This window comes from Trachurus japonicus, chromosome 6, assembly GCF_045865225.1.
Source record: "Trachurus japonicus isolate A0001 chromosome 6, Traja_1.0".
NCBI classification, from domain to species: Eukaryota; Metazoa; Chordata; class Actinopteri; order Carangiformes; family Carangidae; genus Trachurus; species Trachurus japonicus.
This window is the reverse complement of record NC_140912.1, coordinates 13,163,731-13,235,819: the sequence shown is the minus strand read 5'-3', so window position 1 is coordinate 13,235,819 and position 72,089 is coordinate 13,163,731. Positions and strand designations below refer to the sequence as shown.

General features: G+C 43.9%; 1 protein-coding gene and 2 long non-coding RNA genes across 5 annotated transcripts in view; 2 read left to right on the top strand and 1 right to left on the bottom strand.

Annotated features, from left to right (window-relative positions):
- The window catches only part of LOC146985762 (uncharacterized), a 1,567-nt gene extending 791 nt beyond the window's left edge, over positions 1-776 (bottom strand). The window contains exons 1-2 of the long non-coding RNA XR_015036067.1: positions 717-776; positions 294-351 (exon numbers count right to left, since the gene is read on the bottom strand). This is a non-coding gene — a long non-coding RNA (uncharacterized LOC146985762). The remainder of the gene's footprint in view (positions 1-293; positions 352-716) is intronic.
- A 13,489-nt stretch (positions 777-14,265) lies between these two features.
- Positions 14,266-32,722, top strand: tle3a (TLE family member 3, transcriptional corepressor a). 2 transcript variants are annotated; one of them, XM_085779033.1, is made up of 20 exons: positions 14,266-14,504; positions 15,116-15,216; positions 15,454-15,517; positions 16,935-16,979; positions 21,151-21,213; positions 21,499-21,603; positions 25,226-25,430; positions 25,859-25,866; positions 27,414-27,527; positions 27,666-27,716; positions 27,814-27,966; positions 28,440-28,572; positions 28,684-28,859; positions 28,997-29,070; positions 29,160-29,409; positions 29,908-30,155; positions 30,284-30,431; positions 30,574-30,724; positions 30,966-31,042; positions 31,337-32,722. In XM_085779033.1, exons 1-20 carry the CDS (start codon positions 14,481-14,483, stop codon positions 31,442-31,444), a joined length of 2,298 nt encoding a protein of 765 aa, XP_085635159.1. In that variant the 5' UTR covers positions 14,266-14,480; the 3' UTR covers positions 31,445-32,722. The 2 variants fall into 2 exon arrangements, with proteins under 2 accessions (XP_085635159.1, XP_085635160.1); XM_085779034.1 differs by lacking the exon at positions 25,859-25,866 and having other exon boundaries at positions 21,499-21,573; positions 25,226-25,459; positions 28,687-28,859.
- Positions 32,723-37,159: 4,437 nt separating this feature from the next.
- LOC146985760 (uncharacterized) lies at positions 37,160-60,095 on the top strand. Of its 2 annotated transcripts, none has more exons than XR_015036066.1 (3): positions 37,160-37,466; positions 47,553-47,641; positions 60,059-60,095. It is a non-coding gene; the product is annotated as an uncharacterized LOC146985760 (long non-coding RNA). The 2 variants fall into 2 exon arrangements; XR_015036065.1 differs by lacking the exon at positions 60,059-60,095 and adding an exon at positions 49,119-49,981.
- Positions 60,096-72,089: the final 11,994 nt, after the last annotated feature.

Here is a 72,089-nt window from a genome sequence, read left to right as displayed (position 1 = left end):
ACTTCCTTCCTTCGTAGTTTCCACTCTCACGGTTTGTTAAGATCTGTTTTACACTGTGCCGGGTGTCATGCTATTTCACAACAGGAAATGTGAGGTGATGATGAACCAACGATCTGACCCACAAACACCCTCTCTGTGGGACTACAGGAGTGCAGATGGGATGACACAGTGCAGATATGTGGGAGTCTGGATTTGAGAAATGTATACATATTGGCCTGAGGACAGCAGTGAAATTGTCTCCACTGAATCACCCTCTGAGGAATGAATGTTACATCCACAAAAACGACACTTACCTTAAGTCAACAAGTCTGAGCAGATAGTGCTGTCGTGGTTCACAGTGTTACTTCATACCTGTAAGACAAGGAAGTGAAAACACAAGTGAGCAACACTGTTTCACCACACACACAAAAAAAGAAAAAAAAAACAAGAAGTGGGTGGAAAGTATACGATGATGAGAATTTCAGTTACAAGAAGAGTTTGTGAGCTGTCATAACTGCTGTTGCTAAGCTGTTGAAAGGTCAAGTAGGGTGTGTGTTGTGTGTCTGCATATGGTAAGGCATCAGCTCGTCTCGGCTGCAAACACTCCAGTAGAGCAAATCTTTCACAGATGCACCAACAGACAAGCAGCTCGGGGCGGGGAGATGATATGACTGTCTAGCCCTGCCTGCATATAGCTGTGTTGTTTTCTCCACATAATTTGTTTTACCATCTCTCACCTTGACTCCAATGTGTAATCCAATACACAAGCGGATCGAATTACTGCAGAAGCTATAGCTCTGCATGTCTGGTTTAAACAGCGAACTGGCTTGTTTCGATTTTAATGAAATTATAATAGGGTGGTTTGCTTAAAACATAACAACAGGAGTTGATTGTTGCGGGATACTTGCTGTTTATCCTCCCCAGAAATGGGCATGAGAAGCCGCTGAGACCACCCACTTCGACCTGAATATGAGGCAGGCTGTGGCCACAAAGCAACGAGCCCTGTCTAACCAGATAAATCTCTGCTCTCATGAACCACATCAGAAGGATCTACATCTGCAGAACATTTCAGACTACGTTTGGACTTAGTGCAACTTACAATTTAAACATCAGAGATGTGGAAATTAGGGATTTGGGTCTGTATGATGGAAAGTTGTGTGGCTACACAAACAGGATGAGTGAGGGACGGGTATTCATCTGGACTGGGTGGGTTAAACACAACACCTGCCCACGTCAGCAGCCTGTCATTCCCGTGCTTGTCTCTTAACAACGTATGATTATAGACAGGGCTTGTCATTGTCGCCAGTAACACACACCTATCTTGAGAGTGTCAGGGGTGAATCATCATCCATGTGTCTCTCCGACAGGCTAAATGAAGTTAAGAAATGGAAGTTGATGTCGGTGGGGTTTTTTTCTTTCCACATTATTTTGATTTATAACTGCGAGTCAGGCTGCAATGCATTGCTCTAAAAATAACAAAGGAGCAGGAGCAGCACTCGCGGTTCTCTGATTGTATTGATTTTGATAGCTGGCCCTAGTGTTTGTGTGGCTTAGGGCGTATTTTATCGAGAGCAGTAAAATAACAAAGGAGATGGGCTGGAAGTTCCTTATGTATACCAATCAGAATTTATAAATTGCTCCATTACCTTTATTTCCCTTGGTTACTCTGGGAACATTAGCAATTATTCTCTCATGGGCTTGGCTCATAAAACTAATAATCTGGTGATTTAGTGCCTCGTGGCACGGTGCACCCAGCCTAGCCCACTCTAATCCATTCATCTTGCCACCTATTAGTTTTATTTTGGAGGGACAAATTGCTTTCCAAGAGAAAATGGGTCAATAGGTGTCCTCTATTAGAAATTGCTAACAATCTAACTGTTTTTTCTGTGCATATGTGTTTGGTAGAGTGGTGCTGGCTGATTATCATTCTATTTGCATACTGGGAGGTTGCCTCAATTATCTTTCATGGGCTGCATGACAAATTGCAAATAGCCAAGGTTATATATGCAATACTTAATTTATTCTGTATTTGCTCCTGTGCGAGCTTGTGCGTGTGTGTGTATTAGTCTGTGTGCATGTCGGAAAGTGTACATGAATGTGTGCAGCAAAAATGAAGTCAATGTTGTTCTACTTTTTTTTTCTTCCTTTGGTGTGTGATCATGAAGATGGATGTCAGGTCCTGTGAGCTGAGAGGACTTCTGCTGCATGGTGGCTCCGTCCCGCTGTCCCATTAGCAACTCCCCAGGGAGACAAAGACCTGGAATCTGCGGAGACAGACCCAGATTAGCTCATAAATCACTGCCCTGGGGACTGAGGCAAAACAGTGACATCATCACTCTGAGACCCTGCGTCCTGTGATCCAGCTGACCGTGCAGTCGGCAACAGTCGCTCTCAGCTGATAGGAGCTGGCAGCAGACTCTGGTAAAACACATTCCATCCAAAACGTCCAGAGTTATTTAACATCTGTATCGTTTTAGTCAGTTTGTCATTTCGGTGATGTAATCTGTTTAATTTGTCGATGAAACAGCAAAGTTAAAGTTTATTTTTATTTTTTTCCTTGCAGAAATGAACCAGCCATCCAGTTAAGAACGCATTAAAAAACAGCAGATACTAGATATGCTTGTGATTGATAGTAACACACAGACGTTCGCTCTCATGCTGTCACAGTACAAATCCTGCAGTGTTGCTGCTGCTTGCTGTAAAGTAGCTGTTTGTGAGGCCCAGTGTGTAGTTGGGTCTGTAATAAGGACTGTGGATCCCTCCCTCCCTCCCACATACACACACTCAGAGGTCTGTGGTCACACAGCTGGCCCTGTCTGGCCAACCACTCCAACCTCACCACTTCCCCTCTCTGGGTGGGATGACAGGCGCAGGGAGCTGGGAGGGAAGAAGGGAGGGGGTTGGCCCTCCATTGGTTGCTCCCCAGATGTGGCCTGTCTGTCTCGCTGGAATGTACTGTACGTACAGTAGACAGATAGAGAGACGTTTAGACAAACAGGGAGGGTGTGTTTATGTATCCTAAAATGAACCTCTCAGTCACATGGCACCTTTGTGGCCTCTGGACCACAGCGGGCCTGTCCCACGTCAGCTGGTCTTGTTCTTCCCCTGTCAGGACACACACCTCCACACAGCTGTTTATCCAAAGTGAAGCATGCTGTCCACTAGTATCACTATCAGTGCACACAGTGTGCAGCTGACAGTGAAAACAAATGCTATGGGGTGAATGTTTTGTACTAAATGGAAGTTGACAGTTTTAATTCCAGTTTCTCTGGGGACTCACTTTAACTGGCTGAGAGGAGCTGTCTCCCACAGTACACCCCGGTCCTGCTTTGTTAGTCCATGAAGGGTGGAGAGGATGCATTTGTCGCATGAGGGGAGTCATCATGGTCCTCCGGCGGCCGGCCTCTGTCCCCAGCAGGCTCTGCTGATGTAATCTGCCAGACTAAAACTTACATTTACACAGGATCCACAGATGAGATAAGAGGCCCCAAGGCCGGCTTATCTGCTGCTATCAGAGGAGAGGAGCCGAGCCAACTCTCCTTCTCCTTCTCCCCCTGTGTCCTACAGCCCTGTTGCTCTGTCAGACTGCAGCAGATTTGTGTAATGACATCAGAGGGAGACTGAGGCCTGGCGACAGTGGCCCAAAGGCGCCCGAATCGTAAACCTAATTGGTGGCTGTCGCAAGTTAACTACATAGCAAATTTCCACATTCTCCCTGTTCTGCCTTAGTATTTGAATGGCTGTGAGTCGGGAATGGCTATTTTAAACAGCTCATATCATTTGTAACCAGCTTCTGTATGGGCGGGAGGGTCATGTTGTTTAGAGGTATTTACGCGGATTGTGTTTTGGCTCAGGACTGTTGCTGTACCTTCATTGTGGCAACGGTACGTTCCATGTAGCATTTGCTCAGCTTGTTGCATGTTAGCTTTACCTTGCAGGGAGGTTTTGGGAACATGAGGAAAGGTAACTAGGACATAATGAGGGAAATGATGTGCACATTTATGAAGGATCTTTGGCTTCTTTGCCTGAGGAGCCATTATAATGATGTGTAGGCTGTCTTGGTTACACAGCCATAGTCACTGCACGCAACCACAGTACCTCTGCCGGAGGCACCCACTACGCCACCACATTCAAAAATACTGTGTTTGGCTCAGCCAATCGGCTAGCTCCACGGCCCAGGGTTAAGCAGCTTCCCGACCTCAAAGCAAGGGGTCAGTGTGGAGGAAAAACATCACACAAGAGCCACAATTGCAGCCCTCAAACATGAAAAGTCTCTTTTTATTTTTGACAGGCTTCCCACTTTTAATGGCCGGGTCTACATGCTGCATAAACAAACAGTGAGGCTTGGTCTGCGCAGGCAGCCAACAGCAGTGGCTTTGGTGGTGAGTTGGATTACAGGCTACGATGGAGCTGTGGTTAAGATGGCACACACTGAGCTCCACTCAGACTCTGTGACAGTCAATCGAGCTCTCTCCGGAACAGTTCAGTGGTGGCTGCAGCATTTCCAGATGTCAGAGTTGTGGCTTCTGCAGGGGCCAATCCACACTGTAGGCTCAGTTAGGTGTAAAATATTTCCTGCATCTGCTGTTTAATATAAACTGTGTTGACTTTATTTCTTTGCACACTTAATAGAGTACTGTATATTGTGTTTAATCCTAAACCTTATATCCTCATATCACGGTTCTTTCGGGTAGTAGAAATATTGTTAATCTTTTTCTTTAAAAGAAAGTAGCCGCTGTTTTTGACTATGTCAGCTTTAAGAGAGTTTGTATCATCGTATAAAACTTAAATGCAAAGTCAGGAGTTCCCGGCATGCAATAAAGTTATATCTAATCCCCCCTCGTCACATATAGCTTGTGTTGTGTGTGTGTGTGTGTGTGTGTGTTGCTGCTCTGATGGATCTGCTTGTGTCTGCTCCTCCCATTCCTGCTGCAGCGCCTCCTCTTTCCAACGCTGCTAATGACAGTGAGTTTAATTAGTGCCAGCAGATCCCCCCACTAACTTCATTAACCGCTGTCAACAGGCCAAGCAACGCTGCACATAAACACAGCTCATTATGACTCTGCCCTATCTTTTGTCTCCTCCCTGCTCCAGAATCCAACGCTATTTATCTCTCTCTCTTTCTTTCTCTCTCTCTCTCTCTCTCTCTCTCTCTCTCTCTCTCTTCATATACATATATAAATCTCACACCATAATGAGGGTCCTCCAGTTTGGATGGATGGTGAACAGTGAGGTCATTTTTCACTCCCTGCGCCGACAGCGAAGCAGCAAAAAGCATGCAAAACACAGGCCTTTGTTTTAGTTTCCCCATTAAAAGGTGGAAACGGCTGTGATCTGGTGTGTGGAAAATCCAACATTTGGCAGTTATTATCCACAGAGTGAATGTGATGGTTCATATCAAATGAGTCTTAATCATGAGACAGTAAATTGGAGTCAATCAGGCTGCTGAATAGATAGTGGAAATCCATCATGTGTGTGAAACCCATCTCATATTGATTTATCCCCTGACCCATAAATCTAAAGCATACCACTATTAACTTTACAGCTCGCATCAAAATGCATTGACTGACCCCTGCTCAATCTTTAGCAACAAGATCAATTTTCACTAATAAGGATCTGTGATGCTCTGCGTAGGTATATGCATCCACAACCGTGGGTCTGGCAGTGTAGTATTGAAGTAAAACTGGGCCAGTAAATCCAATCTCAGCCCACAGAGGAGTGATTTATGAGACTGCACAGGGTAAGCTTTCATGACTTCACTTTCTTTTCTGGAGAGCTGTGTATGTGACATGTAAATGTGATCATTTGCCTGGTCAATTATCCTCTATCCTAACTCTATTTGGCTGGCACTGTGTGGTGTTTCAGCACTGTTTGGCTGCTGATAGAGAGATAACCCCAAGCCTTGTTAGACTCCTGACAGGCGCTGCTTGTCAGTCTGCGGTTCTGAAACCTCCCTAATCAAAAAATCTTTTGGAGTGAGCCAGTGGATTCTGCAGGCGTGAGCGTCATCAAAGCCTTTCATGTTCCCAGGCTAAAGGCGAGAGACAGGGAAGGGGGGAAAGCTTCAGCAGGTACACTGTGCTCTTTGTTTACCCTTTCTCTTACCAATATGGTGCACAGATGGCCAACAATTATTTCTCTGTGTGTGCATTGCCACTGGTGAGCCACCAGCTTTTCAGAGATTGGTGTAATCCTTTATTATTTATGATTGTCTGGGATTTTTGGATCAAGATTGAACACAATCTGTTGAATAACTGAGAGAAGTGGGAGGCAGCAGAGTGGAATGAAATGCAAACAACCAGAGTGGAAATGGAGAAGTCAGGGCATCCATAATGAAGATGTGATGCTCACTGTTAGTAGAACTGCTCCTGAATCCAGCACACTTTAATCCCATTAACACTGACTAAATATACCATTTGTTTTAAGCTTGCCAGTGGTGGTGTTTATGCTAATAGCCTGGCTGCTCCAGGCGATTTCAGAAGACTTTTGGAGGGCACCGGCTAATAATTAGATTTAATAAGGAAGTCAATTTCTATCCTCATTTGAAATAAAAATAAGAGGCTTAGCCTCTCATAGGACAAGCATTAATTTGTTGATTTGGTCTCGCTTTCTCTCTCAGGGCTTCTGTCTCCATAATTCTTTAACCCTTCTGTGCCCTTATTTAGGGCACAAAAATATACTGAGAGCTCTATTCTGGGGACCAAACACACCTGTAAAATCAATCACCTAATGATACGTGATTCCCACACTATTAACTGACATGACAACTGCTTAATTGTGAGCAGTGGTGGGATGTGACTAATGAATAACACTTAAATACAATCTATTCTCTGCTACTTTAAACATCTGTTCTGTTAAATCTCATTGGGAGATGTTTTTCTACTCCACTACATCTGCTTGACAACTGGGATTACTTGTCAATTCAGAATTTACATACAAAAAGTTTCACCAGTGTGTAAGATACAACACACTGTTATAGGTCAAACTGGCCAATAAAGCTATCTCCAACTCAACCGCTTGCAACAGTAAATTGCTGCTTAAGGGTTAATGCATCAGTAATGATAATATCATATGGCAGTATCACTATGCAAATACTAATGTTATTAAAGGTGCAGCATTCAAATATGTAAAAATAACTGCGACAAGGTGTGGAAATTAACACTGATGCATCAAGTGGAGCTGTTTTAAATACTTCATGTAGTGTTTACTAGGTTTTTATTGTGCCTTATGTAACTTGACCATAGACAGCTATTTACATGAAACCACTGGATACGGTTGGAGGAGATCCCTCTCTGGTGGAGGTGTAACAACTCAGACATCTGAAGGAACTCACTTCGCACCGACCGGTTTAATATTTGACAGTGTGTTGTATTATTTTATGAGGCACATCCATATATTTTTGTGTAAAACCAGAACCAACGAATAAAGTATGTTTTGTATTGCTAACGAGAATGCCTCTATCCCTCCACCGCTGATGCAGTGATGTGTTGTAGTGTAGATGTGGAGTTGATATTTGCCACAGTAGGTACATAGGTGCTTCTGCTCCGACCTGTCCTGTACAGCAGAGCTCATCATCCCTGTCGACTGCTGGGCTCTGCTCTGCTGCCAGGCTCATGAGCAGAGGTTCCAGCTGGAGGAGCTCTCTGATCTGCTGTCAGACGGCAGGCTCACTCTCCCCTGCCCTGATAACTTCCTCAGCTCTCTATTATTCTCCTCTACCCAGTCGAGCTTCTTTTTTCTCCCTCTCTCTCTCTCTCTCATCCCACCATACCCCTCTCCCTCTGTCTCTCTTTTTCAACTTAATAATGGAATCAAGTACCCCTCCAGAGCAAGCAGCAATGCTGGCTGCTGGTGAAGGAATCATTTTCAGCGAGCATGTGTCAGTCAGCAGGTATAGGAGCACTTGTGGAGTCAATTTGGCATGGAGGAGTAGAGCTATATCACTGTGTGGTAGGGAATATGAAATGCTCCTCAGTGGGGTAGAAGTGGTGAAATGCAGCACATGAGGACAGAAGTCTGTGGGGCTTCTAACGACGGGTCTGAGATACTACACAGCTCACATTGTCATCATGGAACCAGTTAAAAGGCTCTGTTTACCATTTGTTACAGTCTGTGGTAAATTCAGCTCAGCATTTATGAAGTTGCTTCATCACGTTTCTCACTGTTGAGATTTCCCCCACTGGTACGTCTCTGTTTCATAAGTGAATGTAATGTTCACCCTCGGGAGACACTCATTCAAACTGTTTTACAGACTCTGACCTCAGGAGCAATTGCACTTTTCTTGCATGGGCTGTTACCTTGACAACATATTTTCTTTCTAGACAGTCATGTGAAGTCATTCCCATGCCATGTGAATGTAATCACGAACCATAACTGAATTTAGGCCCAAAGAATCTTTTTAATCACATTAGCCATTTAGCAAACTGGATTAGAGTAACAAAATCTTTGTTGAGCAGCTCAAGGCCTTTTCAATCAACTGGTACCACTTGATCCTCTGATCAGTTTAATGTTGACTCTTTTCATAGTACTTGTGCCCTGAATGATGGCGCACCTCCAGAGGGAGATTGTCAGCAGAAAATGATTCAGTACACACACTAGCTGTGAGCCTCCTGACTATAACTCGCTATAATCTGCAGTTTGTTGTCAAAATAAAAATGATGCAGCCACGCATTTCCCGGGCTGAGAGGATGTTGAACAAGCCCTGATTCTTGATTATGCTGAAAAAATAAAAATAAAGTTTAAAATGAAGCTCAGAACGGCTACTGTGTGCCACCGTTGCCTCGCCGAAAGCAGGCCACTGAATTGAAGTGGATAAGAATATATGTGGCAAACCTCCAGCTCTGCTGAGTGCAGACAATAACAGCGCAAACACACAACAACATTGTGTATGAGGATGAGGCTGTGAGGAAGTGTTCACTTACTAGTCATGTGAGTCGTGCTGCTTCAGTGCTACGGACTAGATGCAGAGCAGAATTTCAGGGGTTTTCTGTATCTGTGTGGAGTCGCGTTGTAAAGATGGAGATTAGTGAATATTAAGAGCAGTGTGCAGAATTATAAAACTGTGATTTACATGACTGAACTTTAATTGAAAGATGAGGATGTCACGGTTTCTAGTCGCACAGGTTAACAAACGCAGCAGGTGAATGCTAAAGACAGTTTTATTGTTACCCAGAGACTTTTCTTATTAAATTGCTTTGTGAACTTTGTGGATATTAACAATGCGCTGTTGATTTCATCAGCTAGTTTTCTGGCAGTTGTATCAGATGAATGCACAAAGTTGAGGATTGCTTTCACTTTTGGTTTCTCTTTTTATCATTACTTTATCTCCAAGCGTGTTGGCATTTTGGCAATAATTCTTTTCTCTGATTAACTTTGGATATGACAAAATTTACACCTCACATGAAGCCACAGAGGAAAAGAGTGTTGGCAGATGACATGACATTACATGTGTGTTTTTAATCATTATTTTTTCCTGATTCTATACAATGTGTCTAATTTTAGTGCGTTATAATTGAACCAGCAGAATGTAATTAACTGTGAACTTCAATAGAAAAGCCTGGAATACGTTGTGAAAATGAAAATCACTCCAACTAAAAAATATGTTTTCCATTTATTAAACATAACACAGTCATCTACTACGACAAGAAATAAGTGTGAAACTGATCCTCCAGGAGGAGAGTGATAGCATTCAGACAGTTTGGAGAATGTATCTGATGTAAAAATTTGAGCTATATATATTTTGTCTATATTTAACCTACTATCAGGTTATTGTTTACAGATTTGTAAATGTGAGTATAAGAAGACATTCTCCTGAGTATTGTGTATATTTTACCAATTCTCAATATATCAGGCAAAGATTTGTGTATTGTTATTAATTTCTGTGTTTATTTCTATCAGTGTCAGGCTGCGGATGATAATTTTAGAGTCGCCTTCGGCTCCATGTCCTCCTCCAGATTCCTGCCGCAAACCTCGTCTTTTTGTTTTGAGACTTTTTCTCCTTTGATAAGGACTTTCATCCTGTTTGCATTGATTACTGTCTGATGAGTCATCCTGATAATACAGTACCGGCAATTCATCTTTCCACCACACACTAGGCCCTTTGTTGCATGGAATGTGTGTGCGTGTGTGTGTGCGCGTGTGTTTTTGTGAATTTCTACCTCCTTCCTGTGAATGACGTGCCTGGGTTACACGAACGTGATTGTGTGTGTGTTTGTTTGTAAATGTGTAGTGTGTTAAGTCTGTGTGCATGTGCATCTCCATACATACATACAGCATGCCAGCACAGTGGCGTGTAAGTCATTGCAACACTAACCGGAGCCTTCGCAGTAACAGAGCACTCATTTTCTGCCTCATGAACAGGAAAGTAAGGCTGCATGAGAGAGAAAAATACCCAAGTCATTTATTAACTGGAAGTCACATTAATGAGCCAATACTGAGCGACTCCAAATATATCCAATAGAGGTTCAGGATAGATAGTTCCACCATAGCATTGATCCTCTGGCTGCGAAACCGCAATTTCAAACTGTATGCCCTAGTAGAGCACTGCAATTTTTTGCACAGAAATGCATGCAGTGTATGGCAGTTATAGTTACCTTTGGACAATATGACCCCACAGTAATTGTTCTGTGGAAGAAGGATAATATTTGCTCACTAGCCGTATCTGAGCTATGTGGAAAGTGAGTTGCTACTCCGTTCAAAGTGGCAGGAGGAGGACAATCCCTGCTCTGTCAAGAATTAGAGCCACCTCTGCAAATAGGCCAGTGTGTAATGCCTGAGGGTGGGAGTTTCACTGAGGCTGGGGTTTCCGTGTAAATAAACAGTGTGGGGGTCTCAGTGGGCGGAGGGCCCCCTCTCCCTGGGGTTTGGCCTGGCCTTTTGTTGCCTTTAATCCAAGCACTCTCTATTGAAAAGCATGAGGGGGTGCCTGGCTGAGATTAGCCCGCCAGCTCTTGTGTGTGCTTGAGTTTCTCACAGACTGCCTCCATACTTTTGGAAATAACACAGTTATCCCACATCCTCAAGGTGGCTGACAAGAATGACAAGTAAGACGACTGCTGGGCAATCTCAGACCTTAACATGACAAAGTGACCTTAGCATTCCCAAAAAGCTGCCGCCATTCTCAGTGGGAGACGTGGCTGGCTGCTATAGTTATTATACTTTATCATAAGACAACCTGCACAAGATTATAAGAAATTTACAGGCACAAAAATTCTGAAGAGAATATTTTACGTTAGTCCTTATATTAAGAAATACTATGCAAAACAAAGCAAAGAGAAGATTTAAATCCATAAGCACCATGTCTTTGATTTTGTGCTGAATTTGTAGCCTTTTATCTACTAACAGCACAAACCCCTGAGAATAGCTACTCAGTCTTAGACATTGATATACATGACTTTCTGCCGGACTGAACACTGTGTAAAATGTTCACCCATTCTTATGTGTAGTAAACATGTTTCTCCATTACAATCAAAGCCGCAACAAATCACTGTATTTGATGTAATTTGTACATACAGCAGGCTGCTTGATTGCATCATATCCAACCATGTACAGCTCAGACTTCCACTGATTTAAATTTGCTATAATTGACATAATTAGGTTTAGCGTTGTATAAGATTACATGTTATACATGTGTAGAGACACATCTTGTCTTTTGTTAATTTACCTGCTTTGATTGCGTGTTACATAGCCTATTAAAAGACTGGTGGAGATAATATAATTGGTCTGCCATTTTTATGCATCTGGTGTTGTTTGTTGTTGTTGTTTTTTTCATTTCACAGCCTTGCTGTCACAGCTGGCAACATACAACTAATTTAAATAGTGTATTTTGTGTCTCCATGTCCATCGTGAAAACAACAAGACTATATCTCATTTTGAGGTCTTATTTTGTTTTTTGTTTTGTTTTATATTTTATTTATTTTTTGGCTGTGGACCTAATGCATCCATCTATTTATTTTTCCATTAATATTCGGTTTGTGTTCACAATGTTAAATAAAGTCGATTGGCGTGTGATAAAGGTGCACAAGCTCCTTTTGTGTGCTCGTTGCATAGGCCCATATGTAAAGGAAAACTACAGGTTGTAATGTTACAACTGTTTGCATGCTTCCTTTCTTCCTTTGTTTAATGTAGGCTCTCATTACCACGTGGTGGTAACAGATTGTTTGAACTGGAGAGAAAAGCCATTCGGAGCTAATTAAGCAGCCATTCCCGGCTCTATTCACCGGCAGAGGACCGAGGAGCACAGGCATTTGTCAGCGCTTGACCCCGCGTGGTATTGATTGACACGCAGCTCCGTGAATGACAGACCCGCCGCCGCTGGGCCAATGGGAAGCCGGCGAGTAAGTGCACCGCGCCGCCATTGGCCGAGACGCCTTAAAGCCGCAGAGGAGTCCCACGTGGGGCCGGAGTTGAACCTTCAAAACAAGGCGGAGAGGCGCACCGCTCAGACATGGCTGATGCTCATATCAGACAAAGGCAATCATCTCCTCTCTCCCCGCAGTGCAACTAGCACCCAGATGCTGATAGGTAGGCGCGCGGAAGTGTTGTGCAAGAATCACGAGAAACTTTTAAAAAAACAACAACAAAAAAACGTGTGTCACCCCCCCACCACCACCCCGGTTGCTTCAGTTCGGTGGGTATCGTCGATCGATTGGTCATTATTGTGTCCTTCACGGTGGACGTGTGCGAGTCAGAGAGAGGGGGAGGAGGAAGGGGTATTTCTACTTTTGGTGGACTCTAGATATTTCACATTAACACCGCTTCACGTTTTATAACCGTGTTGTAAAAACAAGCCCCTTCCTTCCTTGTATGGGGGGAAAAAAATTCAATAATGCTTGTTGCACTGCACCCCCCCACCCCACCCCACACACACTTGCACCCCCACCACCCCCGTCCCGCTGGTGGTGGTCTCACCCCCCCCAAAAAATCATCAACTTTATTTGGCTAATGAAGCGCGGATGTGGAATTTGTGCTGTCTCTGTCAAATGTGGATATCACCGTCGGCACATCAATGCCGCCCGCTGCTGCTGCCGCCGCCGCTGCTGTTGTTGTTGTTGTACACGGTGGGGACGGACGGATGATGCCTTGTGGATCCGCGAGGAATGATGTCATGTATCGCTGCCTGCACCCCACGTGGGGGCTGTCGCTCTCCGATAGGCAGATGTGACCGTATTCCTTCCGAGTAATCCGATTGGACAGATAGGCGCTTTCACGGCAGTTCAGCCCTGCTGCCTGTGTGTGGCAACCGGGCTAAGCTGGACAACTGGGGGAAATGCGAGATTGTGGAGAGTACCATGTTACGCTTTTAAAGAATCTTCAACCTACTCGAGTCGGAAGACAGATTTTGGAGCCATATTTATACATATTCACAGCTCATATATTTTTCTTCTCTTTTTCTGGGGATTAAACCAGCCACAAAAGGCGCACATTCCTCGGAGATTCGCGGCGGAGAATAAAGTAGTTTAATCGTGCCCGACCGCACCAAAATTTCTCCCAACTGCTCCCCCAGTCTGGCTGGGTGCGCTCCGGAGAGAGAGGGAGAGACACAGAGACACAGAGAGAGAGGGGGGATGCTTGTCGAGATCTGCGTCCACCACGCTTACATTAGGAGGGATTAAACGCATGAATTACAGTCCGCTCTTGTTTTTTTTTCTTCAGGAACAAAAGTCGGACGGACGGTTAGCACGGGTATGTATTTTGAGCTGTTTCTTTTTCTTTTCTTTTTTCCCCACTGCGAGTATGAGTGTGTGTTTGAGTGAGTGTGTATGTGTGTGTGTCGGGGCGTACGCTTCAACCAGCGCACGGCTTCTGCTTCTTCAGTCGCTTTCCAGCGGAGTCACACAGTAGGTGGAAGCCGGCTGCCGTCGGCTGTGACCGGCCTGGAGACGTCCTGTAACTGGGGGCAGCTGCCGCCGCTGCCGCTGCTGCTGCTGCTGCCGGTGGTGGTGGTGGTGGTGGTGGTTTGGTGAATTGACGAACACCAGTCAAGATTAGAGGCAACAACAAGCGGATTTGGTGCAAACGTGTCAATTCCACGGAGGAAAAAAAGTAGCCCGGTTATTAAAACCCGTGTTGTGTTTGCACCAGTTTGAATCATAAACAGACGTGTTGTTGTGTATTGACTGAACCGCTGACCACTGACCGAATAAGGTCATCAAGAAGACAGAAGCGCGGGACTAGTGGTGCTCTTTTTTTCTTTTCTTTTTTTTTTAATGGCCGTACCTACCTGCGATAACAGGAACTATATAGTTTCATGTTCCGGCTACTTCTTGGCAAAGCAACGTGAAGTGTATTGTTATGTTTTATTGTATTTTTTTTTTTCGTCTATAGATTAAACCGCGTCATTTTTCCCTACACAGGGTTTGCACGACCTCCTCCTCTCCCCCCCTCCACCACCTCCTCCCCCCACCCCTGTCTGCTGAGGCTGGTGTGGCTTGTGAGCAAATTTGAACCATTTTGCCAAAGGACCAGCACACTGGAGAGATAAACAAAGGATACATTTCAAGATGTATCCACAAGGCCGACATCCGGTAAGAAGCGCTTCCTCTCTACTCACTATATAGCTTTACATATTTATGTGACTGTGCTGATGTTGACATGATTCCTGACTGTGCTGATCCCCCCCCCCCCCACCCCTCTTCTTCTCCACCTCTTTCTCTCTCCTGAATCTGCCCTGCAAAGCGTTTTCCACCTTTTTAATGCAGCTCATCAAATTTCTTTATGGTCATATTACAATGCATTTATGCTACATCAGAACGTGCACTTAGTGGTAAATGGATGCAGATGGTTTGCATGCCTGGAGATGTTTACTCAGCCATGCACTAACATATGACTCTGCTGAATATGAGGACAGGTGGTGGTGTTAATTCATTTTTGAGACTGGATTTCATTTTCAGAGTGGAAGCCCCTTTTTTGTGTTATTTTTTTATTAGCTTCTGGGGGTGTGAGGCAGACCCACCTGCTTATAGTGTGGTCATGTCTTACTCGCTGCAGAGGAGATATGATCTTGAAAGTAGTCTGATGATGTGCAAACTATTCGGCAGCATGGGACATAATGCAGAAAATGATGAATAAATCCTTCTCCAGTTACTTTTACTGACATGATTTCTTCTTTCTTCCTTTTTTTTTAACCCTCTTTCAGCCTCCACATCAGCCTGGTCAGCCTGGCTTCAAATTCACCGTAGCAGAGTCTTGTGACAGGATTAAAGACGAATTTCAGTTCCTGCAGGCCCAATATCACAGGTAATGAATACAAAGAATATCGCCAAAGTGTGGCAGAGTCAACATTTACTCTCTATTGAATAGTAAAGGTTAAGGCTAATATTTGGTTGTTGACTTCTGCAAGCATGGGAAAAAGGAAAGCTTTTTTTTTTGTGTGTGTGTGTGTGTCCTCCATACACTTCTGCCAACTGGTTAAGTGTGAGTGTGTTATTGAAGTGATAGAGACGCCTGAAATTGACACCTTGTCTTCTATTTTAGTCTTAAGGTGGAGTATGACAAACTGGCCAATGAGAAGACGGAGATGCAGCGCCACTATGTCATGGTAAGATTATGTTACAATAGGGAGCAATTATGGTTCCAAATTGCAAGGCTTGTTGGGGATCTAGTTGGGGTGGAGCGAGACAGGCTATTGTGATCACCTGTGTGGTGGTTAGGGCGGGTTGAGTGTCAGGTACAGGCCTGTGAAACCCCCCAGGGGGGTTGGATGTAGCTGGTTGTTACGGAGGAGCTCCTCCTGACAGGCAGGCAGGCAGGCGGCAGTGTGCTGAGGCTCCATTATAACGTGCCCCTGATCTCCAAGGGTCGACTGCAGCGTTGCCCTCTGTGTGTGCTGATCTGATTATTCTCCTAGGAGACTCCACGCTCAGACATATGCACGGCCATAAATTAGGTGTGAGCTGACGGTGGAGGGGCCGGAGCTGTGTGTGGGAAAAATGCACCACGGCAAACAAAATGGAGGACGCGGAACATGCTGCAGTTTGCTTTAGCAATAAGCCGATCTTAGTTTTCTGTAAACCTTAATTATTGGCTTTTAATTTGGCAACCGTTTTTAGAAAAACATAGGTGTGCCTGTGATGCAGGAATTTAGTTCAGACATGACACAATCTGAAAGTTCGGCTGTGGCAGTGTAGCCGCTCTGTTGTCCCAGGTAAACACACCGGGGATGACTTAAACCAATACATGCAGGCTTAAGTTAAACATTCTTTTCACAGGAAAACAACATGTCAGCCTGACAGGGAGGAGGTTAGGTAAACATGAAGAGAAGTATACCACAGCCAGCACTGGGTGTCAGGTTACGCCACGGCTGTGGGGCTCTGATCTCAGACAGAATGGCTCTCTTGTTTGAGAGTAATTTTCAAAGAAGCTAATGGACTGAATAATGCATTGGCCTCATCAAATAGACGCTGACTGGAAAGCCATTTCTGCCCTGGCTGCCACTTGTGGGCTCCACGGATTACATTTCAGCCAGACAGACTGACCTGGCTTGAAATATCAAGAGTGTTGAGCAATCGTGTTACGCTAAGTAAACAGACATCCTGGAGATCTGAGAGTTTCAGATGGTGATCAATAAATCTAAGCCCTCTATTCTCTGTGCTCATACTACAAACAGCAAAATCTTGATTTATTCGATATTTGCTGTCAGCTGCCCCAAAAAACTTATTTTGTGTGTGTGTGTGATTATAGTTTATCACCTTTGCCCACACAAGATGGATTATATCTGGCTTCAGTCACAGCGTCCATGTGATGATGTGATTAGTATTGTGATCAACTGAAATATTGATTAGTGGCTCCATGCTGTGTTTGTTTTAATTTGGAATTATTATTATGACTTAAAAATAAAAACAAAAGTTACTTCGGTAAGAACTACTTTGTTTGTTGTTTACATTTTGCAGAACTTGATTGTAATGCAACTTTATCAACTTTGTTAATCTGAACCAAATCTTTGCTTTCGTTTCCAGTATTACGAGATGTCCTACGGGCTGAACATAGAGATGCACAAACAGGTAGGTACCATCACGTTCTTCATATTTTTCAGATCACTGGTTTTCCTCGGTGTCAGGGGATGTCGGACCCAGGAGGAGTTGCTTTAACCTGTGAACTGAATTGATTTAGGGGCAGTTGGCTGGAAGCAGAGGGATCCACTGCAAACAAACAAGGCAGCAAGCTTGTATCGCCATATAATTGGTGTGACACTTTTTTTTAAATTTACAAGTGGTGTAAAGACAGGATTTGTCTCAGCCTTTTGATAAGATTACAGGTAGACTTTGGCAGGCTCGGCCTTTGACTCATAATGATTAAATGGAGAGGACTGCTGATAGGTCAGTACGTCTTTTTCTTTTATTTGAAGAGGAACTGTAATTACAAGACGGGTGCAAAAGTCCTTTTGTCATTTATTGTGCCCTTATCTTCATCAAAAGATCATATCACGCATTGCTTCACAGATCAATCACACTGATGCTGTGAGAGATAAAGATGGTATGAATGAGTAATCCTGAGGTTGCCATGCACGCTGCTCTTAAACCGCTGAGGCTGTCCTCCTTCCTGCCACAGCCGAGCGTTGGTTAATGACAGCACTGGAGGAATGGCGGATTGGTGTGGTCGGGTGATCTATCAGTGTCTGGGGCCGTGTGTCACACCGCCACATGTCTGTCAGGGCTCGGGCCGCTCTGATAGCTTCTGTCAGGCACTTATCGCCAACCAGAGGAACGAGGAGCGGGGGGATGGGGGAGGTGGGAGCCGGAGACAAGTTGGAGAATAGAGCTGGGGGGAGGGGCAACAGCCCAGCTCTGTGTAAACAGGTTAATCGACTGATCCATTTTAGCGCCTGACTTTTATCAGGAACCTCAACAGAGCTGATGGAAGCGCTTGAATAATTCATCAGTGGGGCCCTAACCTGCTGAACGGAGTGTTTGTGAGCAAACAGTGTGGGCCCCTCCATGCAGACTCCCCCGGCTTACGGCTCAGGCGGGGGAGGAGGAGAGGACGGGGGAGTGGTTAACAGCCAGGGTTGGGATGGATTATTGGATGCACATAGGCATATTATTTTCCTGCCAGGAGATTTATTCCATAGTGAGGAAATCCATTCCTCTAAATGTGCCTTTTTCATTACCGTGCAGGGACATAATTCACATTTCAGAATGCACACACTGACACGGCTCAGATGGACCGATGTGGCAGTGTTATCTGATCCCTCTCTATCAGACGTGACAGTCCGTAGATGCAAACGGCTAATTTCTGCTGCGTGATGTCAGCCAGTAATTACCATCATCTGGTGCTTGTTTCCAAGAGCTGCACAGGGTTTACAGGCCTGGGTGTTGGTGAGGCTCAATCAGATTTGGCCGTTATCTGCAGTCGTAACACAGACATGAGGCCCATGGCTGTGGGAAGCATTTGCTAAGTAGCAAACTATCTGCCATGCTCGGGGTCAAAGCAAACATGGTCAGCCAGCGGACTGTCAGCAGTGCTCATACAAAGGAGGCGTGCGGTGAAAAAGTAGTTGGAGAAACATTGGACTCCAAACCGTCAGCGCTCCCAGAGCCCCAGTCTGTCATGTCACGTGACCGGAGCTGGAGTTTAATGATTGCAGGGTGTGAACTGTCGGGTGTCAGATCCACTTACATAAACGTAAAGTTATTACATTTTAAGATGTGGCATAATGAAGAAGGTCATGGTTTACGCTGTTTTTGTTAGAAAGTGTATTATTTTAAGATTGAAGTAATCTTTTGGCCGTGAAATCAGCTGACTGACTGCTGCAGCTGACAAGGTTAATCATACTAATGACTCATGCGTCCATTTAGGCAGACTTTTGGCATGAGTGAGATCCAATATTGATAGTGTCAAATGCCAAATAGAAATGTATTCTGGATTTTCCTCACATTAACAACAGCTTTAAGACTGTTTGCAACATCTCAGTTTAATGGAAACACGAGTTGCTGTCATCTTGGACAAAGTGGAGGTCCTTTAAATCTGACTTAGTCAAGTATTGTTTATGGATGGACCCTGTGACCAGAGCCACCCATTGTTTCCCTGCGTATTTAATACTCATCAGTGTCTCGACTCCATTTTACCACCGCTGATAGCAACAGGCGAATACCTTTCTGCACACCATTGACAAGCCTGCCTGAGAGTGCTCTTAAAGTGGTGCTACACAGGTCCGAGTACCTGTAATTGTGTAGCAGCAGCGCAAAGCTGGCCTCTCAAGGGCCAAGCTGTCATCTACTTAAAGTGGCAACAGCCCCATTTTTATCTGCCAGCAGAACAGAAAAAAAAAAAAACTCCCAGCACTGCGCTGTATCTATTTTGACAGCAGTGGTGAGCTGAGTTGATGCCTTTTCCGTGTATTTAAATGTTGTGTTGTGAGACTGTCGAGGCTGCCAGTTGTTTAGGGCACAGTGGATCAGCCACCTCCTGACCTTTCCTAGCCAGCTGTCACCATGACACTAAGCTACAGAGGAATGGACTGTGCGCTTTCACAAATCCTGTCAAATGTTCGACTGCTATTGACATGGCTTATCTCAACAAACATGGATTATACAGGCTCTGTAGCTTTTCAACTATTTCTGAGGGCCTTCTTGAGCTCTTGCGAGAGCACTTACTACATTGCATTAATACTAATGCCCATAAAACCTTTATCTAACCCTTTCATTGCTTTGCTGGTTGTAGATCACATTTATTGTGTGTCATAAGAGACTGGAGTTCAGTTTCTTTTCTGCAGAAAGTAATCAAGTTATAATCAGTATTATCTTATGGACTATTGTACTTTCTGTAACACATGCTACAACATATTTGTTTCACATTATTGCCTCTGATCCCAGGGTTTACTTTATATCATCTGATATTTCATCTTTAGCCTGTTGTTTGTCCTGCTGGCTTGCCCGGCTAAGTGGCTATCCATGTTGTGGCTTGGGTCAGCAGGTCTTGTTCTGTCGGACATTACTCTCCAATCTCTCCGGCTCTGCTCAGAGGTAATATGTCTGGCTGCCAAAACTGCCTGGCATTTCTGCCATGTGTAATAAATAAGCTGGCAGTCTGCAAAGTACATTGTGTGTGCAGCTCCAAATGAAAAATCGGAGAAAATCCCTGTGATGTGTTTGTGTTCCGCAGTGGCCCTGGGTTGAACTGCAGCTCATAAATTCCATAGATGATGTAGCTTTGGCACTGTTATTTTTCTGCTCCCAGTGCTGAGCTTGAACCTGAGAGTCTCATCTCCCATCCTTGGAAGAAGAAGGAGGCAGAGCGAGCTGGCTGTGCTGTGTTTTTACAGGGGAGGTGGTGGTGGGGGTTGGATCACACCCCCTCTGCTCACCTCCTCCCCTTGCTCTTTTTAGCCACCATTCATTTGCTATGTTCATGTGATCGACAGGCTGAAAATTCAATTTAATGACCTGCCTCCAAGCACGTAATATGATTTTAAAGCCTGTTACGGTCAAGCAGAGGTGCCATTTGCATAATGATCCCAGCAAGATTGGGTTGCAGCCGTTGCCATGGCAGTCGGTAGACAAGCAGAAGAATGGAGGCAGGACTCTGGGTGGATGGGAGGTTGGGAGGGTGGTGGTGGGCCGGGCAGCTGATTGCAGTGAGAAATGGCCTGGCTTTCAGTGTCGGAAAGGCCGAGGTCTAGCACTGCACTCTTAACGTTTACAGGCGTGCACTTGTCTTCTGGTGGTATTGATCATAGATTTGAGGTGCGTTGCCCTGGCCTCGAGGTCATTATGGTTTGTAGTCTTTGCTCAATCTGCAGCTGTAACCCCTAATGTAAATTGCCTACACTTGTCACATGTAAGTAAACAGTGCAGTCTGGCTAGCGGGCCTCACTTCCTGGGGTGTGGTTGTATGGTTTAACTCGGAGGTTAACTGCAGGACAGAGCAGTTGCAGATGAGGGGAAGGAAGGCAGAGTGAGAGAGGATCCTCTCAACACAGCAGCACTCTGCCTGCTCATATCCGTTTAGCATGGAGTGCACTCTCAGCACAGCTGTGCTCCATCCCCCTGGGCTCTCCTAATGTTTTAAATATTTCAAATGTCAATATCACGCTGTTTAGAGGATGTTGAGTCAAGCAGTTCTGATTGCCGCAGCAATTGACTTAATCGGTGTAAACATTAAAGGCGGGGTTATATGAAGTCACTGTCAGTTTCATACTTCGCCGTCTCATTTTCACCCTCTTTTGTTTTGCAGACGGAGATTGCCAAACGTCTCAACGCAATTTTAGCTCAAATTATGCCTTTCCTGTCACAAGAGGTGAGTTTTTGAATGTGGCTCCTAAGCAGTGTCACCATTTTTAGTCCTAAAGGAAAGTTATTTATTGTTGCCTCTATTTTAAAGATACTTCAAAATAATGCTCAGGTTAAGCAATTGAGAGTAATTGTGTGTGGCATTTGCCCTCGATTTTGAAATTGCAGCAGCACTATGAAAATGAAGTGTGAAATTCACAGATAAGTGTGATGGGCTGAGTGGATGTTGGTCTGTGATAAATGTTGGCTTGTCCCAATCATTCTTTTTTTGTTTGTTAATGTCTTCCCACAGCACCAACAGCAGGTTGCTCAGGCAGTGGAGAGGGCTAAGCAGGTTACTATGACCGAGCTCAATGCCATCATCGGGGTACGTGGACTTCCCAATCTGCCTCTCACCGTGTGTATACCCCCTTTTATTCTTTTATTTGACCTTGGCTAGGGGCAAACCTGCACATAAGACAATCACTAACTATAAATAGTACTTTTCCGCATCACATGTCTTCTTCATTCACCAAGTAGTCTGAACTGTGATTTAATCTAATACATCGCCTGCTAAAGTCACAGTGCAGGTTTGCCTCTTCTTGTTCAAATGTATTAATATATTCTTTCCAGCTCAGCAATACATTCTTCACCAATATATTTAGACCGTATACACAGCAAGTGTAGCCCTCAAGAGCTGGTCCGTTGCTCCAGCTTTGGTCTCTGTGGCATCTTCACTGCCTTGTTGTGTGTTTATAAATGCGAGCCTGAGAGCTCTTGAGATCCCCTTCGCAGCCTGTATTGCTTTAATTGGCTAAGGTTTTAACGAGGAGCCTCATCCCTCACTGCTGACCTGGATAGCTGTGGGAATTAGGAGGCTGAGGGTGAGCAGAACACAGCCAGCGCTGCAAGCTCGCTGAGAGAGTACAGACAGCAGTCAGCAGTCGCAGCTCAGCTGCATGGCTCTCTTTGCACACCACAGCACTGAGCAGTAATGCATGGCGTTCATCACTGCTTCCAAACACCATCTGCTCCTCATTGATCAGCTGCACTCATCCCGCCGCGCCAAAAGAGAAGTGATTGGTTTCACTCTCTCGGTACAGAGTTCAAGATATCAGTGATCTCGTTACTACAGTTGAATCTTGCAGAGTCTTTAGCATGCATAAGAGGCCTGGCCCAAAAGGCTGACTAGATGACTGGGGGCACATATTGGAATTCAATTAATGACCCCTTGGTGACCTTTTGTTTCAGGATAATTGCTCCCTAGAATTTGTCTGAGTAGGTGTCTTGAGGTGATGGAGAGCTGTTTGTTTTTTATCTGCTGGACTGAAGCAGATGCTTTATTACACTTTCACCAGAGCAGAGCAGCTGCAAACGGCAGTTGTTCCCAAAGAAAAGCAAATTTGATTTGTGGCTCCTTCCTGATTATGTGTGTTTTCACACTTGGAACAATATAATGTAGAATATTGCCGTACTTACAAAGTGGTGGCTGTGATCCTTTCTGCCGTCTGTTGGTCCTCATCCATAATTTAAAACTAATAGCATTAAAAGATCTACATTTTATTAAGTATCACAGAAGCCCATTCATGATTTTAGTATATGGTCCTATTTGGCACTTGGCCTGTTTTATGAAGCAGTCCAGCCACCCAAGTCACGCAGGTTGCTCATGTCGGAGGAGGTGGAAATGTAGCTACTGTATGTTTTACGAATACCCCTCCATTAGTTATTCATTGAGGAGAAGCTCTGTAGGCATGCCAAAATCCTCATGCATATTGTAAAGCAAGGTGGGGTGAAAGAGCGTGCCAGGCAGACAGGCAGCATCCAGGAGCCAGCTGCATGCCTTATTGATGGGGCTGAGGGCCATTAATAGGATGCAACTAGGGCAGCTGCTTGCGTTGAGATGAGCCTGACTGGTGGTGTTTCATGTTTGACTAGAAAACACACAGAAATATTCAGATAAGCCCACCTTTCGCCCAGCTAGCAGCCACCTGGATGAACCCACTCCATGGCTTTGTTTTAAAAGGGCATCGGACAATGAGTGCAAAAGGCCTTTGTCTTTAACCCCATCCATTTCAGTTTCTAGTAATGCACAGAGGGCAGGTAGAGCAGCTGAAGCTCTGGGTGTTTTCTGTCCTCCTTTCAGCAGCAGCAGCAGGCTGTCTGCCCTGCTCTCATGGTCAGTGGCATGCTGTTGTTACTGGACTTGGTTTGTACTTACATCTGGGCTTGAAGGTCTTGTTCGTGGTGTATGGCACTTCTCCTGCCCAAGTGCATTTCACTTGAGTTAGTTAGTACACAGGAGATCGCCACAATACATTTGCTCAGTTTTGCTTGTGTGTATGTGTGTGTGTGTTTCTCCTGTAGTTACACTCAGTCTGAGAAAAAAGGGGCAAAGAGTCGGTCTTTATCATGGAATATTAAATTAGAGGAAATAGGCCAGACTCTTTTCTTTATTTATTATTGTCTTCATTTATGGCCCTCTAATGAGGGCTCTTGCTGATCAACCATGCATATTACCCATCAGTGCCTCATTAAACACAATGAGCAAGGATGGCTCTCCCTTGCCAATGAACTGGCTCCTTAATTTCCCTCATGGACACAATATTATAACACACTCGCTCTCTCTCTTGCTCTCTACTCTCTCCCTCACTCTTTCTGCCCTGGGTATATGTTGTAATTGGATTGACAACTGTCCTGTGGAGCAAAAGACGAGGTTGCAAGTTAAAAACCTAACTAGTTTCCCATCTAGTCCAGTCTAGCCCCAGGGTAGATCATCTAGGAGGCAAGAAGCAATTAAAATTGCCCCGCAGATATGATTTTTGGAGACATATTTGAGCCTTGTGTACCAACGGTTAAAAAATAAAAATGAATTGTAAAAGCACATTCCTCCTAAGTCAGTGTATCCCTAAGTATGTGTTAGATGGATAATGTAGCTGAAGTGCTTATGTGTTGTACCGCTACCACTACCCAGCCATTACAAAGTGCCTAATATGCCTGAAATGGCTATAAATGGTCACTGATTGAAGTCTGTCTTGTAAAAGAGAGGAGGTGCATGCTGTAACAGCTGCTGAATTATTCAGCTGGCTTGTAGACGGGTAATAAATTGCTGATGTTTTTATTGGTGTCTCAGCTAAGTATTATTTAACCTTGCTTTAAACTGCTTACTTCCATGCTGAGTGCCTTTTAACTCCCATCCATTTCCCCGTGCCTTTCAAATATTGATGGTGAATATTGGAGGGTTGACTGAGTGCCAGCATGGGACCCCTGGTCCTGGCTCCCGGAGCAGCCTTTCCGGACGCACACACACTGAAACACACACTCAAATGCTCATAGTGAGAGGGAGGGAGTGCCAGCTTCCAGCACTTAGTGTTCCCTCCATCTCTTAAAGTTTGGATGCGCAAATGATTCATGTTGTGTTAATCCAGGAACGTGAATATGAGAGGAGTAAATAGACGCTGGTTGTGTTTTTTGACGCGTTTAGAAAAGCAGGTAGTTGTTTAGCCCACAGGCTGACAGATTCCTACACAGCTTCATGTTGCTAAAGAGAATTGCTCAACTCACTGATGGCAGTGGAGTGCTGTGGTGCTGCAGTATGAAATGTGCCAGTTTACCTGAAGTGAAATATTTCCTGTGCGTTAAGCGGCAGGCGAATCTGGCTTTGCTCCGCTCTCTCCCGTTCATGTGGAATGAAGAATATTTCTTTTATTTTGTTTTCCACTCATAGTGCACCACTAATGCTGTGTGACTGAGTGTCTTGAGCCCTGCAACTCATGCGTTAGACGCGTTGAGCAGTTGATTGTTAGTCATAACTTCTACTCCCCTCAGCAGAGATCTGGAGCTTATGCCACCCTGGCCCGGTATGGAAATAGCGCTGAGGGGGATTGCTGTCTGATCCTGACAGTAATAGATGTGTGAATGTGCTAATATCATCCAGGGTTTAACTGATCAGCCTCATGTTTAGTGTGTGTGTGCGGTTTCGCCTTGCCTTCTCCCTCCGACCCACTCGGTGTCTGTCTGTCTATCTCCCTGTCTACTTACAGCAGCAGCAGCTCCAGGCGCAGCACCTCTCCCACGCAGCTCACGGGCCTCCAGTCCAGCTGCCACCTCACCCCTCAGGCCTGCAGCCACCTGGCATCCCCCCGGTGACGGGCTCTGGATCGGGCCTGCTGGCACTCGGCGCCTTGGGCAGCCAGGCCCACCTCCCCGTGAAGGATGAGAAAAACCACCATGATCTCGAACACAGAGGTGAGCAGTTGGGGCGCAGACATACGGCCGTCCAATTAGGCACTGGCTGCTTAACCAGTTTGTTTAGAAGAACTGAAAAGTGTATTAATTTTGACATTATCACATAGATGTAAAACAGGGAAAAACCAATTTAGTGCAGAGTGCTTCTCACTCTCTAGAGCAGAATCCCGGGGCCCTTAGGTGAGGAGCACATCCTGTCTGTTCACATTCTGTCTGGGTAATGAGCTGGTACATTCCCAGCCCATGACTGTATAAGCTATTCAACAGCTCTAACACACGGTGATAAGAGGGGCCTTGTGCCCTGCAGTTGATTCTCACACATTCAGCCAGAAGCATCTGTTATGATATGCTAACTGACTTGTTTTTCTCTTCTTGCTCCACTTGGTTTCCTCATCGCCTTGGCCACTATTGTTATGTCTGCAACACAGAGAGCACGGTGAGTGTCTGAACCCACGATTGTTTTATTTATTTTAATTTTCTGCATGACCTCTAGGTTTTATAATTCAACTCGTTTTTTGTTTTTTTGTCTCTGCTGCAAATATCAAGTAAAAGTTCTCGCTAACTGCATGCTACTGTGGTATTTCCGTGGCCTGTTTTAATCTGCTTTCTGTAAAATTATTAATTAGAAAGGAAGTTTGCAATATAAGTCCTGTGTGTTTAATCCAGAAGGGAAATGACTGGTATCATGCTGGAGAGATTAGAGGCCTTGTAATTTCATCACGTTTAAAGAAAGACTTGGACTTCCCCTTCTTAAAGGATTTGTTTGATCCCTTCTACTGTCTCCCTTGTTTACCATCTCACTCTTTCTCCTCCTTGGCATGTGATGAATATTTATGAACAAAAATGGAGGATTGTTTTGTTTTGTTTCTCTCCACCCCGTCTGGCTGGAGCTGCTAAAGCATTTTATTTGAATGGCTGCGATCTCTGATGGCTTGTGATGGGACTGTGAGATTGTGTTTCTGTGGGCCGGGCCAGCTGAATGGGTGCAGTCATGTCTGAAGAAATGGAACTCCTGGGGCGATTAGCAGGCCTGTTTTGTTTCTGTGCTCTTGTCCCAGGTCATCTGATAGCAGAGTGGTGACTTTGGTTAATGAGTCACGCTAAGCATCTCTTTAAAAGTCAGCCATTATGCAGACAGTGGCTCTTTGCCCAGACTGCTAGTCCATCGGCCATTGTCCACCTCGCTGGGTTGCTGCTGACTTAGTCCATGTCGTTGCTTTGGTCCTCAGAGGAAGGGACAGGGAGAATCGGGAGAACTTGGCAGGTTACAGGCAAATGGCAAACTCCTGTGAAAGCTGCTGGACACCTGCCTAGTTCCTCCCATTCTGCTGGCGTCTGGAGTGAGCTGTCCCAGCTTGTGTGGGCAGGCGGGCTCCATGAAGAAGCACCAGTCAGTCCCACGCTGCCGTGCCCACTGGCAGGATATAGATTCCCTTGCTTTGTCAGAGCTCAAAGCATGAGCTGACATGGTGCCTAAGCGCGCTGCAGCAATCAATGGCCAATGCCCACAACATACACTTTCTCTCCCCTTCTCTCTCTCTCTCTCATTCTCTTTCTCTCGTCCTTCTCTCTCTCATGCTTGGGCTGACTGACTCCAGAGAAAAGGCCCTCTGTTCAGCCACAACACGCTGCTCATGTCCCTGTGAGGCTGTTTGTTGTCCAGTTATGAGGAGGAGGGAGTGCAGCTCAGAAAACAAGCCCTCTTCCTTTCAGTTCAGATAACGGCCCGTTCTGTTGCGTGGCCAGAGACAGGCTTGTGTGTGAGATTGGGCTTGGCTGGTGTCAGGGTACTGTTTGGAGCTGGCCTACAGCTGCATTTTAAGAGTCTGTCGCATCCATAGTTTTGTGAATGAGGCTTTTTTTTGTAGTGTTTGGATTGGCAAAGTGTGTTCTCTGTGAATTTGTAATGGATTAATGACTCACTGCTCTCTTTTACATTGAAAGGGGAAATGTTGATAAAGGGTCTGGGTTTTCTCTTTGCAGAATAACTCCATATCCCCGTCAGAAAGCTTACGCACAGCCAGTGAGAAGCACCGCAGCTCCTCCGACTACAGTTTGGACTCAAAGAAGCGCAAAGTGGAAGAGAAGGACAGATATGTGAGTCTTTTTGAAAGAGTTGTTTGATATATTTGGACATACACTAGAGTATCCCATTAGCTGTGCTGTGGGGTTTCAAAGGTCTCATGAAAAATATTTGCCAAGGTGACTAACCTGCCACTATTTGTATCCTTATAGGACAGCGATGGAGAGAAAAGTGATGACCTGGTGGTGGATGTGTCTAATGAGGTGAGCAGTGCAGTGGAAAATCATAATTGCCATGTTGACGTGTGGAAGTATGAGGCCGTTGCATCAATGTCAAACTCTTTCTGCCGTGTTGTTGCAGGATCCTGCGACTCCACGAGCAAGCCCAGCACACTCGCCCCCCGAAAATGGTATCGATAAGCCCCGCCCCCCAAAGAAAGACACACCCAACAGTCCTGCGTCAGTGGCGTCCTCTGGAAGCACCCCATCATCCAAGGCCAAGGAGCTCAGTCATGTAAGACACCAAGAGAGTTACCAACAAATTAGGACAGAAAGAGGTTTAAACGAGAATTTGAGAGAGAGAGAGCAAAGGGATATATGCAAATAAATCTGGGACGTTTTCTGCAGTGGATTAGGAATGGCTGTCGGTGCTTTAAGTGCATGACTAAACGTCAGGGATAATATTGTCCCGCATCAGGATCAGTTAGGTCTTCTCTGTTAATAGCTCAATGTATTTAACTATTCCAGGATTTTTCCCCCTCTGCTTCACTAAAAGATTAAAGCCAAAGCAGTAAGGGGATAAAAACGGCCCCATCTCCATTGTGGTCATAATAGGTTTTAGAATAAATAGCAGTTTATGGCTCTGCAGGACTATGAGGGTTGTCAGAATTAGATTGGATTAAGTTCAGTTTGCTCTCAAATTGTCAGTCTGCACAGTGCCTGGTTTCCGGGATTGTGAATGCGCCTGCTCTCTCGTTCCCTTCGCAGAATGACAAATCCTCCACGCCTGGCCTCAAGTCCAACACCCCCACCCCCCGCAACGATGCCCCCACCCCGGGCACCAGCTCCACTCCCGGGCTCAGACCCATCCTGGGCAAACCACCAGGCATGGAGGCTCTTGGTTGGTACCATTCTCTCTCCTCTATGGCAACGGAGATAATCTTTTTCGAATCCTTTCCCAATGTACTGTTATGCTAACATGCCGATACCCTTCTCCCTTCTTTGTCTGTAGCAGCCCCAGCTTTGCGTACCCCTCTGTCCATCGCAGGCTCTTACCCTTCCCCTTTTGCCATGATGGGCCATCATGAAATGAATGGAGGCCTGACTAGTCCTGGTGTGTATGCGGGTCTGCACATCTCCCCTCAGATGAGCGCCGCAGCAGCTGCAGCCTATGGTCGTGCCCCTATGGTAGAACCCTTTCCTGCCCTTTTTATTTAGCCATACTTTAGGATCACCTAGCACACAGAGTTCAGTGTGGATTTTTGCTGTGATGACTGCTGCTCAGGTCCAGATCCATTATTCAAATCTTTCTTGTCGCCTTTCAGGGGTTTGATCCTCACACCCACATGAGAGCCCCAGGCCTTCCAGCCAGCCTCACATCCATTTCTGGCGGCAAACCGTGAGTGTCTCACCAAAGGTGCTATGCTCATACATTTTTTAAAACGGTATAGATGTAAGACACTAACACAACTCCATATTTTCCAACAGCGCCTACTCCTTCCACGTCAGTGCAGATGGTCAGATGCAGCCTGTGCCCTTCCCTCCGGATGCCCTGATTGGCCCTGGTATTCCCCGCCACGCACGTCAGATCAACACACTAAGCCACGGCGAGGTGGTCTGCGCTGTTACAATTAGCAACCCCACACGCCATGTCTACACTGGTGGCAAAGGCTGCGTCAAAATCTGGGACATTAGCCAACCCGGCAGCAAAAGTCCCGTGTCCCAACTGGACTGTCTGGTGAGGAGGCTGCTGATTTACATTTGACTCTTTTTTTTTTTTACACTTTGTGCTTTTCTCCTGCTATTCTTAAAGGTTATGCACTGTTTATATGCAACATCATGCCATAATAGTAGGATAAGCCTTTGGTATACACGAGGACCACACCAGGCACACATCCCACTGACAGTTTGACAACAAATTAGCTTGCATGCAATTGCAGCTGATGCTTTTTATTCACTGTTTGTATTAAATTCAAGAAAGTTTTGCTAACAAGCGAGGAAGAAAATGATATCACACAACATCACACAATATTGTCTAAAAAATGACATCTGAAATGTTAAACTAACCGAATAAATGCAGTGAAATAAAAAACTTGTCCAGGTTTGAGAATACCCTCAGGGTGGTTTACTGTAACAGAAGCATTTTCATCCTCCTTCCCACTGACTTCTTCCTAAATCTATCTCTAGCTCCACTGCCCTGAACATGAATTGATTCGCTTTGTCCTCTGTGCAACAGAACAGGGATAACTACATCCGCTCCTGTAAGCTACTGCCTGATGGCCGCACATTGATTGTCGGAGGCGAGGCCAGCACATTGACCATCTGGGATCTGGCCTCTCAGACACCGCGCATCAAGGCCGAGCTCACCTCCTCAGCCCCAGCATGCTATGCCTTGGCCATCAGCCCCGACGCCAAAGTCTGCTTCTCCTGCTGCAGTGACGGAAACATCGCCGTGTGGGACCTGCACAACCAGACTCTTGTTAGGTAGGGAGAAAACACTTTCCGCTCTGTGTGGGCCAATGCCCCACGACAGAGTTTGCTGCTGTGTGCGCGAATGATTTTAAAAGGGGGATGTCAATAAATGTTTGTGCACTCTCTGACTTTGATTGAAGGCAGTTCCAGGGTCATACGGATGGTGCTAGCTGTATTGACATATCCCACGATGGCACTAAGCTGTGGACAGGCGGTCTCGACAACACTGTTCGCTCCTGGGATCTGAGGGAGGGTCGACAGCTGCAGCAGCATGACTTCACTTCACAGGTACAACACAGAGAAAATATCAGCAACACAGAGTTAACCCGAAAAGAGACAAATAACACCCACATCTACAGACCTACTGTGGAGGGTGGCTTGCTTTTAGCCCCTAACACTGTCAGTAATTACTGTTCTGTCCCATTTCCAGATCTTCTCCTTGGGTTACTGTCCAACTGGAGAGTGGCTTGCTGTGGGCATGGAGAGCAGCAATGTGGAGGTGCTCCACCACTCAAAGCCTGACAAGTACCAGCTCCACCTGCACGAGAGCTGCGTCCTCTCGCTCAAGTTCGCCTACTGTGGTATGAACGCACATAAAACAAGGGGGTGACAATGCTGGCTGTACTTAACCACAGAGTGGCCTTAGTCTCACCTATTTTTATTAAGTGCTAAAACCACAATGTCCTTTTTACAGTCTGAATGCCTATTGTGTTCTGAAGGTTACAGACCTGGCAACCCTTCATTTGCAAGTGCAAGTGCAATTTCTTTCTCCGACACTTCTCAGCTCAAGGAGGTCTGATTGCACCGTTGTTTTCTTTGCAGGTAAATGGTTCGTAAGCACTGGGAAGGACAATCTGTTGAATGCTTGGAGGACTCCTTATGGCGCCAGCATATTCCAGGTATGCAGATCAATACACGCTGTCTGCAGCCAGTCCAAAAGTATGCACAGTTGTCTCTGGGAGGAAGGGCACAGCGACCGCTGCCTGACAGGACTCTCCTATCAGTGAAAACTGAACCTGAATTATTGACCTGACAAAGAAGTCTTTTTGAGGGGCATCAGGCCAGAACTTGATGTCACTGCAATCTAATCTTGTCCTGTAGTCAGCTAATCTTCTCCACTTAACTTCAAATGTAGTTGAGCATGTTAACTCCCTCCTGGACTAAAATGTGTTTTTTCTTTTTTCTTTTCTCAGTCCAAGGAATCTTCATCTGTCCTGAGCTGCGACATCTCGACGGACGACAAGTATATTGTGACAGGCTCTGGTGATAAGAAGGCCACTGTATATGAAGTCATCTACTAGAGCGGACTGCTTTGGATCGGAGCGCGTTCATGCTCATGAACAACAAACTCTTCCTCCATCTACCTTCCCTCACACAGACAGCATGGATGTTGCCTGCAGCCCCGGGGTGGATGGGCAGGAAGTTTGGCAGTGCCAGACTGAAATGGACGTTGGTGCTGTTGTGGCCCTGGATGCCGTGTCCTTCAGCTCTGCCCTTCCTCACTCATACGGCTAACACTTGTACAGTGAGTGCAGTTCCCCAAGGCACTAAGAAGAAAATAATGTCTTGCTGTTTTTCTGTTTGTTGGATATTTCTTTTTTATTCGTCCTTTTTAATGTGGAGATAAAGTTCCATGACGCAACTAGAAGCGGCGCTTCACTTTGGAGCTTCTCCTTGGAGGTCCTGTGAAAAGTGTACATAATGGAGTAATAAAAGGCCTTTTATAGATTTATATTTTGGTGTCCAGTTACGCTTGTGATGGTTCTTTCTTGTTCTCTCCGTGATTTTCTGTCCCCTCTGGGGATGGAAATTAGATTAGGACTTTGTAAGAGGATATTCTATTTCAGTTTTTCCCTCCTCTGCTTTTTTTCATGTTCGTTGTCCAGAATGACCTTTTCGGAAATCTAATTTGGATTTTTTTTCTCCCTGACAACGGATTTTTTTTTTTTTTTTTTCTCGCTATTTGCTGTAACACAGAACACAGACGTTTGTCCAATGGATTTTAGCGGTGGAGAATTCTGGAAATGCCCTTTTTTCAGACTGGAAGAAGAAGAAAATCATGGTTTCCAATTACTTCTACCCTTTGGCCCTGATCAGAAGAAATTCAGCTTTGAAATGAAGACCTATCCTTGAACACTGGCTGCTTTCAGTGACATTAAAGTGGATAATTATCAACTGGAGGACTGATGGGTTTTATGGAGAAGCAGCTGTGACTTGAGTTCAGTCTGGTGACTCGACTATTGTATGAATCTTAATTTTTCCCACTCAGCAAAGTTTAGTCATCAGTCTGTAAGAGTTAATTATTTCCTCTCTTGTTTGACTCTCTGTGACTGATATGCAAGACTTACATGGTTACTTATAAAGGTGGCGGGCAAAGCCATTACCACATTTGACATTTTGGGTATGCTCTGTTTGCTTTCTTCAGTAATTCATCATATTCCACCACAGTCTTCTCATACACAACAAGACTGTTCTTTGCAGAAACACTCGTTAGACTGTGTAGCATACACGTGTCATCATCCCTGAGGATTGTACAGTTGACAGTTGTTGATAAATCAATAAACTGTTTTTATATAAAATCATCTTGACTGGATTTCTATAGAGCTGGTGCCTTACTGCTGTTGCACATTTTAAAGTCAGTTTGATGCTTTGGATAATTTGCTTTTGCGTTTTTGTTGAGAGGTAGATGATAAGGTCAATGCTGCTCTGTACGAGAAACCCACATACACAACAGAAAACGGCAACTTGACACAACTAACAATTTCTCGTTAGTTTGAAATATCATTACTCATGTTTTTTCACTTGGCCTGTAACTTCCTGCTTTCTCGGTTGGTTGACTGCTGGTTGACAAGCCTCCAGAGAGTTATTGTGTTCACCATGAAATAATCTGCTAAATCATAATGTGTTGTTTTTACACTTTGGTTTTTGTCCAAGTAAAACAAACAACAATAATGTGTTTATCGCTGCACTTTAGATACGACAGTAGGTGAACTTTGTTACCTCTGGATAGGGCCAGGCTAGCTATTTCCCGTCCGTCTTCAGTCTTTATGCTATGCTGTGCTAGTTGAATATCATCTGCAGCTTCATGTTCACTGTACAGACGTTACAGCCGTCTTGATCTTCTCATCTAACTCTCTACAAGAAAGCAAATAAGCACATTTCCCAAAAGGTCAAGCTATGTCTTTGAGTAAGGCGGTTTAAGATTTATAGTTGCAGATTATTATTTGCGGGAGCATGAAGCAGCAGCTGTTGTGGAGTGGCTGCTGTGGCCTGGCTCTAGTTTTGAAAACCTCTAAAGTCTGTTGCTCTATGTGGTGCTAGTGAGGGCTCTCTCTTGTTCTTGTCAGCATCTGCAGTATACGTACAAACTTAACTGACAGGCTTTCCTTGACAGTAAATGGACGTCTGTCGGTAAATGGCTGTAAATGCATCGAGACAGGAGTTGACAACTGTCTCAGGAGAACGGCAGTCATGAGAGGAGGACGTCCCGGGTGCTGTCAGAGAGGCTGCTGGGGACTTCTGGTGATGGCTGTAACTCAGAGAATTACTGAGCTTGCATTAATATTTGAAGGATCAACTTGGTACTGCTTTCAAAGTCATGGTGTGCTGTAACTGACTGTGGTCGCTGTAATCCACCACCTTATTCAAGTGTTGTATATAAGGTTGTGCTAAAAGTGTTAGCACTGAAACAGCACAGCCGACTCAATGAGGCAGAGATTTCATGCAGTACCACTTCAGATATATGACGCAAACACTGCCCTTGAGCTCTCTTGAGTGGTCTTTTGGTAGTTGAGTAGTTTTGGGTAGAATGAGGTGAATGGCCCGGTCCTTCCACTCCAGAGCAAGACTCTTCTAGGACTCTGTGTGTGACGCTGTGAGCCCTTCATACGGCTGCCTCTTCAGAGATGTTGTTGTTAGATTACAAAAGCAGGGCCGGATGCTTTCAGCATGGAGCCAGCCGCCATGCTCCGCTCTCACAGGCTCATTTGTTAAAGGCTATAGTCTTTCTTTTCCCACGTCGCTGAAGTGTGTACTTCCTGTGTGCATTTGTAGCTTAAGCTCCATGCTCAAGTAGAATTTTCTCCCTCACTTAATCAAACAGTAGAATATCTGCAGATGAAAGGTTGTACCTCTGATTGCCTATTGCTGGACATTGAGGGGTCATTGTCTCGCCTTCCACTGATCTGCCTCTCAATGGAGCGCTTTCAGCAGGTTCTCATGCGAAAGCCCATGCTGGCCTGCTCTATGCAGAGGAGGGCTACAGTGCAGGCTAAGAAACTAGAGTGGCCTAAGTGTTTTACATCGGCTCGAAACATAGGAGAATAGTCCAGTTCTCCACTTCTGCTCTAATTGTTTGAGCCAAGACCCTACAGAAAATCAAAGGGGGTCTGTTATGCCAATATGTGGGATTGTACATGCAAAGCACTGTGGATGTTTTTTGTTTTTTTTCTAGGTTTAGCTGCCAGACATTGATCACAGTCCACCAAATCCTGGCTTCTTCTTTCAGCTGGCATTCTGTTTTCTGCCCTCCCCCATCCATCACACAGAGAATCAGGGTTTTTCTCTTCTTTTTTTTCCAACAGCGAGGAACTGGCACCGTGCTGAAATGCAGAATAATAATCCCCTAATCACCTGAGTATTGCCAGTCCTAGGTTTTATCTGCAATGGATGTGAAAGCCCCCAGTGCCTAGTGATTACAGCATTTGATCTGGGTAATAATGTCTTCACTGTTGCCCTGCCTAGGGCCCGAAGGCAGTGCAGCTCTAATCCACAGTGCATTCTAGTGGAATCGCATTACACAAAGACCACCAGGGTTCTCCTCCAGAGGGGAGGGGTGGGGGGTGGGGGTTAAAGAAGCAGGTTGCCATGGAAACAAGCCTCTCTCTCTCTCTCCTCTTCTCTCTGCGCATCTCTCTCTCTCTCTGACACAGACACACATGCACAAACGCACACATACTCTCTCCTGGGATATAGATAAGCAAAGGACAGGTTCTATGTTTACTTTCCATGGGCCCTCCAATCCCTGAGCAGGCTGAGCCCTGATAACACGGGGCCTGTACAGCCACCGACCACTGACAGCAGATAAGCACCCCAGCAGAGCAGAGCAGTCATCACCCTCCAACCAGGATGAACAAACCTGGGAGACCCAGATTCATTTGGATTAGGCTGGATTGTTGCCGCCGCTGCTGCCGCCACCACCACCGCCACCACCTCTGCTGCTGCTTTTGCTGCCGCCGCTGTGCTCAGACTACTGATGTTGGGAGGACTTTCTACATGAGAACTTGATGTTGCACTTCACCGTGTGGAGTCTCAGAGCTTAGTCAGAGGACACGGCCACAGTAATGGACTGGATGCTATTTTAGATATTGAGGTCAAGGGACTGTCTGCGCTGGGCAGGTTTGTGTCACCGCAGTTGGAGGAAAACCTAAATTCCTCCTGATGTGTCCTGAGGAGCAGAGAACACATCATCAGTATGTTGTTTCACCATCTTCTCGTATGCCCCTTTTTTTTAATGGCTGTTTTCCACCCGAAGGCCGGAGGACTGTTGGGACATTCCCTTGTATTTGTTCCAAGTATCCACTAAAATCCAGTAATTCAATACCCAGAGTAATTAGATTTGTATGATACTAATGCCCTGAGAAGGACCCAACATGCTCTTTGATGTTGAGATCAAAACAACTACAAGTACTTCTTTATTATGTGCATTATGCTAACATACTAATTATATTTCCACACACATTCTTTGATTAAGGCACAGCTGGAGGTGTATAAGCTACATGACTAATTACAGAGGAAATGGTGGTATTGAGGTAAAGTGGTGGGAGCTCGATTTCCCTTTGGCCCCTTCTTCTGCCTGTGTTTACTTCTAAGATATCCTTTAGTTTTTGTGAAGCTGATTAACAGCTTGATCGCATACCACAAAGTTAAAAAGTACGGTGGCCCTGAGAGCTCGACGCACTGCAACACGTGGCAAATAAACAAACGTGCTGCCAATCTGCTGCAACTTCAAAAAACTTCCTGATCACTTTAATTCAGCACATATAAACAACACAACCAAAGTGTTTCCAGAGGACACCAAAAAGTGTTGAAGCTGTCCGGGACATGTTTAATGCCCAATTATAACAACTGCATCCAATCAGATTTATCTCTCTTTTCTTCTAAGTTATTTTTTGGGCCAGGGGTTGGACTCAAAGCTGGGCCACTGCGGTTAGGTTTACACCTTAACAGTACCCACACCCCGCCCTGGGTTTCCTACATTGTAAATATGGATTCATCTCAGTTTATGAATGATAATAATTATTCAAATTACTTAAACACTACATCACCAATACAGATTAGACCATAATAGAATTACTTACTGCACATGTGACTCTTCACTTCTTCATCGTCATGGTGCTTGCTGTCTGTTGTTATTGTTGGATAAGCTGGAATGACTATGTTAGTTTAAAGTGTTACAGTGATATGTAACATGTCCATGTAATGTGGGACATATTTATGGGATGTTAGGCAGTGTTTTTTTTTCCAGCGTCATGGATGGAACTAATGTAAAACATGCAATCATCAGTTATCTACTTAAAGGACCAATCTGGTTTGTTGTATTTTTCAGAATGTAAGCACATTCCTTTAAAAAACCAAAACCAACAGGATATTAATTTATCTCACACGACTTCCTGATTTCCCTCTTTTAAAAAATAATGTTAAAACTATTTCATCATTTTGGCTAATGTGAGGGTATTGTGAGCACAAAAGCAGCTGTGAATGTGGGAAGTAAGTTAAGTGTTCATGCTTTTTTATGTGATTTGTTGACAATAAAACAATTATTTCCAGCCCTGTCCTTTAAACTAAACTACACTTTACTGCACAATTTAAGATTATATTTACAATGTAATTGTCTTTAGTGGTAGTAGCCTACAAAGTAAAATACCTTCTTTTTTTCTATCTACACACTTATTTAGCCTACTACGACAAAACAGCTAATGTAAACGGGTCACAACAACAGTGAGCCCTAGCTACGTCTCACCTGTGTGCCTTGAGTTGGCGGCGGAAGTGGTTTATTTAACTTTACCGTGACAAAAATAATGACCGCTATCAACGCACTTCTCATACCTGCGAACAGCCAGAAAGTGAATTTATTTTTTTCTTTACCGCAGGCTGGATTTAAATCATCTTTCAGGAGGTTTTAGTGATGTTTTTCCGTCGTGGAAAGAGCACCGTTGGGATAGCTACTCGGACGTCAAGCTAACACGCAGCTGCTCCACTCACCGAGAGGGAAATTATAAACCTAACACCTTTCATCCTGCTCTCCTCTCAAGCCCACAGCTGGTGAGTCGTTGTTATCACCTCACAGGCTGCTACCACACATTCATTTTAGTCTCTAAACTCTGAAGAACTCAACTTATGTCGAGACTAATGATATATAAATCAAGCTAACGCACACAGCTAAGCTCAGGTTTGTGAAGATGAACCTCCAGGTTGTTGAACCCACACACCTACCATCTACTAGCAATGCATGCTAATAGCAATGCATGCTAGTAGATGGTAGCAGGTGGTTGTGTTAACATTGAGGGTCTGTGTTTTCACATCAGTTAGGTGACTTCATAAAGTTAAACACACTCACCAGATTTTCCTTTTCACCATTTTCCCTTATTTTAATCTTTAAACAGTAAATATTTAACATATTCCTGCCTTACAATTAACACAAAAATGATGGGCTCTGTATTAACTGTTGTTAGATAAATATGACAAAGTGACCCTCATAAAAAAAAAATTGCTGATTGTACAGCCTGATGAAAATGATTAATTTCCTGATAGAATACTTGAATTATTGATTAGTATAGTCTTCATTCTTCCTCAGGACACAGGGATCTCTGTCCTGCTCTGACAGCAACGTAGATGGGCTAAGGGCATATTTTTGCCCATACCTGAGCACTGTGTGTGTCTCCTACTCTATTAGGAAACACTAGACCTTTTGCTTTCCTCACTGCAGATGCTTTCATTTCACTTTTGCTGTAGCACACAATAGTCCTAACTGTAGTGCATCCTGCACTCTAAAAGGCGTATACTTTGATCACAAGATTGCACACCCTTGTCTCTGGGCTTTTTTGGAAAGCTCTCATACATGTAAGTCATGAAGTGGCTGCATGATCTCTATGCTGGAGAGCTCAGTCTCATCCAAATGCTCTGTTGTGATGCTCAAGTGTTATTCTCAGCCACAAAGTGATGTGTTTGCTATCATTTAGTGGAGTGGACAGACACACCTGCCTCAGCATCAAAACACAGTGCCTGCCTGCATTTTCAGTCCGGACTGATCTATTACATTAAATCCAGCGGTCAATAATTTGTTCTAAGGTAATGAGGATTTAAGGATTATTTATTTCACAGATTAATCTTCTTTTTATATTCGAAATCATTCTCTAAATCTCGTCATGGTATTATCTTAAAAACACACACACATTTAAATAAACCTAGGAAATGTTTGACACCAGACTAATGAGGATCGTTTGATGAAATGGTTAGTGAAACTGGATTTTCGGGCCTCTGCTTCCGGTCTCTGGTGATTTTTTTTTTCTCCTTCCTGGTAAAACACTTTATTTCTATTCCTGTTAAGTTCATTGAAGCATCTGTCATTCCTAGTGCTCCCATTGTGCCTGACAAAAGCAGAGCCATGTTAGATTGAAAAGACAGAGGGGCAATCTTTCAAATGGATCTCTTTTTGAAAATATATTATGACATAATCATGTTTTCTCCCTAAAAGCCCAAGGGAGGCCTGTCTGTCAGATTGCAGTCCTCTCCTGGCTGCCTGGCCTGAACAGAAACAGCAGTTGTGTGTTAATAGAACCCAGAGGCACTCTGAAACCTTACCCATTCTGCTTTATGCTCTCAGCCAGGAGATTAAAGTCAGGGAAACATTACAGGAGGCTGGATAATTGCCCCTGTGTCTCCAGCAGACAAAAGGCAACGCTCCGGCAATTCCCTTGGTAAATTGTCAAGAGAGGCTCAAGGATCCTTCAAGGCTGCAGCAAATTGTACAGTGCTGTCTAACAAACTACCAATCTCTGGATATTATGAGGCTTCCATATATCCTTGGCCATAATGACAGCTTGCACTGCTTTAATGGAGTGCAGGCACAAGATAGCTTTTGTGAGCTCACTTCCAATAGAAAGATTACTACCTTGGTTCCCAGTCTGCGCTTTTCTTTTCTCTCTCCTTTTGTTCCCATTTGTATTTTGATTTATTCTGCTATCGTTTTTATTTTCGTTTTTTATTCGGAGCATGAGTGCTGGCTGCTGCCACCAACAGATGATTGCAACCTTTACTCCTGAGGGCCACTTGATCCCCTGACAGGGGAAAAAAAAAAATCTGCAAGCAGTTAATGAGTTGCCATCCATGCCTAGTGTTAAGGGTGTCTACAAATTAACAGAGGCTTTTGTCAGGGCTCTCCTTTGCTCCCCTCGCTCTTTTCTGCTCTTGCCACCACTTTCTCTGTCATGCCCCGCCACCCCACCCCCCAATCTCGTGCGCCCCCGCCCCGCCCCCCCCACTCTTCAATTTTGTCCTTCTACCTGCCTGCTTCACGCTCTAGTAGCTCCATGGTGGGAGCAGCGCTGTCTAGCTTTGGCTCTGAGCAGCGCTCATTGTCAGTGCGGTTCATGTTTAGAATTAGCCATTTAATGAGAACAAAAGAAATTAATTGGTGGTTTAAGCCTAATGAGACGTCTGTGAAATTAACGGGCCTCATCAATAGAAACAAATAAAATCCTTCAGCTTGTTGTTTGGGAGCATTATTCTGACAAAGCTTTTGACACAATGATGAATAGCAGGTCAGGAGAGACCATCTGTGCTTTTTTAAACCCCTGCAGGAGGGGGATGGAATGTGGTCTGGCTCGAAGAGATGGTGATAAAAGAGGGAGAGAGGAGAAGGGGGGGAGGGATTGGAGAAAAGAGAGGTGAGAGAGAGAGAGAGAGAGGAGAAAGAGAGAGGAAAAAAAGCTGAGAAAAAAACAAATTCACTCGCTTTATTCATCGCCCTTTAGCATGATGCTGCTGTCTAACCATGGTTACAAAGGAAATAAAAAACACGGGCATTAGCATGTGAAAGGCATTGGGTCTCTGACTATGCGTCCAGAAAGCCAAAGAGCTCTGATTTCGAGGGATATTTAACCTCCATTCAGACGGCAACAAAGGCCTGGCTGTCGCGCTGAGAGCAGCGGTTCAGCCTGATTGGGGCTCTGGTGGGGAGGGGAGGGGGTGTGAGGGAGGGAGGGAGGGAGAGGAGGGGACAGGCAGGATCACAGACCTCATTTGTTCCCCCTCTTTCCTTTAGCCTGTCTCTATTCCCACTGAAGAGCAGCATTTCCTCTCCATACACCCCCTCCCTCCCCACACACCCGCCCCTACCCACCCACCCACCCACCCACCCCCATCTCCTCTCTCAAAGTTGTAAATGTATGACCTGAGGAATAAATTGGATGGGAAGGAGGCGAAGAGGCAGCACAGAGAGGAGTAATACATCTCTATCATGTTCGGTGACCTTTATTTACCGCGCGTTGAGCAACGCCGTTGTCCGTGTTATGCGTCTGCCTCGCTTCCTCTGCCTTTAATGGCCCGGTGTGGAAGTTGCGGACGTGATGGAGGTGGTTATCTGCATGTCTTCAGCCCAGCCAGCGGCTCAGCCCTGTACCGCTGCTCTCTGGCCACCCAGCAGGGCCGACCCAGCCCAGCCTGTTTGTGTATCATGGAGAAACTGTTTGCTTTCCTGCGCTGATCAAATAAACAGGCCATGTCTTTGGGGGCGGGAGGTTGGAGGATTGGTGTCTGTGTGTTGTTTAGCTCTCTGGGTGTAGATAAGGAATTGTTTGATGGGTTAGAGAGAAACGAGAGCGATTTAGGTCAGCTAATCTGATTTACACAGAGATGGTCTGGCCATTGCAGGCAGCAGTAATTACATAGAGGGATTAGAAGCCCCCCAAAGCTCCCGACCTGCAGAGAGAGGAGAGAGGGGTGGAGGCTTAAAGGCCTGAGAACTGCTCGAGTATGTTACTGCAACAACAACAGCTTGAGCAGTTCTTGGTGCAGATTAAAAAATGGCTCGGATTGCACCCAGAACAAAGGAGGGGAATTTGGCTAAAGTATTACTTAGCTTGTTTACACGCATTTACATCTGCCGCTTTTGATCCCACAATTATTAGAATTTGTTTTCTGTGGCCAAATATCACGGTCGTGTTCGCCAGGGAATCTGACAGCACACGTCACGAGCTGATGTCATCAAGTTTAGTTGTCCATCAGATCGTTTTTCCCCAAGGCACCTGTTTACAAAGTACACAGCATTGAATCACATGGCGCGTTTCCCCTTACCCTGGTTCACCCTCACCCGTCACTGCTGCGGCGGCTATTCTGCACCAGAGTGATGCTTGGTTTCAGGAATACATAATTTACAAATTGATCACTTTCAGCCTTGACATTCTGTTCACACAGCTATTTTTCCGTGTTTCTGCTAGGTACACAGAGCAGATATTCAACGCCTCTCTCGTTGCCATTTGTCTGCATATTTAAAATGCACAGCTGAATAATTGCACTGCCAGAGCCATCACTTCATCCACAGGAATGACTTGCATGCTTGGCTGCTGTTTCTAAAGTGTGCTAATCCACTCATTGCTTTGTGCATTCAGTGCTGTGAACCATAGGGCACCCGCTTGGATGCCCGTGCATAAATTACTGCCATGGAACATAAAGTGCTGGGAGGATTTTCCTTAACGATCGCCAACGCTTTAAACGCTTCTGCTTCAACAGTCGATACTGCTCAGCCCATTCAATTATTCAGCGGCCCGTCCCTCATTAACAAAATCCTGACCTTGACATGTCTGCCCTGTTTCTCTCCCCTGACAGACTCAGCTCTCCAAACGACTCTGTTTGCTCTGATATTGGCTGGGAAATCCATGCATATTGATAAGTTGTTTGCAGTGTAATTGAAAATGTCAGTTATGAGGCCCGCACAGACAAAGGTCGGCCCCCAAGAATAAAAGCTGACAGGCTGCTATGTATGGAGCATATATAGTGTAAGGATGAAGGAGAGTGGGAACACAAGTGGAATAAATTCCCACTAATAAACTTGTATAATTTCCTTATTACGCTTATGCTCACTGTGTGCCAAAAGGACTTGTATGAACCGAGATCAATGTAAGATGCTTTAAGCCTGAGGTAATTACATGACTCCACTCTGCGTTTTCATATAGTTTTATGGATTGGTTTGTGGTCACTTGATTGAAATTCTAATCTGTTTCCAAAGGTCAAATTGTTCATCATTCATATCTCAGGATCTGGGTAAACATTCGATAAGACTTATGAATATGCTCGTCAAATTCTTTACCCACCATCTCTTGACGTGTAGCTTAGCGTCCTTCGGGTGCTGTCTTATCTCACACAAGTGTTGTACCTTGCGCATTAGTGACGTGATGTGTCAATCAAAAGCCGCCACGCTCTGCATCTCCGAGCACATTCCCGCTCACAATCTGACCGTCTTAATCTGCTCCACAGGGGCGGGATCCGAGGTTAAAGTGCTTGCCACTATTTCTACATAAACAAAGATTTGAACCTCAATCCCCAGGAGCCTCTGCTCTGCTGGCCGACAGGCCCCCGCCCCGCCAGATCCCATCCTCCCCGCAGGCAGAGTGGTGACTGCCTGCTGGTTCTTTAATCGATTGCTAATGGGTTCAATTCCATCGTTGAGGAGCTGCTTGGAACCTGGCCCTGAGACTGAATGAAGTGGAAATACCATTTGCGGCTTTATGAGCCGTTATACTGCGGCGAGAGACCTCTATTCGGCATGCTTCATAGCGCTGCAGAGAGTTTTGCACCACCGCTTGATGGTTTTTCTTATGCTGGCTCCTACTGCTTTCGTCTCAGTGCTTTCCATTTACACTGTGCCCTAAAGCATTTACATCCATTCAATCTACAACAAAATAGCTTTGCTTTGCTGCATTTTTCACAAGGCTTGATGTGTAGGGTAATTACCATAGTATATCTCCCTTGTACACATGAGAGCACAACAGATTCATTCCATCTTTAAGCTGTGATATTATTCATCAGTTTTTATCAGTAGCATGTACCTATGACTCTGTATATCTCAAAGGCTTCTGGGATCACTGTGTCTTATTACCCACAACAGTGAGCGTGCAGTTTAGAGTATGAAATATGTGAGTGGAGGATAAGTTATGAAGCCGCAGTTGTTTTTTTTATTACAGTTACATGTTTCCACTGTCTGACGAAGTTGCACAGAGAGAGAGAGAGAGAGAGAGAGAGAGAGAGCTTGTGCCTCGCATTCCCCTCTCCCTGGTTTACAGATCTGACCAAATTTCCGCAGTGCTCTTATGAGCCTTGCTCTGGCTGAAATGCAAAGCTAAGCAGCCAGCACTGCTCTACATTTCACAGCCAGTCCCAGCAGACATGTGCTCTTTGAAGCATTTCTGGGCCAGGGATACAAGTCTTGTTTGTTCAGTACTTCTGGAGAGAGAGAGAGAAAGAGGGAGAGAGAGAGAGAGAAAAAAAGAGAGAAAAAATGTAAGCTATTTTTTTCTTTCACTATGGCAGAGAGTAACATTCTTTGACGTCTCAACAGAAAGCCTTGTATTACAGCACTTGCTGCCAGATGCCTTGATAGAATCACCCATGTCAAACAGGAAGAGAAATAAATGCTTCATTGAACTAGAGCTTAGCTTAGTGATGGTGGGAGGGAGGAATGACGAGGGAGAGGAAGGGAGGGGTGAGCGGGCTGCTGCTGCTGCTGTGTGGGTGTCTGTGGGTGTCAGCTCACGAGGGGAGGGTTATTCTCAACCCTCAGTATAAGCACTTTCTTAGATGTAGTGTGAATAATTAGTGTGCCTGGCCTAGATAGCCTCATCAATGGACATCTAATCTTCTGAAGAATACGAAAAAGAAAGCTGTAATCAAGGAATCCGAGCGTTTTTGGTTAGCCGACCTGGTGCCAGCAGTTGCAGCAGGGCACAAAGCACATGTTTGTGTTTGTTCTTTCTGGCTCATCTTCCCGCGCCAAGTAGAGTATGACAGGATTTACATGCAGGCTCCTAATCTCTGTAAGCGAACCTGTTTCGGGATGTAATTCACATGGTATGTCTTTTGATTCGGATTAGTCTGGGCAATCCTCTTACCCGTGGCTCAGTATAACTCATCACTGACAAGGCCGTCTCGTGGAGCAGTGCAAATCCTCATATCCACCCCTCCCAGACTTCCAACTCTTAATTCTAATCTGTCCAAATCTGATCTGAGACTTTAACTTCCAAATACCTCTTGAAAGCCAGAGCTCAAGCTGAAGTTCATGCAAGGGCTTTGGATTACATAAATTGAGGTTAGGGATTTCCAATATGGCCTTATGTTTGAGAACAGAGCAGGATTTGGATGTAGGTTGTGATGGAAAATCTTCAGCATTTTATAATTTTGTCTCTTCGACAACGTTGAATCTTTAATGAAAGGATCATTACTCATGTCCTAGCCAGTATCTTTTGGTAATTGATATTTTACCCTTTGCATGAATTTACATAGAATAAATCCTATTCTTTGTCCTAACATATTCCATATATAGCTCTTCTTATGTTAATGCATTTGAGCTATATTTAGGAATTCAAATTGCTGGATATAAAAAGTTTTCCAAACACTGCAGAGCATACTTTACTTGATGACGTGCTTTGACATGAAAATGCCATAAAATATTTAAATGTATGAGTCACATTCCTGATCCTTTAAGGTTCTTTATAATTCAATAAACAGGATTTAAAGTAGAGCAGGCATGCTCCACTTTTTCTGCCTCAGCCGGAAGGCCACAAACGGGCTCTTATTAAACGTTGTAAGATTATGCCTTAATCTCACTGAACACATGTTGGGTGGAATAAAAGCAATTTTATTTCTGAAACAGTACTCCACACAGCTCTCCCTCTCTATAATCTTATCACAGCTTCTGCTACAGAATGAAAAGTCTTGTTGGCGTGCCAGAGCGGCTGTGTGTTTTTGAGGAGGCTTAGAGATCAAGCTCCTAATTGAGAGTTATAACCCATTAACGTACCTGAGGCGGACTTGGACTGCACCTACAGCCCAAAGGTGAACTCGGTTCCCTGTTGAAGAGGATTTGGGGGCCATGTTCTCTGCTCTCGGTGAGACAGTGGTGTGAAGATGACGATAAGCCAAAGCTCTAAATCCCAGACTCAGCTGTCTTATCTGGAGCTGCTGGGCCGTGTGGCATGCTTTAATGGAGGCGGCTCACTGTCTGAGCTTTAGCTGCAATCGCATTAAGATTCCCCTTCACCTCAACTAGGCTTGTTTGTTGTCAGTTTTTGATTGAATCTTGTGAATTAAGGTTTCATCTTGGTTAAAGTCACCCCACGGTTTAATTCTTCTTACTGCCGTGTTCCCGGTAAGGAACAGTCTAATTTAATCTCTTATCATGTATAAGAGAATGACAAGAACGCTTCAGCTAATAATAGGACTCTAATACGGTGAAAAGTAATCAAACTTTAATCTAGTGGAAAACAAAAGATTTGCCTCTACACCCTCTTTGTCAGCTGCAAACGAGCAAAACCTTAAGTACAAAAAAATAATCACTCATTTTATACTCATGGAACAAAGTCGTGTTTTACTTCAAACAAAACATCACTTCTCTAAGTGTCTAATGGTGGAAAAAAAATTAACAAACCATTTTCAAAACCAGACTGCAGAATATAGTTGAGAAAAGGCATTTGCTTCCTCGTTTCAATAAAGACATTTTATTCTGGGAAAGAAAAGTCTGAGACAGTATGTTTATACAGCCTGTCACCTGATATCTAGAAATGAAAATTAGTCTTTATTGCAGCTCACTCATGATATAAAATCACACACAGAGCTAAAAATGTTAATATTCACATGGAATTGAAACAGTGTGGCTGCAGACGAGATAGTAAAGTCACCTACCTGAATTCAGGCCTCTGAGTGGACAGTGATGATGTGAGTGTGCCCAGTACACATTACTTTTAATATACTATGGCAGCCATTTTTAATTAGAGGCGTCCTTTATAGTCAGATGCTGTCCTGACAAACAAGGAAAACCGAAACAGATGTTCCACCACTGTGCCTAATGAGTTTGTCAAATATGTTGTCTGTTTTAATCTGCAGCGTGTCAAATATTATCAAATCATAATATGTTACTGCTTCCACCGGTCCTCGTTAGGAGGAGTGGGTAAAACCAGAAAAAAATGCACATATCTTCAAGCTGTTAAATTAATGGGGTTTTATCATTCAAAACAATATTAGAAATCAGACTGGAAAAAAAAGCTGATGAATTGATTAGTCAGTCCATAGACACTTTGATAATTGATTGATTGTTTCAGTCTCTGATGGCAGGAAACAGTCAAACACTCGCCGGCTCCGCAGCTTCTCAGATGAGAGGATCTGCTGCTTTTCAGTCGGTTAACTGTTGGACAGACAAGACAGGACATCTAAAAAAAAACACTGTGCACTCTGGGAAACTGTGATGAGTGTTTCCCACCTGCTTCAGGATATGGACTCTCTGTGCACGGGGTCAGTTGGCATCCCCTCACAGCCATAAAGTCAAACACAGCCGAGGCAGGTTGGATTGACCTTGTTTCAAAGTGATAGACTGGTCTGGCAGTACCTCTGGCATTGCTGTGTATTTTTGCTATTATCTCCCCTCTGTTTATCACAGCAACCCCCCCCCTCCCACACACACACACACACACACACTACCTATCCACCCACAAACACACGCATACGTGCACGCCGCACACCCATACCCCCAGTGAGTCCCGGTCTGTTTACTCAGGTGCCTGCTCGCTCGGTGCAGCGATGAACTCCTGTGCAGACTTTAACACTCGGCTGCCTCTCAGGCAAATGCCAAAACAAATCTTGTCATAATTAGCAGTAATCCTGCTCATTACCGTCTGCTTAATTATCCTATTAATAGCACTTCCTGGGAGAGCTTGTTTGCTACGCAGGCAAATGTTTGTTCCTAAATTAGCAGACAAGAAGACAGCTCCATTGTTCAAACAGCAGCTTTGTCAAAGCAGAACAGGCAGGATTAACAGCAGACAGAACGGGCCACAAGCTCATCTCCGCTTGGCGCTGACAGGCAGGGAGGAGGCAGCCTGGGCCAACAACAGCACTCTTATCCTGCAAGCTGCTGCGTAATCTACATAGTCAAGTACACACAATCAGCATGAGCAACTTGTCATATCAGAGCTCGCAGCGTACTATAAAATAAGCATGAGTGACAAGAGCAGAACAAGCTACAGGTGCACTGTGATTAATGGTAATTACACCCTTAATACAGTTTTTTTTCTGTGTGTGTGTCTGATGTTTAGTTTTTCATCTCTATGAATGGAGATAAAGCCACTGTGTTGTCCTTAATAGGATCCAGTCAGATTCCTCCGGCCCGAGAGCCAAGAGCATTACTGGAGCACCCTGCAGACAACCGTCCGACTAACCTCATTACATCGCAGGTAACAAGACACTAATGTGGACTTACAAGGCTGTGTGACTTTCAAAGGGAGACTTGTGCCTGCTCCCAATCTTGTAAGGCGATAGGCTCATCATTGTAAAAATGGAAGTATTCGCGAATTGGATCTGTCTCGTCCATCCGGCCTCCCGAGTTTCCAAACAAGGCTCCAGAGGGAAGCTTTTAAAGTAAATAAGGCAAGTGCTCAGAGCGAGGTGAAGACCAGCCACACAGAGCTATGCACACTAACCTAAGCAGACCCAACACCTCACGCTCCAGCAGGCCTATACATTATATATGACCCTCTCTCTCTCTCTCTCTCTCTCTCTCTCTCTCCCTCCCCCCTCCCTCCCGCAGCCCCCCTCCATGCACCAACCCCCTATACATACACAGTGCACCATAGCTGGAGTAAGCAGAGCCTGGTCTGTGGAGCCTGCAGCACTGTCAGCCCATTGATGTACAACACTCTGCCCTTTGTTCCTCGTACACAAACACACTTTCCACATTAATATTTCACAGGAAATGTACTCCATGCTTGTGATTTAAAGCCTTTTCTTGTTAACAATGCTGTTTTCTCTATTCTGTTGCACTGAATTATGAAGGCAACTTGTCAGAAAGAAGACATGCCCATTAGATTATAATACTACCGACGATAAATGATTACTGGCAAGGCACATGTGACTTAATCCACTGTGCCTCACTGTGTGCTAGTTCAAACATTTTCCCTGAGGTTGCACTCGCAGCTATTAGTTAAGAGCACGGTGATGTGTTTAATGTGGTGTGCATACGTTATGTTGCGAGTGAGCATCGGTAATGTGTGTACACGTTATGCACATATGCATATTATACATTGCCTTATTGCCGAGGCATTTTTTTCTCAGATCTGTTTGTCGGAGTGTGAGAAAATGTACAGCCATGTGATGTCGCTTGTTTGTTCTTGTTGTCAGAGAAAAGGCAAGGATCAATGGATTTTCCTTGCAAGAGTGAAACATGACAGACATAACGAAAGCCTTTCATGAGAAATGAATGAATAATTCATAGCCGCTCTCTCGCTGTGCTTTGTTGTGTCTCATACAGATGGGATTACAGAAGGCTAGATCTTGGAAACATATGAAAGATTAATTTGTGATCTGGGACCTTGCTTGCTTACAAAAGGACTAAATAATGATTTTACTGAGAGTGGCAGGGATCTAGGGATGGTTGTGATGTGCACAGGGGGCCGGACAAAAAGAGCCTGCGGAGAACAGAGCACATAGCCGTCAGAATAATGTGACCTGACAGATATTCAGAAACTTTGTATGAAAAGTGAACTTCAGCTGCAAAGATTTCATTTCTTCTCATTACTTTGGTTGATTTATGTTGCGATGCAGTTCATTAAAGACCAAAAGACCAGTTAGTTGTTGAAACACCGTGGCCAATCATTTTTTTGGTATCGATCCCTTAAGAGAGAACTCTGTTTGATTTACCTGTTTTTTACACAGGCAGGTCAGACACATGGCAGATAGCAGCACATCTTTCATACCTGCAGGGATTTCCTGTCTTGCTCAAGGACACTTCATCTGTGCGGATGCTCGCTTTCTCTTAAATCAAGCCCCTTCTGTTAAATAACCGTCTTCCCATCAGCAGCCTGCTGGCCAGGATTTAACAACAGTCGGCTCCTGTCTTCATAGCTGCTGATTATGGCATTAGAAGGTTGCCTGAAAATAACTTGTGTCTTTTCATAACAGCTCTCAAATAATTCACCAGGGAACACGAGAAGCTGTTGTCTGGTCTCCCCCAGATGGCAGAGACTCCAGGGTGGCACTGCTTGTTGTTTTTGATGAGCTGTACATATACAAAAGCAAAACATCTGGAGCCGCCATGTGGCCTCTCCATTTGGCCAACCCCGAACCTCCCCGAGCCAGATGCACCCAAACAACTGTGAGCTAAACAGCATGAATGATTCATAGAGGAGTGCGAGGCGCAGCTCACACCAGAGACCTGCCAGCCACTTTGATTGGAAATCTGAAAAAGCTATGAATATGCACGAGACATTAAGCTTGCTGGGAGGAGGGGGTGTGATTTGTCAAATGATCTGTATTTGACCATTATGGAGAAAGCTCCTGTGGATTTCGTGATTAGAAAATAATAAAATTTAATGTCCAATTGCCAGAATCGTTAAATTATTAAGATCTGTAAATTGTTAGCAAGGTGCCACTGGAATGTCACAGAGGCTCGGCGCTGGATTTCTTCCCTTGTCAAAAGATAAGCAGACAGTGAGGAGGTGGAGGCATTCACACCTGCTCCATGACTCCGTTATATCAAACTTAATTAGGTTGGAAATTGAAGACACTTTGCCTCTGATATCAAACATTTATGCAAGGATCTATGTGTGGAAATAAAACTAGTCAGTAAGAACGGAGAGTCTGGAGTGGAAACACTTGCTCATCAGACTCTGCGCTCCAGGCTTTGAGTTTGTGATACATTTGACTAATTGCAGCTAAAAATATTCTGTTTGTGTTGTTTTTGTTATGATATCCAACAAAAAGTGACTCATAGTTTAATGTCAAGAATTGTCACACCTGTTGTTGTTGTTGTTGTTGTTGTTGTTGGGGCAAGTTGTTTTAGTATAGGTAAGAATTATATTTTAGGTGTATTTACATAACAACTAAAATATGTGCACATGTGTGACCCATACAACATTTATGCTTATTGTATTCATGGAATAAGTAAAATCAAAGGCTGCAAACTACTAGAAGCCAAAGCTCACAAAGTTACTGTCAGTCATTTCTAAACTCTAAAGTCATACTCAACAATCAGTAAGTGACTTAAAAATGATACACCCCACACAGCACAGTGTTGTAAAATGAGTTAGGATACAGCAATGCCCCTCTCATGACCTACAGTTCCTGCACACAGTGAGTTATAACAGAAATTAGATGACGGCTTTTTGAGTTACCTTTTGACAAAAGAGGCTGTAAGTCTGTTTGTGTGTGTGTTACTGATTGAAACTTTGTTTTTTCTCACTCAAGTCAGTACAAGAAAAGGACTTTCAACAAAACAAAATAACTATCGAAGTTAAGTTGATAAAAATCCACAAATATTCACCGAAATGATTGCGTCAGGTCATTTAGTAGGTTTAGGGTGGTGTTATTCAGAAGCAGGGTGATGTGTCTCAGTGGCGAGGTGGTCACTGTCTATAAACAGAGCAGGAAACATGAAGCAGGAATGTGACAGCTTGTTTTAGACATAGCACTGATGCCGTTCTCTGTCTAATGAAATGAGCTCTCACTGCTAATTAACCCAGCCATAACTCCCAGTGCGCCATTCATCACCACAAAGTGAAAGTTTAATGAAAACAGATACAGATAAGCACAATGTAATGTCTCTGCAGATAAGTCAGAACAAAGTGAGACGGGCTCATGGAAAACAAGTGTTCACTTTATTTAACAGGGGTGTCATCATTGTTTTTAATTCACATAAAAATGTGTTTATGGTGTTTCTTACACAAGTAAGGCATTTAAAAACACAAAAAGGATAATTCAGGCTCATTTTGCTCAAATCACATCTGGAAATAGTTGGTGTCATCATAGCAAGAATATCACCTACTTTCATCATATGGGATCAAGTAAAGCAGCCCATTCAATTTAGACATAAGACACTGGATCTTCATATGGACAGGAAGCTGACACCTCACCTTTAGAAACTTAGTTCATTACATTTATTCTTTTTTTTCTCCTACATTTATATGTATTAATTGTATTTACGGGCATTTTAGTGGTTTAGTTTTGATACAGGAAGGAGCAGCAACAGAGAACTTAGTGATGACACTCTGGGAAAAATTCAGTCTATGGGAAAGTAAAGATAAAATGACCTACTGGTGAAAACTTTAGTGCTTTATGTCTGCCGGATTCCTCCATTATTCACAATTCAACTGAAACTAGTTTTCAAATGTTTCTTCCTTTTTCTTAGCTCGTGTAACAATACATTGCTTTGCAGTGACGGACACAGATGAACAGCATTAGTGCCCTTGTATGAGAATTAGATTTTGCCCTTCTGGTTGTATTTGATTCTGGTTTATTGCATTGATGGCAGCTTTCAATTTCCCCCAGTTCCCTTTGGTTTCAGAACTAAGCTGCGTAAAAAAGGATTAAGATTATGCTTTGAATGAGTCATCACTTTAAACTACAGATGGAGTTTACAGTTCAAAAGGGATTATGAATATTAAAGAGGGCTTTTTTTTCTTTTCAAATGATTGGGTTTTGCTTCAGTGCATTGCTGAATCACATAGCATTCACAAATTCAAAGGATTAGGCAAACATAAATCTCCAAGGTCTCTCTTATGACTAGGTCTGCATTTGAATTACCTCTGAATAATATCCAATTAAATAATGCATTGTTTCTCAGACAAACAGGCTTGTCACAGAGGCTGAGTGAAAGCACAGGAAGTCCACAGATAATCGCTATGCTTTGATTTGCAGTGGGTTTCATTTGATCAAACAGCTTTTTGGGAGCTTTTTGCTGAGTTTGAAAGGACAGCACAACTGTTGTTTCCTCAAACAGAACACGTCACTTTTCTGATCACTCATCAGTGAGGGCAAAAGAAACTTGTTACTTCTTTGCTTGTTTTAAATAGCAACATTTTTACAGTCTTGACTAAAATGATTTTTAAGTCACCAAAATGTCAGTACAAAAGCAAACAGAGCTGTCAAGTAACTAAAACATACAGGTAGGTGCTCAAGTACAGTATGCCTATGCATGGGCACTATACGTGGGATTTTTCTTATTTGTAAACATTATAAAACATTAAACAATGGCAGTAACACAAGAAAGTATAAGTGAAAATTCTTTCAAATCATATTTGAATTAAGAGATTTGCTTTCTGTCTTTATACAAAGCTATACATGTTTACTAGCTTAATGATTCTGCCTTTTCCCAGACATATGAATACATATGCACAGGTAGAGTAGTACTATACACTACCACGGTTAGTTTCACACATTAGCTTATTTCTTATATGATATGAATAACACATTGATAAAGCTTTGTTTCTTTTTTGTGGTAATAATCTAACTAGCCTTTTGATAGGGAATCGAATGTAAACTGAAGCCTGGGGAACTAAATTCTGAATTACGAGGATCTGTAGATTTGGAAACTAGTTTTGTTTCTGTTGAATAAATAAAAACACGTTTTCTATAGTTGTAAATTAGTAAATTTGGAATATTGATTAACATTTACAAATCAATCACAGCAAGGCCAACAACATGCTGCTGAGGAGAATCATATGGTATGATTGAAAGTTACAGAACAGTTATAGACCAACATTGTAGTGAGGTTATTTTTCTAACAAACAAATAAGTTGTGACCTCAGTATATATATTTTTTCATTAATTTGTAAAATGATGACCTGAGGTATATTTAAAAAATACTGAATTACCGAAAGGATTTCAGTGAAACCTTTGTCTCTGTGGCTGTAACACACCGACTACCATGGAATAGAAACCTCACATCTCAAATCTGTCTGGTAGCAAATTACTGGTCGGGTCGATGACCAGTAAGCACATGAATGGATCAATATCTTCACTCTGAGGGAACAATCTTCACTTATAATGACAATGTATTGACTTTTTAATAACCGCTCATGTTTCAGCGGTGCTAATCATTTTGCTTCCCCCTGAAAATGGATCCTTAACTCTCTCTCTCTCTTTCTCGCCGTGCATGCATGTGAGCGTGCGTGTCCCCACATGATGTAATGCATGTGACTGAAAGGGTGGTGTTTGTGTGGATACATTTGTTTATGTATGAGAGGTCATGCGTGTGTAAGTGGCTGCACAAAGCGTGTGTGCATTGTGTTTCCATAAGCTTACTGTGTGAGGCTGGAGGGAAAAGTGTGTGGAAGTGTGAAATCAAATCAAACACGAGCTGGCTAATTCTCCCAGTCTTGCTGCTGTTGAACGTCTCACCAGTTGCTGAACTGAAATCAGGATTTAGTGACATTTTTGGCTGCAGGTTCCTGGTGGACTGTTCAGGTCGTAGGTCCACGTCGGGTCTGTCTACTTGACCATTCATTGGTCCTGAGCTACAGGTTTAGATGTACAATCCTGTTCTATAGACTGACCTCTATGAATAAATGATGGACAGTGTGTGCAGTGGTCAGTGACTGTAATAGCAGCGCTGCTGATCTGATACTGCATCATCTCTCTGCCGTTTCAACAGCTCTTCACACACTTTTACCTACCGTTTGTGAGAAGTTTGTGGAGCAACAGTGTTAGAGGGGAACTATGCAAGTCAGATCTTTTTTTTTTTTTGCTCTTTTGCTAACCCTCCTCCCTCCCCCCTTGACCATGTGCATTCGTTTACGTCATATAGCATAGCCTATATGTGTTACGATGTATATATTTGTGTAGTCTTATCTGTCATAAGCAAGAGATAATGGGTCGTGGTGCAGGTTTAATTTACACTGAAATATCTCAACAGCAGTGCACCTTCGTTTGGGTGTTTGCCCTTTTACATCCACATGCTTGAGGTTAACTCAGGTGCACATGAAGTATTACTGTGACTTCATTATGTGGCTTATGGGAACAACCACAAGCCCGGTGGCAGCATGAAGAGAAATTACTGTACCTTTTGAAAGATTAATTACTAAATGTCTCTCTCCGTTTTCCTCATCATTAAGTGGGGGCGCACGAGTCTCGAGGGCAGCGCTGGTATACTGTATGTGCACACCAAAACATTACGTTTTTTGGAACTGGTACATTGGTAGTCCTGCTCCATTAGCTAGTTACAAAAGCTACACACACTGTTCGAGGGACATTAACAGACAGAATTCATGGAGTTGTATAATCGGTCCTCAGATTTTGATGCGGTAACTGAGTTCAGGAATTCAGTTGAGAAGCTCTGAATCTTTTGACAAATAAACTTATTCTGGGCATAAATTCCTGTCTGGGATTGAAAATACACTGCTTAACTTCATTTTCAAATTTGCAGAGGAATTTATTTTCCCCTGAACTGGTTCCCTTTGAAAATTAGAGCAAAAAAAAAAAACCTGATTTCATTTTGTCTGCACAGAGAAAGCATACAACCTTTTGAAAAAATGTTATACCGCTCTTCGCATTATCTTCAAAATGTAAAGTGAATGACAGATGGATTTGTACGTATAGGTGAAAAGCAAATATAACCCAGAGTACAATTTTCCCTCAGCTACTTGTGTCTACCTCATCGCGGTATTCAGAGAGACAAGAGGAGAGGAGCGAGAGGCCCTGTGTTAAGTGTCTTATTAGTGGGAAATGACTGCAGTGTCAGACGAGCCCAAGCTGTCACAGTGCAGCCATCATTAGAATAAGCATGAGAAGCTCTTGTCGTGGATGGAATCACATTTTAATCCCCACCACATTATTACTGTGGTGAGGAAGGTCAGCACTCAGGCACATTTAAGCAGGAATAAACCCCCTTGAGAGCTTATGATAATGTCTTCCCTCAATGGGAAATATTGGTCAAATTTTAGTTTCAAGCTTTTTGTAGAATACGGCACGGCTAATGAAGAGCCTAATGTAATGCAGCTGTGTGGGCCGCCATGGTAACCATGAATAATTCAGCCTACTTGTTCTTTGGTTTCCTGGTCTCAGGAGGGTTCTGCCTATATTGTCCATTATGACAGGCCATTATCCAGCCTTCAGCCTGCTAGCTCTCAGATGGTGCGCAGAGCCCATTTGTTACCCCTCTTGCCCCTGGTAACCTTCAACCAGATGGAGAGAATGATTGAGACTATACTGTTATATAAACATGAGAGCAAGAGGTGCAAGAGGCAAGAAAACGAAGAGACCCCTCCACGCCGGGGAATTCAAGGAGGCCCTTCCATTTCATTACAAGTGCATATTACATCTGGCTTCAAAGCCATCGGTTACTTTTTGAATACAAAGTGCAGCAACAGACCATAATATATTAATGTGCGCTGTGCACGTCTTGTTTTTGGTGGTGATGGAAAAAAAAATGTAATGTGCTTTTTGTGGAAGTATCAATACCACGGTGTAAAATACTCAATGCGATGTTTCAAAGTATTATTCACATTTTCAACAACCTACATCAGCATAATAGTGAACACTGAATCATATACTCAAGTAGCTCAGTAATTATATGTTTTCAAATCAATGTAGTGGCAGAATGTGAAAATGTGAAACGGTTTTCTTATTAGTATTAATATGTTTCATTGCATTCTTGTGCCATTATTTAAGAGGCGTTGGCTCATGGTTGACATCTTAACAACTGGTTTTGAGCTATTTTTCTTGTAGGAGTCTCACCTGTATTTCATTCATGGTGAACCGTCAATGATCAAATCACTTCCTATGGATTAAAGGAAAGAAGGAGCAAAAAAATAAATATGAGAGTCTAAAAGGGAATTAGTTGTGTGATTGTATTTGGTCTGGAATGTAGTGGTGGGTATTGGATGGGCCAGTTGAGGAGGTGTGATGCATTTGATCTAGTCATTAGGACGGGCAGGGTGCTCTGCGCTCTGGTACCTCAGCCATTTCAAATCAATGCCTGTGGCGGGTTTTAAATCAATGAGTGTGTTGCATCTCAGAGACTCATCAGTGGACAGTCCCCCGAGAGCACGAGTAGCAGAGAAGACGGAAGACAGAGAGAGGGGGAGATAGACATTGGGAGAAAGGAGGAGGGAGGAGGGATGGGGGGGTACACTCTTAGCCACTGACCTCCGTAATTACCCTGTGCTATTGCCTGAATCCAAATGTGATCCGATTGAGATAATTGCCTATTGGAAACACCGCCGAGCCTCACTGCAGTCACGGCTCCCACTGATCTCTGCCTGGACAATCCTGAACCTGTGTCATGCTGCGGCTGAGCTGCTGCTACTGTGCGAAGAAGGCCTGATATTTAGCAGAGGAGCGAATTGAGACTGATGTTTGTGTTCTTGTGATTCCGGCCCAGCTATTGTCCCAAGGGCAGGGAAGTGTAATCAGGGCCGTGATAGCATCTCTTGGGGGGGTGGGGGGGTGGGGGGGTGAGGCAGAGCCTGTGGGCTGATCCAGAGGGCAGATATATTTATCTAGGTAATGAGAGCCCAAACAGTGTGGCTCTGTGGGGAGGGCCAGGGACATGGGCTAGTGCGCTGAGAGACCCGCCGGTGCCATGGCAGCGAGGTCCCCGTGCTGCTCATTAAACTTCCATCAGCGTGTGGTCACCATGTTCCTGCCAGGCCTCCAAAGTGCCCGTTATTAATTCATGAAAGCACACCGCACATGTGATTGAGTCTGGTGAGCAGTGAAGCATTGAGGCACAAGAGATGGGGGAAATATTGTCTGTGTCTGAACACCCAACCCTCCACCAAACCCCTCCCACACGTTCCCTCTGGCAGTGTGCCCTTGAAAAAAAAAAAAAAAAAAAAACAGAGACAGAGACACAGATACACTATGTTGTGAAACATTAATAGCCACTGCTGCAGTTTGCCTACAGCTGGAAAGAGAGCAATGCAGGTCATGTGAGGGTGTGTGTGTGTGTGACAGTGCATATGTGAGAGCACATTTATGAATGTATATGCAGGATGTCCAGATATGCACGCATGTTTTGAACCCATTTGCTTTAGTGTTTTATAAATGTGGAGGAGGCGGTTGTGCGTTGCCGAGACATTCTGTGTGTGAATACATTACCAACAAACGTGGTGTTGTTTGGGATGGGAAGCTTGTATATACAGTGAGCCAGCTGCTTTTATCTTCACTCCACAGACGTGCTCTCTAAAGCTTGTGTTGGGAGGGCCGCCTTTAAAAAGGAGACAGTAAATTGGCCTGGATATGGATTGTTGCAATTGAATTTAAAACATTAGCTCCAGGATAATAAGGGTTGCTATAGAGAAAATCTAGGAAATGCATTTGGTCGTTAGAGCATGGAGGGATGGGACTAATGGCGTAGGGGGGTGGGCTGGGGGTGGAGGCAGGAAAAAAAAAAATGATGAAAACCATTTTTAGGATGAATGGGTTATTTCAGGGAGAGAGTGAAAGAGAGAGAGGGGAAGTGAAATAAAAAGGAGGAGACGAGGGAGACGGCAAGAGAGAGTGGTGCTACATGATTTCAAATTAACCATTATTGTAGGCTGTGACATGTATTATGTCTCCTGAGGCTCCGAATCTTGAGCTCATTTTCACAGAGAAGAGGGGAATAAGAGTCCACTGTCACAGTTTGAACGTGTACAGCTGGCTTGAGCTCCTCATCTTACGGCCAATTATAACTCCTCTTCTTCCAAATCCTTACCCCGGCTCTCCGAGGCAAATCTCACCACGCATAGCTTATTGTCAGCCTCACTCGATGTCCAATTAACAGAATGTTCCTCTCTCACTTCCTCGCCTCTCCCCGCAGTGGAGAAGAAGACAGTGACCAGTAAAACAGTGTTAAGCTGCTGCACTCTTCATCGATATAATGATAAGATAATGGCAGTGGGAATATTAAACTTTTATTATATCTGTGCGAGGAATAGTCTTACCCTGATAATTGTACGATTTCCCGATATAGACATTTAATTGCTAGCACAAGTGAGGTGTTATTAGCACGTTCCTGCTATGTTTATATTATAATTAAAGCGCTAGATAGGATACTGCATAATATATCTATACCTTGTGTCAACTAAAGCTATATATGTAAAAATAGTATCTTAATCAGTTTGGTATGACTTCTCATAAATCATCTGTTCATATCTGCTTTTCTAACAGTAATTGAGCTCTCCTCCGGGGTGTGAGCGCCAAGTTATGCATCTACTCGGGCTCATTTCATAATTGGCATTGTGAGGGACCAGAGATTAGACAGAAAATGAAACTGACCTTGTCATAGCCTGTGAGGAAGACAAAAAAAAAGAAAGGAAAACCTTCCACCCGCACCAGAAAAAAAAACTTACATAGCTAGTCATGCAGAAAAGGCAAAATGGCAACTGTTGAGACGGAGAGGAAGTCTCGGTGCATTGCATTGGCTTGTGTTTACTGTCTTGGAATGTGAAAGGCAGTGGCAATAATGTGCTACTGTCCAACCCAGGAGCATCGCTGTCAGATTTTATCAGTGTGTAATTAATAAGACAGGCTCGAAACGCTCCTCTTGTATTAATAGCTGCATTAAACAGCAGCATTTATGATATCATTAGGCCAGTATGTGGTGTCATTATCAGATGGGTGGAAAATCTAGCACTAAAATAATACAGAGAGGTTTAAGTCCAGTGTGAAGCAAACTATTATTATGACATGAAAATCACTGTAGCCTCCATTAGCTATGATGTGTTGTTTTGTCTGTGATATTAAATAAACTGTTTCCTGCCTTATGTAAGTTTATGAGACAGCCCCCAAAGAGTTGGCCTTGCACCCTTGCTGTCTGCTCTGGTTAGCCAGTTGTAGATACAAGATATGGATACAACATTGTCGCCAAAACAGCTCCAGTCCAGTGATTACATGTCCATATCTCCAATTTTATGGTTTACATGACCTTCAAATGTGGAAAAAATGACAGAGCAGATACTGAGAAGAACAAGGGTCACAATTCTACGAATTGGTATCTGAATTTCCGCTGTTGATCGTAAATTTCACAGCGACAAATTAATCACTTAACATCTTGGGTTCGGCACCACATATCAACAGGCCCAGTGTCCACATGGAGACGTGACCTCTGCATGATTTGGGATGATGTTCATTCACCGACAAATGTGTGCAAATTAAAATTTTCACCTTTTAGGTTAGTTTTTTTTATTAAATCTCTCTTTGGATAGGGGAAAGTACATGGCCTAATACTACATACCACAGGATCTGCAGGCCAAACTGATTTGCAACGGCTGTACTTTAAAATACATACATCAAACTCAAAAATGAAATACATATAGAACAGCACACTGGAAAACAATAACGACTGATAACGATAGACTGAAAACACCAGAGAAATACTATAGTTGACAAGAGACAGAGCACACTGTGATTCAGTGCCTTTAGACTATGTTATAGTCTGTTTGACTCTATAGGAAAATTGATCTTCACTAAACCCCCAAAGTCATTGATCACATGAAATCCTTGATATAGAGAAAGCCTGGTGCTACTGAGTCAAGCGTTTTCCACTCTCATTAACTGGGAAATGTATACATTGACCCTGTGTGCACATTTATTGACAATTTATAGTTCTGTTTAAGAATTTGCTCAAATGTGACAAGCAGGTGGATCCTGTATGAGGATGTCGTTGTGTAGAGAATGACCAAAGTTTGTTGGTCCATTCATTGGTTCAACTGCATCACAACAAATGAAGGCTTTCCTCAACCTTCTGCATGACTCTTATAACCTCTATTATTATATATCTATATAATAATAGATAAAAATAAAAATAGAGGGAAGTACAGCGACTCCAAACAAACCAGTCGTAGTTTTAGCAGTTTCCTTGTTTCTCTAATCTTTGTTTTTTTTTCTCAAGGAAGACTTTGCAGACTTCTAAAACTACTAAGAAGATATTCTCAGTAGTTTTAGATTGGCCTGCTTACAAATCATAGATGTGCAACATATATGACAAGGGGGTTGTGAGTACAGTGTGTTTTCATGATAATGCCTCACAAGCAGAAACATTCGGTAATCTACAGTAAACATCACAGATCCTACATACGTGTGCTTTTTATCAGCAGAAACCTCTGACATCAGCCACGGTCTGGCTCTATTGTTGCTGCACCGACTGTCCCTGAAGTCTGAAATATGCACATAAAGTACATGCTAGATGCTACATGTGCATATAGTCTATATGAACACAGCTCTACTATCACAGACTCAGGCAGACACACACTTTTCGGGGGTTTGAACAAAACCCCCTCCCCCCAGCTCCTCCAGGGAGCGATTTCTCGTCTCACCTTCAAAGTGAAAGGCGTACAGTATTAGTTCACATTTACCACAGCATGCTGGGAAGCGTGCTCTCTGCCAGTGGAGCAGAGATTTACCACAGCCAAATGTGTGCCACCTGTCTGACCTGTCTGTCTGCCACCAGGACTGCTGCCCAAGAGGAACCATTAGTAGACCTCTCCGCCACTTTCTCAGCTCTCACTGGGCAGGGCAGTTACCATGTGCCGGATCGGGTTCTGTTACATATCATCTACTTTTTTTTTTTTTCCTTTTAGATTTGCACTCATCATGATGCAAGATATAAATTTATATGCTGCTGTGCTTTATTTGTTGTCACTCAGCGAAGCATTATATTGCAGTCAAAGCTTTTCGAACTGCCACTTCAAACAGTCTGCTAAGTCTCCACGATGCAGGAGTTCCTGATGGCAGACGCCGGACATCTCTGTTAGATGTGTCAGAAATATGTTGGTAATGTAGCTGAATAATCACGTGAGGCTTTGTGGAGGAGCAAGTCCCAGTGGGAGACAGATGGCAGTGGCCACAGAAGTACGAGGCGGGTGCTGGCTCTGCACATTCACCGTAGGGCCAGATCTCAACACCTCACCCCTTTCGATTAATCAAGCCTGCCTTGGTTATTTAAAGCCCCTGATTAATCATGCAGGGCAACTGAGGTGATAGATTAGGGTTAAAGGAAAGTTTGGGGATTTGGCGATAAAAGGGTTTACTCAGGGTTCGTCTGGCGCTGCAGCCGATGGTCACCTGAGCAGAAAGCTGCTATCAGGGTTTCTGTACCTTTTCATGCAGTGAATTTAATGTTCCTCACTGAGACCAATTCCCCTTAGTCATCATTACTAATGCGATATTTTGACTCGATGAGCTGTGTCACTGCTAGGTATTCTTAAACAGATAGATAAAGGTCACAGAATGCCCTCAAGCTTCCTCTCTTCCTCTGTAAAGCGGTAATGACGCTGTGAGTGGTATAGTACACAGATGGTTAATACAGGGAGTGCCCTTTTCCATCTCATTATGGAAAAATGACGGCAAACCTTCCTTTAAATTATTTTTTTTCTTTGTAATCAGAGTTGACGTGCGCGTTAATTCATTCAGCCGGAGAAGTGAGGCAGTAAGAGCCTGAGAGCAGTGCACTTCAGGCCTCTTCACCGGTAATTTAACTGCTGTATGTGAGAGGACATGCATACATCAACACTCAACACCTCAACACTCGCAATTGGCACGGACTGAGGGAATGTGCGAGTGTATGTGTGCGTCTTTCTGCAGCTCGGCAGAGCATTGGCATTGAATTCGCACAAGGAGCCGTCAGAATAACATTTCAGTGCTTTACTATGCCGAATGATATCTGATGTCAAGAGTTGAGAAATCAAAATTGCAATTAGGTCTGTTTAGGAAAACGTGTTTCATGCCTCATCGCGTGTCAGTAAGAGGTTCTTTTAAGCAGCAGGTCTATCAGTGTAATCACAGCATTAGCTTGTGCTGGATAAGGAATGTCTTGTTCATGAGCAGGCATTCCCACTGAACTGCAATAACAAGTTCTTGGTTTGCTAATGAGAAAGTGAGACAGTCTGGTGTTGCTGTTAAATGGCAGGGGGAGCCGCGAGGATCTTATTCTAACACTTAAAGCTGACTTGATCTTCTGTCTTTACTCCTGCCAGCTGCTCTCTGCTCTGACAGACACGAGCACATTCCTTGGAAAGAAGATTTTGGTTGAGCCATTTACCTGCCAATCAAATGTGAAGGGGTCAACCCCCGCGGGGGACAGCACGCTCTCACAGCCCCCGGCTCGTCATGCACCGCGGGTCTCCAGATGAACCCTGCCGCATGTGTGTTAACATAGGATCATCTGAGCATGGCGTTGTGTCGGTCAGCGCCCGGCGAGCACACCCAGTCTATAAGGGGCCTCAGTTAAGTTTACACTAATTAATGGGGCTGAACTTTTCAAGGCAATGCATAGCTTTCCAGGCAGCAGCAGCAGGACCCAATTCTAAATTTAAATCTTAGATGCAGCAGGGTTATTTACAGCTGGGAACATTATCCAACACCTCATTTTGCTGAATCCAAATGAAAACTGCCACCTGAGTGCACAGATTGGGAGCCTAGATTTTTTCCCCCTGCATAAAATTATATGCAAAATTTAATTCAGATATTATTATCAATTCATTAATTTATTATCAGCATTTAATAGTTGGCCAATATGGAATTTCAACTGAAGCTTAATTAATATTTTTTATAGCTTATAAAATCATCATATTTTTTTAAAATCTAAAATCTTCAACTAATTGTAGAACCATATTTTTCAATTCTTAGATATTGATATTTGTTTAAGCCTCCTTAAAATCCATTGTATGTCAAACTCATAAAACAAATAACGTTAATATAAAGTTGTAAGATAAACAATAATAAAAGCAATAACGTATAAAATGACTCAAAATGTAAATAATCGAGTATTTAGATTATAATCATGTCATCGTCTCATATTAGTGTGATTTAAATGTCAAACAGCTCTTTGGTTGTTTTACGGTGCCAATTAGTCTGTGTCTAGGATGAAATCTTTTCTGTGTTGGTATCAGACATTATGGTTTTATAGTGACACAAAGTAAATGTACTCTTTCCCCACTGTATTCCCAGCGTACTGTATGTACGAAAGGGAGGACACACATATGGAAGCATACTGTGACATTTCACAATAGCGATCTAATCTGAGCTAAGGCTCTTAAACAATGTAGCACCTGATTGTTGGCTTATCATGGGGCCTGTGGTTACTGTCGCCCAGCCGCTTCCCTGCTCTCAGGGGGCTTTAGTGAAGCACTATGGGCCGGGAAGGGGACGGGGAAATGCCTTCCGAGAGGGGCGGAGAGCACGGCGGTGTAGGGGTGCTGAAATTTGTCCTGTCATAAGACTCTCCCTCTTTCCCCTTCTCAGCGGGGCCCTGTTGCCACCACCCTCCCCCTCTCCCCTCCCGCTACCCCCACATGACAGAGGAGCCGCCAGAGCAGCTGGGGTTAGGGATACTTGTCAGCAGGGCGATCGTGTGTCCTCTGAGTCTGTCCCCTGTCTGTCCCATAGCCACGCCGACTGACAGCCAGCATCAGCTGATTATCGCCACTGTGGCAGTAAAAGAAACCCACTTTGGCAGTGACAGGCTTATGACCTGCAAGACATGCTCATATTGAGTAACCAACACTTCATCCAGAGGCTCAGGCCGTGTCACCCTAGCCTTGAGAACATACTACTGGGCAGATAGTCTGACACATTAGCAATCTGTTTAAGGTTAAAGGATCAAATCATAGCCACGGTCATAAATTGCATCTGTTACCCCGTACAAGATGTTTATGTGTTTGTACGCTGTAATTGAACTTTATTGCCTGTTTGATACACAGAGCAGAGCGATTGTCCCCGGCTAAATGTGACTCTAATCATATCTACAAAGACATGTCTAAAAGATCATTAAACTAAAAGGTTTGCTCATCATTAAATTGGTCCTTTGCTATGTTTGAATAAGTTATATTGCTGACCGAAGGCAAGTGTGGAAACAGCAGTATATGAGCATGGCACTCGTAAAAGTTATTTTAATCCCTCCTGGCCAGTCGTGCTTGGTGTTTGTGTATTTTGAGAATCTCTGAGAGGTTAACACCCCCTGTGCTCAGAGGCTCAGACAGACTACTGGTGTCTGGTATCAAGCTGAATTAAAGCTATGTCAACACATTCAGTCAGCCAGGCTTACATTACAGAGGCACCCAGTCGTCTCTTATCTGAGGCACAGACATACAGTCAGCTACATTATGCACACGCACATACGCACATACACACACACATTAGATATTCCTCCGTTCCCTGTGTTTATTCTCTAAATATATTTTTGTGTTGAAATTTAAATGAGTTTTGAAATCTTTCTATTGTCTGCCGTGAGGCCATGTTTGCCTTGTTTACAAGGCGCAAAGATTAGAAAGCTCTGAAAGATATTATTTATTGATGGAATCAAATTAAAAGTCTCATACTTGTACCCAAAAGCATCAGCGTTAAATAATTAAAGCAAGTTTTTGGGGTTGTGTGCGGGCTGCAGCATTGTTCTGAAGTGGCAGACATAGTAACTTTCCTTCCTGACTCAGTGTGTTATTGTGTCACTAGCCCCGGGCCGGCATGCTGCAGACTAACAGTAACCGACTAGCTCGGGCTTCTGCTGTTATGTAAAGAAGCCCGGTCCAATGGGAGAGGCCGACTCCTGCTTTCCCGCTTTGTAAAGTCAGCGTGGATGAGTCGACGTTGATGTCGTCCTCAGACTCATGTTGTTCTGTTGATTGACTGTGTGTGTGTGTGTGTGTGTGTGTGTGTGTGTGTGTGTGTGTGTGTGTGTGTGTGTGTGTGTGTGTGTGTGTGTGTGTGTGTGTGTGTGTGTGTGTGTGTGTGTGTGTGTGTGTGTGTGTGTGTGTGTGTGTGTGTGTGTGTGTGTGTGTGTGTGTGTGTGTGTGTGTAGGGCTTGTTAGGCGGCTGAAAGCATTGTGTTTAGCCCCAGAGATGGTGGCTTGAAGGTGACATCTGTCTGGGAGGTAGAGGGGAGAGGAGAGGAGAGTGCTACGCCATGCTTCTATAAATACGCAGCAGCCGTGACAGCTCACAGAGGAAGCAGCTGAGAAGAGGAGCTTTGCTATGCTGCATACCTCCTAGTGACCCTGTCACTTTCACAGAGGTCTTAATTATTCTGCACTGGCAGCTCCCCTCTGCTCACTGCTGAAGCTGTGACACCCAGGGGCCTGTCAGAGGAAAGGCCCTCTCTGTTCTCTCTTACCTCTCTTACGCCCTGCACCCACGGATCATGTAAACACAGTTTGTCCCACTATATACGTATATTATATATATGTACTGTACTCCCTTCATACATTTGTCATTTAAATTTGTATTAAGCACCTTTTCTGCTGCCTGGTGGCATTCATCCTGTGATTATTTTGTACTTACTTCATGCTGAGGAACACAGTTAGTCAGCGTTTTTGCTCACGATTACCTCTCTGGCTGTAAAATTACGTATCCTTTGTACCCTCTCTTGTTATTTACACACAACACATACTTTATGACATATTACACCTATTTCATTTGCTGTTACATGACAAGTTTTGTTTGTAGAGATGTCACCACAGAAATGATTCAGTTTGATGTGCAGTTTCTAATCTTATACTCAGGGTTGCAGTCCATAAAACAAGTCATATTTTAGCATAGTGCGAATGACCTCTGTTACCCTGCGAATGACGCTAGTGGCTTTAACGGCTGGTACTGGCATGGAGGTACATCTTTATCACCTTTGCAGGCTTAATGGCAACTTATAAATGGGGCTAGTGTTTCCACACTCGGGTTTCAGAGTAGTCAAGGTCACAAACTAGTTCCTGTTACTCATGCACGTACACACAGCACCGACACACACGCATATTATACGGTAATCACTTTTTAAATTTGTTTATTTTGTGTGAGGATGAGGAATTTTCTGAAGTAGGTTTTATTTTATTTGTGCGTGTGATATGATTTATCAGCATCCTTAAAATTATACCGTTTTTCCACTCTTTATTTATCAGGCAAGACCAAACAGCAGTTTTGCTGCATTTTTAGTTTAACTCGCTGTCAGTGGAAAGATAACTTCCAGCCGCTCACCCTCAAATAATTCCTCATGTTGTTCCTGCAGAGCCATAACCAGCCACTCTGCCCTGACAATGACTGATACTGTTGTGTTGCCTTTATCTGGGCCTGATTGTGTGTGTTGGTGTGTGTGTGTGTGTGTTGGTGTGTGTGTGTGTGGTTGTGTGTGTGTGTGTGTGTGTGCGACACTAACTGGCACCAGTGGATAGATTACCTAATACAGTCCAAGCACGTTATTAGACCCCAGGGCGCTGGCTAAGTCACTCTGAGTTCTGTTTCTGGCCTTTTAATTATTCATCAAGGTATTGCCTGGGATGTAACCTCAATTACTGCGGGCTGCGGGGCCAGGTCACGTGTTGTTAACACTGTGCTGTGATCAGAGCCACCACAGGGAAGGCTGCCAACGGGAAGAAGTGCTCTGTGGCTTGGCACTCCACCCACCACCACTGATTGGCTCACACCGAGCAGCGTGCTGGCTGCGCCGAGGGCAGGGAGGGGAGGGGCATTCCTCAGATTCCCCGTTGCCACAATGGGGGCAGGAGGACGGTGTAAATACTGTAAATCAAAGCTTGATTGGTGTGATCAGCGTGGTGTGAGCAGCCGTATGAGGGCGAAGGAGGAGGGAGGGAGGGAGGGAGGAGGAGGAGGAGGAGGAGGAGGGAGGCAGGGGGACAGCTGAAGGTTTTAATGAGCCAAGAGGAGGGTGAGATGTGAGCTGTCTCTTGGGCCCACCTGTAGTGGGCAGACAGGCTGTGCACCTGCAGTCCTGGAGCCCTCAGCACACGGAGCGGCAGGGGAGAGGGGAACTGGCAACCCTGCAACACTTGACAGAAGGACACGGGGATGAGAGTCTGGTCTGATTGCAAGTGGCGAGGAGACGGCAAAACTAAGGACTTTGTTCATCAAACGCTCCCTGTGCTTAGTGCCGTCACATTTTGCATTACCCCACCTTTATTCTGCGTGTTTAAAAGAGAAACAGCAAAATAAACTCCATTGAAGGTTTCTGCCTCTCAATTTGCACCATAATAATCTGCATCTGCACTTCCATTTGTAATACCTATAAAGTCGAACAGCCACGGCTGAATTTCTCTACTTCTATCATGTTTGGTGAGAGTGATCAGACATCCCATTTCTCGGCTGATTTGTGGCGATCATGTGTAGCCGTCCCCTGTGCCTGCGTCGCTTTGACAACCATGCCATGCATATCCAGGTAGTGATAATGAGAGCTGCTGTCATGGCGATCTATGACTAACAGCAGTTTCACGCTGTGTTAAATCAGGGGCTGCTGCCTTGTTCGAATGTGCTCCCTCAGGCCACACCTACCTTTACCATCTGATACCCAGGCCTCCAAATCCCATGCATTAGGACATAAAAAGATGGTTATCAGAAGGTGACAAATGTACAGATATTTTTACCGACTGTGTGATCTGCACACATCCCCACAACCACACAAATAATCCACTGTGCCTTGATGTTTCAGCGCCGTGATCCAGCTCACCACCTGCCAATTCTGCCACTGTGAACCCGGTGCACCGGTCGGGCAGACAGCGCGCTGAACAGTATTCTTGTATTTTATTGTGTTATATGGAGCAGAAATTGTTCGTCCAATAGAAAATGAATCGGCAACATTTATCATACAGTGAAAAACGGCAAAAACTGGCTCCAGCTCTTATTGTAAACTGAATATTTCGCATTGTTGGTTGAACAATCCAAGCAATTTGAGTTTGTTTGATTTTTTTTGTTACATTTGTGTTTCTGACATTTTACAGACCAAATGATAAATTCAGAAATCTGCACATCAATCATTAATATAATAATGAAAACTGACACAATTGTCATTTGAAACCCTACATTATCAATACTGAGACAGTTTTTTTATGATACTATGATAATTGTGATATAATAATATATTATATTTTAATTCTTAGCTGACTGACAGAAATTTGCCAGCAGTTTTGCAAGCTCAATCTGTGCCAACCCTTCACTTGTTTTAGCCTCACAAATGTGAATTTGTGAATTATGAATTGAATATCTTTGGGTTTTGGACTGTTGCTCATACACGCAGAACAATGAGCTCTGGGAAAATGATGTGGGCTTATTCGCTTTGTTGTGCTGAATATTTTCTAGGCCAGGACCAGTTGTTTCTATACTCCTCCAAACAAATAAGATGTATCATGTTATTAAGCTAGAGCTATTGGTAGAGAGTACTTTTAAACCACACGCCCTCGCACTTATAGAAAGCATGGACTCGTGGGAAATTACTTAACAATCAGTTAACAAAATATTAGCTCATTACTTTCTTGTTGATGGATTAAGTGATTAACAAATCATTTCAGCTCCAGATGAAGTGGTCGTCTATGGAAAAATAATCGATAGCTGCGGCAAAACATCATATCAACATCTCTGGTGACAAATTGTTTTTTTGCTGCAGGCGACTGTATTGCATTACACCCAGAGGAGAAGAGCAGATGTCCCAGAGAAGTGCTACTAGCTCCAAGCAGCCCCATCCTCAGGGGGGGGCCGGCAGACAGGAAGCACCTCCAGATGGGACATCCTGTGTCATAAATATTGTGTGAATTGTAGTGGCTATAATGGCACATGCCTATTTCTGCTATGCCTGCTCCGTGTAACCTTGACCGGCGATTTACAAGTACAGACATAAACTGTGGCAAGTGATTTAGAGGTGGCGAGAGTATTGAGTGAAACACATGGACAATGTGTTATGCCCCTGTGAGTGACATATTATTTTTAATTTCTTCTCGGTGGCGGTGACATAGCTGTGTGGTACATAGAAGCACAATCAGGTTTTATTTTCTCGTTCTGCCACAGAACAACAGCAATAAGCAGTGTCTACTTGAAACAAAAATGCACATATTAATTTACTACCCGACAGCTTTCCTCCCTTATTAGTTTTTATCTGGAGGTTTAATTACGTCTTCTCTCTAAAGGTCTTGTTTAGATAATGTAGTGGGTGCTAATTAACTAGCTTGCTCTCCCACTTGTAGCTAAGGTCACGATATTGCTTTGTTCGTGTTGATCCAGCAGCTAAGCCCAAGCTCTCTGCTTTCCATTATGCTCCGAAACCCGGAGAACACTGAAGTAAACCTACAAAATGAATTCTAGGGCAAGAAATGCAAACGCTGTGCGAGCCGTGTGAGCTGAGTGGATTATCTATAGCTGCAGTCCTGCTGCTTCTCTTGGATACCGCCTTTTATTATGGAGTGTTTTATTGGTGCCAGGAGTAAAGCTGACAAGGAAGAGGCAGCTATAAAATGAAGCCTCTCATTCTTGGTTGTCTGCCACCTCCTGTGAAAGCTCTGCGGTCTGCATGTTCATGTGCTCTCTGTTTGCATGCGGGGGGGCTGCTGTGCATTGTGAGCCTGTTTATTTGTTCATTTGGTATAAGAGAAGCTGAGTTCCTAGAATAAATAAGCTCTCGTTTATCTCTGGTGTTACTGTAATCTATGCGACTACGCTACCTAATCTGTCCCGTACATGTAACTTTATGTGTCGAGCAGTTTAAGTAATGACTCATTTTAATGTGCTGCTGTGTTAGTTTTTGGGGCTGACAGAGTTTTGGCTAAAATTAAAGTGTCCTAAATATTTTTTCCAGATCCCACAATGAGCTAATGGTCCCATCCATAAAACAACATTTGAGCTGTGTGGTGTGTTTTAGTGATCAGTGAAGAAGTGTGTTTGCTTTTCACCTCATATCTCAGTTAGTCCACAACATCAGGATCAGTAGTTACAGCCTCCCTGGTGGACAGCAGGACACACCCAGGGACATTTTTTCCAAGTCCTCTCTCCCTCTCTCTCTTTCTCTCTGTGTCACTGTGTGTGTGTGTGTGTGTGTGTGTGTGTGTGTGTGTGTGTGTGTGTGTGTGTGTGTGTGTGTGTGTGACCATGTTCACATGCCTTGCAGCAGGGATCAGTGGAAGCAGAGCGCTGACAGGTTGACCCATACCAAAGCCCTCTGTCATTACAGGGATCAAACTGTTCAAGGCCACAGACTTTCACTTTTTACTCCTCCCACTGAAAAAATGCAGCGCCTGCTTCCCTCACATATACAAGTACAGTTACATGACCGCGCAAGTTCAAGGACCATATTGGTGTAAGTCTTGTCGTTACTGTAAAAAGGTCCTTGTTTTCAGCAAATTGAGTGTGAGTAAGTGTAGATCTCAGCCTGACTGCCATTCATGTGGAAAACACTTTATGGGGTTTGAAAGTTGCCCAGCATCTATAATTTTGCCCTTGTGAAAATTATACAGATGCTTATTTTTGATTAAACTACTGTATTACTCTGAAGCAACTGGTTGATGTTTTGCACGCAGATATTAAATCTTTTCTACTCTTATGGTTCCAAGAAATGAAATTTTCTTCCTTGGCTGCATCGCCTGTGGCAAAACGTCTCTGAACATTTTCTGCAGGAAAATAAAGACAGAGAACAATGTACGTTCTCTAAATGTCTTCTAAAGCCCTGCCTGATATAAATTACATTTTACACACAGCATTTTTTTTTGTTGTTTAGCAAATATGTTTAGATGCTGGCAACATTTTTCCTAGTTAAGGGAGAACATTTTTCTCTCCCAGTCACGAGGAGACAGATGGTGGACACTGGAGACAAGGGCTCACATATTCTCTTTAGCATCGTGTGCAGTTCTATTTTGGCTTCTAAAACACTGGGGTTTGTTGCAGTATTGTAAAATTATAAATAGTGTGTCTCGTCCTTCAAGCCAGTGCTGAATTTTTCTGAACACAAGCTTTTTTTATATATAAATGCTACAAAGTTCTTTGAGAGTCTTACCATAACAAGACAAGAAGACATTCATTATGCAGTATTACTGTGGAATTGCTGGGTGATAAAATCAGCTCAATAATTACATTTATTATACATTATGAAAAACTTGCCAACTGATAACGGTGATAAACCGATGAGTCATTTTTTGATATCTGGTCGACATTCAGGTTAGTTTATCTTTATGCTCTTACAACAGCTAGGGCCACGTGGAGGCTCAAAACACATGTTGTTGAAATAGAAAAGGAGCAACCGTGAGGGAGTTACGTGTCAACACAGGATGATGAAAGAGAGTTCACACTAAGTGCCTTGAGATAACTTCTGACTTGGCTTGACTGTGATTTGGGAATGATTCAGATTTCTAACGCTGGATAAATAAATAGCAGAGCAATATCCATCATAAAATATGCAGGTGACCTGTGCTGAAGAAACACTCCAAACCTTTTTTCCAACCTTTTTATTTGGTAAGTTTCCATCCCACTCAGTATAACAGAAAGCCAAAATCTGCACTCCCAAACTGCACCCATATAGTCACAAACACATTAGTTCAAACCCCAGCAGCAGTCGTTGTCTCTGTCTGTCCTTGCAGCCACTACCCGACATGAAAAGAGCTGGAAAACACAGCATGGACACACCAAGTGCCTCTTCACATTTAAGAGAGAAAGACATGATGTCTGTTAGCACGACGGAAGAACCAGGACTCAAAAGCGAATCAAAGGAGTTGACTCTGGGTGTAAAGTCCCACGACAGAAAAACAGTGTTGCCTCAGTTTTCTGCTACTGCTGTGTGGTTTATCCAAACAGCAGAGCCTTACATGAGTAATAGGCATAAATGCTATACCACATTGGTTATGGAGAGAGTGAAATTATTGATTAAAAAATGAATCATTGCTTAGAGCTACAACAACTTGTGACTCATGCAGGATTCAGTCCTAAACTGAATAAATCCCTTGAAATTCAAATTTAAAGGTGTCATGTCCAGATCCTCTGTAAACAATGTTAACCTTCAGTTTTACTTCCCATGACATATCATTGACGTCTGACAAGGAAGGTGACGTTTTTCCCTTTTCATCACTGGTGTTAACTGTATAAATATATTATAATATATTAATTTTAATTAATATATTCTTGAAATCTATCAATACAAAGAAGACAAAAATTGTTAAAATATTTTTGGCTTTTGCATCCAAC

Coding starts and splice junctions, on each gene's coding strand:
- tle3a (XM_085779033.1), top strand. CDS start 14,481: ATGTATCCACAAGGCCGACATCCG. Junction 21,214..21,498: donor TGCCTTTCCTGTCACAAGAG/GTGAGTTTTTGA, acceptor GTCTTCCCACAG/CACCAACAGCAGGTTGCTCA. Junction 30,725..30,965: donor GCTCAAGTTCGCCTACTGTG/GTATGAACGCAC, acceptor TTTTCTTTGCAG/GTAAATGGTTCGTAAGCACT.